The following is a 72,089-nucleotide window of genomic DNA, read 5'->3' as shown; positions in this document are numbered from 1 at the left end:
ATGGTATCCCGATTTCTTTTTTTTTCTTTTTTTTTAAGATTTTACTTATTTATTTGACACAAAGAGAGATCACAAGTAGGCAGAGAGGCAAGCAGAGAGAGAGGGGGGAAACAGGCTCCCTGCTGAGCAGAGAGCCCGATGTGGGGCTTGATTCTAGGACCCTGGGATCGTGACCTGAGCCAAAGGCAGAGGCTTTAACCCACGGAGCCACCCAGGTGCCCCCTGTATCTCAATTTCTTGAAAACTGACCATACGTTAGCGGTGATTAGTATTAACTGGAATATCCCATTCAGAGACCGCCACGATCCTCACCCAGATGATAAAGACGGCAGTTTTAAAACAATCTCAGGCCAGCTGGTTGGTCTTTGTTGAATTTTTAGAAATCTCTAGGGATCAGACATCCTAGCCTTCATCAGCAATTTGGTTTTTATCCAACAACACTTACAGCTGTGAAATTCTGTCCTTTTATAACTTAGCTTCTTCCTCATATGATTTTATTTCATAATACCCACACGCACACACCACACAATATGGATGGTAACTGGCCATTCTCTACCAGATAGACATTGTAAATAAAATAAATATCAAAAAGTAGATTTCATAAATATTATTGAGTCATCCTAGAACCTTCTTTTCTCTAAGCAAAAGAATTTCAGTGCTTGATGGGTCTGATCTTAATTTCAAGTAAAAATTAGGTTCCATGGAATAAATGGTGACATCAGAGAACCCGGCTTCCCAGTCTCCCTCCCCACAAAGCTCAATAGACACTATCCATGAACAAAACCAGCTCTGGGAGCACTCGAGAATCCACGCAGGACATTTTAGAAACACAGTGGAACAAAAGGAACACTAAGAGTAGTCACACAAAAAAGAGAAGGAAAACAGATTCATTTTGCCTGCATCATCCCATCTCCCAGCACAGCGTTGTTCAACACCAAGAAGGAACTCCCCAGCCAGAGAGAGTTCCTCTCGCCTGAAAAGAGTGGGTTGAGTGACCAGTTTCCACAGCCTCTTGGGACACTGCACAAAGGTTCCACTTCAGTTTCACCCCACCCAGACCTGCAAAGCTGAGATGTGTTGAGCCAGCTAAGAATAAGGAAGAGCAATAGAGGCTGTTATTAGCAAACACACAGCGGCAGCAATCATTGTTCATAGAGACCTGCTGTGCAGAAAAACTCAGCCGATTTTGCTACTGATAAAACCAAAGGTGAGCACAGTGGCCACAGACCGCCCCCCCCCCCCTCCATGTGGCCCCACGTTTTGCCCCACAGGAGTTCTCTGGCTGATGCCAGCTGCTTGAGTCTCTCCTGCTCCTCCCCTGCCCCGGGTCTGGGACCAGCGCCTGCAGCCACTGAAGGCTCTGTGGCCTGGCAACTGAAAGACACTGCCCACTGGAGTCCCTGCCCACTCCCAGCAGAGCCCAGGAGCCATGCTCCCAGCCTGCTCTAGCTTCTGCAGCTGCACAAATGCAAGACTTCAGTCTAGGCTCCCCTAGCTGAGCCCACTACTATGCCTGCCCTCAAGCCTAGCCCGTTCAGGTGTGCACCTGCCCACCACTAGCTTGACACCAGTCCTTGGCCTCTACCCTAGCCAGCAAGCACGGGGGTGTGTATACAGCCATGGCTGAGTGCACCAACACCAAGGGCCTTTGCCCAGATCGAGTCCTGTCTTCCAGCCCTGGCCAGCACCACCATGCCCCCCTATAGCTAGCCCTCCAGCTTTGCAGGTGTACACCCCCAGCCTGAACCTGTCACCAGCAGTCACAGGGGAGTACAGCAATAGTCAGGTCCTCTGCAGCTCCTAGTGACCCCAGGGTTAGCCCCAGCCCTTGCCACCTGCCCCCGTGTCCATCACTACACGTGTGCCTGCATCTGGCCCCGGCCACCACGAAGCTCCTGCAGCTGGTCTCCATAGTTAAGTGTGTGCATACTCCAGCTCCCTATGATGTGGGAAACAGAGGCAGAAGAAAAAGTATTAAATTTCCTTACCTACTGACAAGCCTTAAAACAAGCAGAGTGACTCTCCTCTAGGGACTCAACTACCCCCACCTTAGGGCTTTGCTAAGGGCAAAGAACAATCCTAGCCTGACTGACCCCCTACCCCTAACCAGGATCCTGTAAGTCTACTTGAACAATTCCTTTGGAAACTTTATCTCTAAACCTCCAAGATAGTGTCGACAATCATTCCCAAGCATATGGACCACCGATATACATCTAAAGGGTCTCACGAGAAGGTTTTATTACTGGTAATGAATAACCTTTTCCCCAGACAATAGCTAGCCCCTCAAGGTCCTAGAAACCTTGCTTCCAAAATTCCTTAGAGACTTACATCATCCCTAATCCCCTCCCCAACTTACAAGTATATAATGGACCACTTCTCACATCCCCCGAGCAGCAGCTCTTCCTGCCCATGGGTCCTGTCCCCGTGCTTTAATAAACCACCATTTTACACCAAAGATGTCTCAAGAATTCTTTCTTGGTCATCGGCTCCGGACCTCGCCCCACCAAACCTCACCTATATTCTAGAACTTCATCACCTACCTGTCTACCCTGATCCTTAACTACTAGACCTGGAGGCACTAGTTAGGATGCCAACAGCCCCTGCAGCAGCCACTGCAGACTCCTCATAGTGCCCACAAGGACCACATAGTTATTGATGCTGTGGGTCCCAGTGGCTTGAGCCAAAGAGACAGCACACTTCCCCAGACCTGGTGCTGCCACACACCCCCACATGTGGCACCTTGCACCACTAGACCCAGTGGATTACAACAGGATCCAAAGTACCCCCAACCAGAGGTAAAAGATTTCCCTTACTGAACCCAATCCATAAGGTCTGAGAGAGCTGACTGCTTTTTCAAATGTGTAGACACCAGTGCAAAGCTATAGGAATCATGAAGAATCAGGGAAACATGACACCACAAAGGAATACAATATAACCCCAGCAGCTGGCCCCAGAAATGGAGATCCAGGAATTGCCTGACAAACAATTCAGAGTAATTATTCTACAGATGCTCCTCAGATCGCTACAAGAGAACTCAGATCAACAACTTAATATCAGGAAAACAATACAAGAACAAAATGAAGAGCACTACAAAGAGATTAAAAAAAAAACAAAGAGAAACTTTGGAGCTGAAGAATACAATGACTGAATTGAAGCATCCAATTGAGAGCTTCAACAGCAGACTTGAGCAAGCAGAAGAATCAGTGAGTTAGACGATAAATCAATTGAAATTATCTAGTCAAGGAAAAAAAGAAAAAAAAAAAGGGCGAAAAAGAATGAAGAAAACCTAGGTAAGTTATAGGACACCATAAAAAGAAATAATGCGTACATCACCGAAGGTTCCGAAGGGAAAGAGATGGGGAAAGGGATAGGAAGCTTATTTAAAGAAATAATGGCTGAGAATTTCTCAACTCTGGGAAGAGTTGAACATCCGAGTTCATGAAGCTAATAGGTCACCTAAAAATTTTAATCCAAAACAATTGTCTTCAGGACACATAATAACAAAACCGCCTAAAAAAAAAAAAAAAATAAGAGGATTTTAAAAGCAGCAAGAGAGAGAGAAAAAAAATATCTTATACAAGGAAATCCCCGTAAGGCTATTAGCTGATTTCTCAACAGAGACCTTACAGGCCAGGAGAGAATGGGATGTTATATTCAAATTGCTGAAAGTGCAGACCAAGAATACTTTACCCAGCAACACTCCTTTTCAGAACTGAAGGCAAAATAAGGACTTTCCCTAATAAGCAAAGCCAAAGAAATTCCTCATCAATAAATCTACCCTACAAGAAAGGCTGAAAAGAATTCTTCAAGCTGAAACAAGATGATGCTGATTAGCAGCATGTAAACATGTGAAAATGTACAACACACTGGTAAAGGTAAGCAGAGAGTCAGGTATAGAATCCTCCAATACTATAGTATAGTGATGTGTTGTTAACTCCTTAACTCTAGTGTAAAGATTAAAGGAAAAGATGTACTAAAAATAGTTATAACTTCAACAATTTGTTAATGATTGCACAACATGAAAAGATACAAATGATGACATCAGAAACAAAAGGGAGAGTAAAGACATACAGTTTTTGTATGTGATCAAAATTAAATTCTTATCAGTATAAAATAGACTGATATATGTATATATGATGTTTTATGTAAGCCTCCTGGGATTCACAAAGCAAAAATGTACAATACATACAAAAAAGATAAGGAGAAGGAAATCAAACCATAGCACTGTGGAAAATCAATAATTTATAAAGGAAGACAGTAAGAAAGGAGGCAAAGAAAAATGGAACTACAAAATGGCTGGAAAACAATTTCAAAGATGGCATTAGTACATCCTCGCTTATCAATAATTATTCTAAATGTTAGTGGATTGAATTCTCCAATCAAAAAGCAGAGTGACACTGGGTATATACCCTAAAGATAAAAATGTAGTGATCCGAAGGGGCACGTGCACCCCAATGTTTATAGCAGCAATGTCCACAATAGCCAAACTATGGAAAGAACCTAGATGTCCATCAACGGATGAATGGATAAAGAAGATGTGGTATATATATACAATGGAATACTATGCAGCCATCAAAAGAAATGATATCTTGCCATTTGCGACAACATGGATGGAACTAGAGGGTATTATGCTTAGCGAAATAAGTCAATCAGAGAAAGACAAATATCATATGATCTCCCTGGTATGAGGAAGTGGAGATGCAATGTGGGGGGTTTGGGAGGTAGGAAAAGAATAAATGAAACGAGATGGGATCAGCAGGGAGACAAACCATAAGAGACTCTTAATCTCACAAAACAAACTGAGGGTTGCCGGGGGGAGGGGGGTAGGGAGAGGGTGGTGGGGTTATGGACATTGGGGAGAGTATGTGCTATGGTGAGTGCTGTGAAGTGTGTAAACCTGGCGATTCACAGACCTGTACCCCTGGGGCTAATAATACATTATATGTTTATAAAACTTTTTTTTAAAAAAAAGGCAGAGTGGCTAGATGGATAAAAAATAAGATCCCAACCATATGCTGCCTACAAGAACTCTTCAGGTTTAAGAACACACATAGGCTGAAAGAGATGGCAAATATATTCCATACAGTTGGAAACCAAAAGAAAACAGATATAGCTATACTTATATCAGAAAAAAAAGATGTAACACCAAAAACAGTAATAAGAGACAAAGATGGTCATATAATAATAAAGGGATCAATTAGTCAAGAACATATAATAATCATAAATATATATACACCCAACATTGGAGTTTCTAAATTTATTAAGCAAATGCTTAATATCTGAAAAAATCTGAAATAGAAAATACAATAATATAATAATAGTAGGAGACTTCAATACCCTACTCTCAACAATGGATAGACCATCCAAAAAGAAAATCAAGGAAATGTTGGATTTGAACCATACTCTAGACCAAATGGAAATAGCAGACACATACAGAGCACTCCATCCAAAAGCAGCAGAATAAATATTCTTCTCAAATGCACACAAAACATTCTCAAGCATAGATCAAATGATAGGTCATAAAATAAGTCTCAGCAAATTTAAGGAGATTGAAATGCTAAGTGTCTTTTCTGACCACAATGGTACAAAACTAGAAATCAATAGCAGGAGGAAACTGGAAAATTTACAAATATGAGGACATTAAGCAAGTACACCTGCATAACCAATACGCCAAAGAAAAAAATCAAAGGTAAACCAAGAAATATCCCTAAAGAGACAAAAATGGAAGCCCAACATGATCCCATGTTCATGATCTTCATGATCCCTATAGCTTTGCAAAACCTATGGGATGCTGCAAAAGCAGTTCTAGGAGGGACATTTATGGCCTACAGAAACAACTCAAATAAACAGCTTCACTTTAATTCTCAAGGAACCAGATATAGAAAAACAAACTAAGCCCAAAGTTAGCAGAAGGGAGGAAATGAAGACCAGAGCAAAAACAAATAAAACAAATACCAGAGAAATAACGAAAGATCAATGAAACTAAGAGCTGCTATTTTTTGTAAAGATAAACAAAATTGACAAAAGCTTAGCTGGACTAACTCAGAATAAAAGAGATGTGACTTAAATAAATGAAATCATAAATGAAAGAGACATTACAATTTATACCACAGAAATACAAAGGATCACGAGAGAATACTATGAATAATTATACACCAAAAAAACTGGACAACCTAGAGAAAGGGATAAATTCCTAGAAGCATACAATCTGCCAAGACTGAATCATGAAGAAATACAAATCTGAAGAAACAAACAAAAAAAAAAGAGTAAGGAGATTGAATCAGTAATCAAAAACCTCCCAACACAGAAAACTCTAGGACCAAACATCGAAAGAAGAATTAACCCTGGGGTTCCTGGGTGGCTCAATCCATTGAGTGTCTGACTCTTGGTTTTGGCTCAGATTGTGATATGAGCGTTTTGAGGTCAAGGCCTGAGTCTGGCTTCCAGTTGAGTAGGGAGTCTGCTTGAAGATTCTCTTCCTCTGCCCCTCCCTCTACTTGTGCATGCACATTCTCCCCTTCCAATAAATAAATTAGTCTTTTTAAAAAAGAAAAAGAATTAACCCAATCCTTCCCAAACTCTTCCAAAAAACTGGGGAGAAGGGAACACTCCCAAATTCATTTTACAAAGTCAGCCTTACCCTGATACCAAGGCCAGATAAAGACATCACAAGAAAAATAAAATTATAACCTAACTCTAATGAACACAGATGCAAAAATTCTCAACAAAATACTAACAAACCAAATTCAACAGCACTTTAAAAGGATCATACACCCTGATCAAGTGGGATTTGTCTCTGAGATTCAAAGATTATTCTACATATACGAATCAATAAGTGTAATCTACCACATTAATAGAAAAATAAAAATCATATGACCATCTCAATAGATGTAGAAAAAGCATTTGACAAAATAAAAAATCCTTTCATGATAAAAATGTTCACAAATTGGGTATAAAATGAAGAAACCTCAGCAAGGATGCCTACTCTCTTCACTTCTATTCAACATATTACTGGAAGTCCTAGCCAGAGCAATCAGGCAAGAAAAGTAAATAAAAGACATCCAAATAGTAAAGGGAAAAGTGAAGTTGTCTTTGTTTGTAGATGATACAGTCATGCATGAGACAATTGTCAAGACTCCACCAAAACACTGCTAGAACTAACCAACAAATTCAGCACACTTGCAGGATACAAAAATCAACATCCAGGAAACGGTTGTGTTTCTATACACTAACAAGACATCTGAAAAAGAGCGCAGCATGCTGCGGAGGGATGGCGGTTGGTCTGCGGTGGGTTCAGGTCCCCGGTTCGTTGGTGGCTTCTGAGCTCTGCTCTCCCCATTGAGCTGCTGTCCAGTGAAGAGGAAGCCATGGCGCTCTGGGTCACCAGGAACACAAAAGTTAATGTTGAAAATAAGGCAAAGATCATATGGCAGTCACAAATCGCGTGCCTCTGGCCACAACTGAGGCCTCTAAGCCCGGGCTGAGGCCCAGAACAGCTCTTGGAGACATTGGTCACAAAGTCAATGACCAACCACAGGTCAATTTGCCTCTGAAAGTGGAATCAAAAACTTTGGTTCCTGGAAAAGTTATTCCTTAAAAAAAATACCTAGATCTCTGGAAAAGGCACCCGAGCCTGTGTCGGAACCAGAGCCAGAACCTGAGCCCGTTAAAGAAGAAAAACGTTCACCTGAGCTGATTTTGGTTGGTACTCCCTCTCCAAGCCCAGTGGAATCCTCTGGATGTGCCCCCTGCAGAAGAATCTCTGTGTCAGGCATTCTCTGGTGTAATTCTTTGCAGTGAATGATGTGGATACAGAAGATGGAGCTGATCCAAAACTTCATAGTGAATTATGTGAAAGATGTTTATGCTGATCTGAGACAACTTGAGGCAGAGCAAGCAGTCAGACCAGCGATGAAAGTTCTCAGTAATGGTGAATGGACACCAACTCTATAGCATTATCTGTCAGACTCTGAAGAATCTCTTCTAAATGTTAGGCAACACGTGGCTAATGGTATGGTCATGGTGAATCGTGGGATTAGAAAGCACATGACTATCAAGAACAAGTATGCCACGTCTAAGCATGCTAAGATCGGTCCTCTGGCACAGCTAAATTCTGCACTAGTTCAAGGTCTAGCCAAGGCTGTGGCAAAGGTGTAACTGTAAACATGAGTTGGAGAACTATAATAACTGCAAATAAAATTGGCACCATCTGCCATCTCTACATTATATGTTACCTTTACTTATGTTTAATAAAGTTTGTGGTCCTTTTTACTTCTTATACCTTAAAAAAGACACCTAAAAAAAGAAATAAACAATTCCATTCATGATAGCATCAAAAATAATAAAACACTTAGGAATAAATTTAACCAAGGTGATAAAATATCTGTACACTGACAACTACAAGAATTGGATCAAAGAAAATGAAAAAGATAAAAATGAATGGAAAGATATCTCATATTCTGCATCAAGAGAATTAATATCATTAAAATATCCATATTACCCAAAACCATCTATATATTCAATGCAATCCCTATCAAAATGGAAATGACATTTTTCATAGAAATAGAATAAACTATTCTTACACGTGATCTTAGCCAAAAGGCCGAGAAGTGATTAGAATAAACTATTCTTAAATTTGTATGGAGCCACAAAAGACCCTGAATGGCCAAAGCAATCCTAAGAAAGAACAAAGCCAGAGGCAAACTATACTACAAAGTTATAGTAATCAAAACAGTATGGTGCTGGCATAAAAACAGACACATGGACCAATGGAACAGAATTGAGAGTCCAGAGATAAATCTCCACATACGTGCTCAACTAATATTTGGCAAGGGAGCCAAGACTACTTAATAAGGGGAAAAGATAGTCTCTTCAATAAGTGGTGCTAGAAAAACTGGATAACCACATGAGAAGAATGAAATTCTTCTGTATTACACCACTCACAAAGATGAACTTGTAATGGATTAAAGACTTAAACATAAGGTCTGAAACCATAAAACTCCCACAGGAAAACATGAGAAGAAAACTCCTTGACATTGGTCTTGGCGGTGATTTCCTGCATATGACACCAAAACCACAAACAATGAAAGCAAAAATTAATTACTAGGACTGCAAACCAAAAAGCTTCTGCACAGTGAAGTAACCAACAAACAGCATGAAAAGGCAACCTACTGAATGGGGTAAGATGTTTGCAAATCATACATTGGATAAGGGGTTAATATCCAAAACATATGAAGAACTCTTACAACTCAGTAGCAAAATCGAGCCATCCAATTAAAAATTGGGTAGAGGAATTACACAGACAGCTTTCTAAGGAAGACATACAAACGGCCAACAGGTACACTAAAAAGTACCCAACATCACTCATCATCAGGGAAATGCAAATCAAAACCACATGAGCTACCATCTCAAACCTGTTAGAATGGCTAGTATCAAAAAGATAAAAGATAACAAGTGTTGGCAAGAATGTGGAGAAAAGGGACCCCTTGTGCAGTGTTGGTGGAAATATAAATTGGTGCAGCCACTATAATAACAATATGTAGGTTCCTTGAAAAATTAAAAACTATAACAAGAACTATCTTACAATCCAGTAATCCCACTTCTGGGTACATATGGAAAAGACTTGGAATTAGTATCTCATAGGGATACCTGCACTCCCATGTTCCCTGCAGTATTATTTCACAAGAGCCAAGATGTGGAACAGCCTAAGTGCCCTGCAACAGGTGGATGGATAAAGAAGATGATTTATAAATATAAAACGGAATATTACTCAGCCATGAAAAAGAAAGAACTTCTGCCATTTGTGGCAACCTGGATGAAACTTGAGGGCATAATGCTAAGTGAACTAAGTCCAACAAAGAAAGACAAATACTGTGTGATTTCACATGTATGTGGAATCTATCAAAGTTGAACTCGGAAACAGAGTAATGCGGTGGCTACCAGGCACGGGAGTGTGGAGGACATTGAGAGCTATTGGTCAAAGTATACAGATTTACAGGATCAACCAGGAGATCAAAGAAGAACTGAAACAATTCATGGAAACCAATGAGAATGAAGACACTTCGGTCCAAAACCTATGGGATACAGCAAATGCAGTCCTAAGGGGGAAATACATAGCCATCCAAGCCTCCCTCAAAACAATTGAAAAATCCAGAACACACCAGCTGTCTCTACACCTTAAAGAACTGGAGAATCAACAACAAATCAAACCAACTCCACACATAAGAAGGGAAATAATCAAGATTAGAGCTGAGATCAATGAGGTAGAAACCAGAGATACAGTAGAACATATCAATGAAACTAGAAGCTGGTTTTTTGAAAGAATCAATAAGATCGATAAACCATTGGCCACACTAATCCAAAAGAAAAGAGAGAAAGCCCAATTCATAAAATTATGAATGAAAAGGGAGAGGTCACAACTAACACCAAGGAAGTAGAAACAATCATCAGAAGTTATTATCAACAGTTATATGCCAATAAGCTAAGCAACCTAGATGAAATGGATGCATTCCTGGAAAACTGTAAACTCCCAAAATTGAACCAGGAAGAAATCGACAACCTAAATAGACCGATATCTAGTAACGAGATTGAAGCAGTGATCAAAAACCTCCCAAAAAACAAGAGCCCAGGACCTGACGGATTCCCTGGGGAATTCTACCAAACTTTCAAAGAAGAAATAACACCTCTTCTCCTGAAGCTGTTTCAAAAAATTGAAGCAGAAGGAAAACTTCCAGACTCTTTCTATGAAGCCAGCATTACCCTGATCCCCAAACCAGGCAAAGACCCTACCAAAAAGGAGAATTTCAGACCAATATCACTGATGAATATGGATGCTAAGATTCTCAACAAGATCCTAGCAAACAGGATCCAACAGCACATTAAAAAGATTATCCACCATGACCAGGTGGGATTCATTCCTGGGCTACAAGGATGGTTCAACATTCGTAAATCAATCAATGTGATAGAACAAATTAATAAGAAAAGAGAGAAGAACCATATGGTCCTCTCAATTGATGCAGAAAAAGCATTTGACAAAATCCAGCATCCGTTCCTGATTAAAACGCTTCAAAGTATAGGGATAGAGGGAACATTCCTGAACTTCATCAAATCTATCTATGAAAAACCCACAGCAAATATCATCCTCAATGGGAAAAAGCTTGCAGCCTTCCCGTTGAGATCAGGAACACGACAAGGATGCCCACTCTCACCACTCTTGTTCAACATAGTATTAGATTTACAGTTAGGAGATGAACAAGTTCTGGGGATCTAAGGTACGGAATGGGATTATGGCTAATCATACCGTATTATATACTTGAATGTTGCTAAGAGACTAAATCTAAAATGTTCTCACCCCAAACATCAATGGTAATTAGGTGACAGGACAGAGGTGTTAAGCTAATGATATGGTGGTAATCATTTTGCAAAATATGAACATATTAAATCAACCCTTTGTACATCGTACAGATTACTGAGGTTTAAGAATCCAGCTCTTTTGTAACCAACATTATAAGAATTGATTCAGTGAAATTTCATTAGTGTATGCTAAAATGTCTGGGTAAAAGGCTGTTGGAGAAAATGAGATTCATATGGCCACGGAGTATTCCCCAAATGTGACTTACTAGCTACAAAAGTAAAATGAAACCTTTACATATATAACAGAGAAATCTGGTGATCAAACTTAATACCACCAAAAACAGGACAAACTGAGAGTACTTACCCCAATGCAACGCACTGAGGATACAAAGTCACCTGTATGTAGATGACAGAGTACATGATAGTTCTGTATCAGTGTTAAATTTCTTGGATTTGTTCATTGCCTTGTGGTTATATAGGTAAAAGTTGTTCTTTGGAAAAACATCATTTGGTGAATAATCACGTTGTAATGCTTTAAATATCTTACAATTTTATTGGTCAATTATATCTCATTAAAGCTGAAGAAACATTACAAATAAATATAAACAAATAAAAGTAAAAATAAGCATGGATTGGGTTAGCTAGTGTTTCTAAACTAAGAGACAAGATTTATTTTTTATAGATTTTATTCGTTCATTATTTTATTCATTCGACAGAGAGAGCACAAGCAGGGGGAGAGGCAGAGAGACAGGCACCAATCCTCCGGCATAAACCGGAGGATTATACCACCGCTGTTACGGTGAGAGTGCATAACCTGTACCTAGCACAATAGCTTTGAAAATATCCTAGGTTACTCACACTTTGGTGAATCTGCTCGTGTGGTAGAAAGAACATGGACTTTTTTTTTTTTTTTTTTTACCAGAAAGGTGTGCATTAATGTTGACACAGTTCCACAGTAGTTGTGAGATGGCTTGTGCCTATCATTTGTTTGGCTTAGACGAGGATGTTTTGCTAAATGTTAGCTAACTGTGTTACAGACATTTGTTTCGGGTGCTGGCCTCTGCTCCACTGGCAGCTCTTGCCGACCCCCCAGAAGAACACATGCCCGCACGTCTACCCATTTCCCAGACCGTGCAGATCCTAACTGATGACTCATTCAGAACAACGGCCAAGACCGAACCGTGAGCATACGGGTATATTCACAGTCTGATTTGCTGACACCTAACTGCAAAGTTAGAGCCTACAAAACGAGTGAAAGTGAAAGAAAGAGGTCTCATACAAGATCTTCTTTGCCTCTGAGATTCTGTCCACAACATGAGGTGACACTCTTGTCTCCTCCCAGTGCCGTGAGGGTCACCAGGCCATGAGCACCAAACTCGGTACTTAGTTTTCCCTTCCCAGCCCCTAAACAGTGACACGTTTGGCCCATCGCATGCAAAAACACAGAGAATCTCAGCCCCACTGGGGCAGAGCCCATCTCTGCTGTGTGAATCCACCCTTTTAATACTAAGAAGATCAATAACACAGACACCAAGAGAGCTCATTCATTTTAACAGTCAAGCACAACTTTATTAATTCTTCCTAGGAATCATCTCCCCGGGCCCCACCCACCCCCCACTATCCAAATACAACAACTACAAGTATTCAAATTTCATAAATGCAATATTGCAAAAGCAGGGGAACTAAGAAAAGCCTTCATAGTGCTGAGATAAAACAATGCTTAATCATGCTCTCAGTACATATTACTAAATGCTAAGTACTAGAAACCGGAAGAGATCTGCGGGCAGCTGGCAGCCGGCGGCTTGGGAGAAGGATGGATGACAAGCAGGGTAACACAGGACAGCGCTCTCTGTTCCGGTAACTCTGTTGGTATCCAGTTTAAAAAACAAACAAACAAACAAACAACCCTGGAGACACAATTTCAGAGCACAAATGGACCATGGAGGGGAGAGAGGGCCAAGGTTCTCAGACGCCTAGAATTGTGGTTCCCCCTCTTGATCTCACTCTGGTGGAAAGAACTGAGTCTGTGAGGACCAGAGCCTGTGTCAGAGTAATAACACAATGAAAATCTGCTGAATGAATGAACTGATACCTGGCTGCAGTGTGAACAGGCTAGACCTAAGTTTCTCTGAGTAAAAGCTTTGCTGGGATGTTTTGGGGAGGCAACATGTCCACGGCAAGCCTGACTTGTCAGGAAGGACCTGCAGTGACCTGCACATCCGGGGAGTTTGCCCAAAGGAACAACCAAGTTCTTACTACTGTATCCTGGTCTTCTGAATATGCCCACCCAGCATCAAAATTTGCAGCCAGAACCTCAGGTTCAATACCACATGCTCATGTTATGTTGATTACTATGGAATCTGGGGTGGAATGTGACTAGTGTGAGACCCCCCCAACCCTCCCTGTCCCTTTTGTCTTTTTCGCTTTCAATCACCTTCCTCCTGTTCTCTTTCCCCCCTGTCCTCCCCTTTTCTCCTAACCCAGTCATGTGCCCGTCCCCCAGCTTTCTTCTTTCTTCCTCATTACCAAGGTTAAGTAGTTCTAAATATCTGTGGCTCCACAGGGTGGGGGAAGTAAAGCTATTTTTAGTTTCCAGAAATAAGAGCAGTTCCAAGAAAAACAAAAAACAAAAAACCCTATTCCTGGTCACACTAACAGTGATTTAGAGACTCTCTCTTGAACTCATGCATATCTAGAACATTCTACGGGGTGTGAATTCAACACACAGTAAGCTGGGGATTTTGGCTTCTAGGACATAAATTTGATGATGATGATGATGATGATGATGAAGATGATGTAAAAATAAACCAGTATTCACACAAGTAAGAGCCATTTTGTGTGTGTATTTAAATAAAACAAGGGGTAGGTGCTATTTTAAAGCAGCTGGGCATATCGGATAAATCTTTGGCACAATTCTTAGTTTAAGACTTTAAATTATTTCTACTTGGGCCTTATATGGTTCTAAATGTCTTTTCATTCATTCATTCATTCAGTAAACTTTCACTGAGTATCCACTCTGCCAAACATCCTTGTAAATGCTCAGATGGCCATCCTGTCACTCTTAAGTGTTCAATCCTTCTTGGCATATATTATCTCCTAAATATTTGGAAGATTTCATTCACTATGACGACAATGATTACAAAGGTAACACAAGACGGAAAATGAATGGCCACTCCCTGGATTGTTGCTTCTTTTGGGGAGTACATGTGCCTATCTCCAGGCGACCTGGTATCACAGAAAGACCCCCAAACCTGGGGCTGCGTGGACTAGATGTGGTCCATGCTTCAGAATCTTTGGGAAGTTACTTCCCCATTTTGAGTCCCTATTTTTTTTTAATCCTAAACACTGAGTCCAGGAACCCTTGCCCTACCTTTCTCTGGTATTATTGTGAGTGAAACATGAAATCAAGTTTGTAAAAGTGCTCTGAAAACCATAAAGCCCCATACGAATGCGAATTATCACTATCAAACGAGCTTTAACATTCCTTTCAGGGAAAACCTTCCCTTATAGCTTCATTTTCTCTCTTTTTTTAAGGATGGGGGGGGGGACTTACATGATCAGCTAGCATTATTGGGTTAGGTACTTGGCGGCATAACCCACACTGATCTCACGAGAAGACAGCAGTTAGAAGTTTTCCTTGTTGAAAATGAAATGCACTCCCCGGGGGCCAGACTCAGAGTTGGAGATGCACTGTTTACTGAGGGTTTCAGCTAAAGCTTCAGGTCCGCAGAGGAAAACTCCTATTCTGGTACTTCGGGGGAAAGAAAGGAAAAATAAAACAGTGTCAGGCTTTTGGATGAGACAGACTACAAAGCACGTGAAGGGATTTCCTCTTGATTTTAGGCTCTAGTGGGGACGTCTGCCGCAGAAAAAAATGGTGGTGAAGTGATGTTTGTGGACTGGTTCCCTTCGGGGCTCCATAACGACTCTGCCGACAGCTGGGTGCGGCTTTATCCTTCTCTGTTTTAGACTCTAAAGCCTAGTTCCTCAAGGTGTGGTCCCAGACCAGTAGCTTCCTAGTCAGCTTTTTAAGAATGTAGATTCTCAGGGCGCCTGGGTGGCTCAGTCGGCTAAGCATCTGCCTTTGGCTCAGGTCATGATCTCAGGGTCCTGGGATAGGGCCCCACTAGGTGGGGAGTCTTCTTCTCCCTCTCCCTCTGTCCTTCCCCCTGCTCATGCTCTCTCACTCTCTCTCCCTCCCCCCCCACTTTGTGTGTCAAATAAATAAATAAAATCTTTTTAAAAAAGAATGTAAAATCTCATGTCCCACCCCAGACCCAGTCAGTCAGCATCTGCCTTGTGAAAAGATACCCAAATGATTCATAGACTCATTAAAAGATAAAAAGCAAAGGTGTGAAGGGTATATTTGTGGTGATTTCTTGAGTTTATCATGTGTTCTAGAAAGATAGAGGATCTCCTCAAACTTCCAGAATGGGTACAGCTTTAATGAAGGCAGAAAGGACCTTAGGATGTCTGGCAACTTATGATTTTAGACCCCAAAACTAAAACTGAAAGTGGGCACCATATCTCCTTAATGATAAAAGTCTAAATCATATTGAATGAAAAGAAGTAGATACACCAGTGAGATTTAGGAGCCAAAAGAAAAGAGCTAAGTTATGGCCTCACTTGGGAGGGTTCAGAAAGGCAGACGTGAGCCCCCCCGCAGCATCTTTGTTTATAATAAGTAATTATTATAATTACTTATTATAATTATAATCCAGGTAATTTTGGTGTGCTCTAAAGCCTCCCTTGTAAAGTCATATGTATCTGGAAACTTTTATTGGGTGTGAATACAGTAATCTAGGTATTTTAGTTTTCAGAATATACAAATCTAGCTGTGTTTGGGAGCTCCCTCTTTCGGTGAGAGCAAATGGGCTAGATCACCCAGCTCCTTACTTTGGGTGTTGACTCGCGATTGTCTTGAATTCATTATCCCAGTTGGGTCGTCCATACAAGGTCTTTTGTTTCAGGCCTGTGATCACATCTTTCTCCTCGTCATGGTGCACAGCAAAGTGATCGGCCTGTGGGAAAGGACATGAATTCACAAAAAAGAGACAGGCTGTAAGGAAAACACAGCTATATTTACGTATCTCACAAGCCAAGTTCTCACTACCCTTTCTAACCATATATATATTTGAGGGCTAGAAGGTACACAAAGATGAACAAACTGGGTCTCCTCAGGGAAATTACAGTCTAGAAGGGCAGACCTTGAAGTGTGAGCATGAATAATCCTTTTTGCAGAACATGGTATCACGAGTGCCACGGGAGAGGTACAAATAGCTCAGTGAGAGCGAAGGAGGGAGGTGGGATGGGATGGATATAGGACACGAGGTTGGAAGCACTTGGCATCGAGCATTGAAGGTGTGGGTAGGATTTAAATTCTGTTTTTCTCCCTGTTCTACATGTGACTTTCTCTCTTGACCCTAATAGACTCCCACTCCTTTAGGAGAATTGCTAAGAACTAAAACAACCACAGACTAAAATGCACTCATATCTTGGCAACATAATGAGACAACAAATCAAGCCTAATGCTAGTGTGTGTGTGTGTGTGTGTGTGTGTGTGTGTGTGTGTGTACATAGTCACCTGTTGTTTTCTGCTACCATTCTACGGGGTCTCAGTTCGAACAACAGATATTTTTCATAAAAGTGGTTAATTAAATTTATTTAAAACTTGAATCAGATTTTAAATTCACCGGACAGGGGATGGTTGATGGGGATGGAGGAGGTTAAGAAGGGTGACTACTGTGGTTTAATAATCCTATAGGGACTAATTTTGTAAAGCAAAATAGTTATTTTGCAATGCAAATAAATTTCTCATCTAAAAAACTGTGTCTGGTTTTTTAAATAATAAAACTGCAAAGTAATTTATACATTATAGATTTTTTCCCCCTGGGTTTCATTTTTTATCAAATATTTGCTGGTTTGTTTTGTTTTTAAATTGCAGAAATGGCATTTGAAATCCTTTTTTCTGGAGCAACAATGTTCACGGTCATGTGTTCCCAGATCTAAAATTGCAACAAGACTCTTCTAAGACTTGGAGGATTGATGATAAACAATATGCCAAAACCCAAATGAAGGGTCAGTTTTCACAATCCAAGGTGCTTGTGAAAGTTACCCAGGAGGGAGGAGACAATTTGTGGCTATGGCCACCTTTCTCCCTGACACCAGCCAGGGACAGGCAAAAACTCTTGTCTTAGCTCCTTATGCAGGGTGAGCTCATGCTGCTTCTGCTGCTTCTGTTGCTTCCAGGCCAAGTCATTGATGTTTGCTTATTTAGAAAGAGTTTAGGGGCACCTGGGTAGCTCAGTCAGTTAAGCATCTGCCTTTGGCTCAGGTCATGATCCCAGGGTCCCAGCATTAGGCTCCCTGCTTGGCAGGGAGTCTGCTTCTCCTTCTGCCTCTCCCTTTGGCTTGTGCTCTCTATCTCAAATAAATAAATAAAATCTTTAAAAAAAAAAGAAAGATTTTACCCCTTAGGAATCATTAACTTGTTTCAGAGTTTCTCAATTTCAGCACTTTTGACATTTGAGACCAGATAATTCTTTGTTGTGGGTGAGCTGTATTATAAATTGTAGAATGTTTTCATTGTTAACACGGGAGCTACACACACACACATACATATATAATGTGTTATGTTTTATTCATTATATGTTATATTACACACACAGACATATATGCTATATACATATGCACACATATATCACCTTCATTAAATATATTTTGATTTATTGATAAATGATAATCATGAACTAGTAGGAGTTGCTAAGAGTGCAGACTCTGGAACATTCTGCCTCTGTCTCTTACTAGTTGGGTGCCCTTGGACAAATGACTTAACCTGTTCTGGGCTTTGCTTTCCTTGTCAGTAAAGTGTGGAGAATAATACTAGCTACTTCATAAGGCTGTTGTAAGGACTGAATTTGACAATCTATGTAATCACTAATAAAAATACCTAGCACATGGGATATGCTTAATAACTATGAGCACTTATTATTACTATTTACTAAATGTATTGTGTGTATTGTAAAATAGACATGAACATAAAATTAAAGGAATATGTATGTGTGTACAGATATAAAGATGGAGGTAGAGATAGGCATAAAGAAAGGGAGAAAGACAGCTAATATTTTCTTCCCATTACCCTGTGGATCATCTTGTCCAGGTGGTTCGAGGCCCTTGGAAAAAGCATGACTCTAAGAAGGTCAAAGTCACGGCTCTTATTCCCTTTGGGCTCCCTAGCTTTGATCTGTTCCACAGATTCCAGCTTTGAATCTAGTCTCAAGAGTCTGAACATATGTGAACACTGAATGAGAGCGGACGGGCTGGATCTCCCAACTCCACCAACTGTTCTTGGTAAGAACGGAATATGGAACACTCCAGTAACCGAAGGGAAGTTGGTCTGCCCCGGGGAACTGTGGGAAGGATGCGAGATCTCAGCTTTCGCCCTCACCTGAGACTCATCCCAGCCCGTGAGATAGATGTTATAGCTGAGGAAGCCGGCGTTGTTCCTCTCCTGCATCTGGGTCTCTAGAAGCTGCAGCAAGTCTGCAAACCACTCAAAGGCGTGTGTGTCCCGGCACAGCCAGTAGAAGTATATCTGCAAAAGGCCTCATCAGAATGGACAGATGGGTTTCTACCCAACCCAACCCCAACCTTTCCCTGTTTCCCTAGAAACATAGGTTTTCAGAAAACTCTGGACATCTCACAAGCTAGCTCACATGAACTTGCACAGGCCTTCACCCCATGGGGCAGTAAATACCTTGGTCTCAGAAATGCATGGCTTAGGAAAACAACATCAGCTCAGCGCTTTCCCTCCGGGTCTGCTCTTGGCCACCTCAAATCCCTGGCTTCCTTTGTCCTGCCTCTCAGAAAGCCCAAGGGGCTCTAGGCTAGCTTCACTGCCCGCTAATGCCAGACATTCCTGAGTTCCTGGGGTTGGGGAGGGGAGCTGCTCTCCCCATACCTTCTCCATGTAGCAAAGAGAGAAAGGGGAGAATAAAAAGTCACTGTATGCTCAATGTCCCTATTCGAGGTTATCTCTAAAGTGATTCGAATGACTCACGTTTTATTCAAGATGTCCTTTACTGGGCAACGAAACCAAACTTACATGTGACCAAAAAATGCCCTGGGAATTTACTCTGAGGAGATACCCGTAAGAAAATAAGTACAAGTTTCATGAAAGGGCGTGTTTCCTGCCCTCCCCTTGCAAAAAAGAAAAAATAAAAGGTATTGGGGGACCGGAAAAGGAATCAATCTCAATATCTAATACAGGATGATAGAAAAATGATTCTGTACCCTCTCGATGGAACATAAAGGAATCATTAAAAAGAATCATTATAAAGCCTGTGACAACACTGAAAAAACACTATGTTTTTTTTTCGAAAAAGTATACATACCCAATATTTACAACTTTCCAAGAGTATGTAAACACGTGAGAAAATATTGGACGAGAATCCACAAAAAGGGTAGCTACTGCATTAGGGTTGCTAACACTTTCCGTCCCCACTACCTTTCTTCCCAATTTCTTCTAATGCTCTCCAAGTGCAGTATATTACTTGCAATAATAGATCTGCTTATTTATAAGCACATTTGACTTATCAAACAGCCCTTTTATGAGAAGTCTCTCTCTCTCTGGAACCACCCGGAACTTGTCTTCACTTCCTTTGGTCTCCAGCCAGCCTCTGCCCGGAAGGCTCTCTCCCACTTTGCTGGGCCGAGTGGGAGGATTGCCCCCAGCCCTCCGAAAAAAACGAAGGGACTCACCTTTTTGAGTCTCAGATTGGTGGCGTTGTTGCAGTATTTGTACCAGACAGACTTGAGAATGGATGCAAAGGGTGTGACCCCAATCCCTGCTCCCACTAACATCACCACCTCATAACTGAACACATCTTCACTGGCTGTGCCGAAGGGCCCGTCCACAGCTATCCTGCAGGGAAGCGTGTGAGGAGATGGTTAGAGGGTCACCTCGCACTGCAGAGTAGGATGGGGCACAGCTTATGTCACACCAAACTGGGACAATGTATCTACAGGGCACACTCTTCTATGAAATGGCTTTCAACTTGGTGTCAACATTGTGGTTCGAAGTAAGAAGAGGAAGTTTTAGCTAACTGAAAACATTTGGTAACTCTCAGGGGCATTTTTTTTTATCTCTCCACCCTTTCACCTACCACCGCCCCACACACACATACACACACACCTGTACCTCTTGCCAGGGCATCCCACAGTTGAAATTCCTGCTTACATTGCATGCTGAAGTAAAGTGCAAATTTTCTGTCATAGCATCTTGTGAATTTAATATCTTCACTTTTCATTTGTCTATTCATTGAGTCAAGCAACAAGATTTTCTTGAGCATCTACTAAGTGCCCGGCACCATCTCAGGCACATGGGAAGAAGGGGGCAAAGTGGATAATATATGGCATTTACCCTCAAATAACATAGGTCAATTAAATTTTAAGAATATCCTTGATGGGGCACCTGGGTGGCTCAGTTGGTTAAGCAACTGCCTTCAGCTCAGATCATCATCTCAGGTTCCTAGGATCAAGCCCCATGTCGGGCTCCTTGCTCATCGGGGAACCTGCTTCTCCCTCTCACTCTGCCTGCTACTCTGCCTGCTTGTGCACTCTCTCTATCAAATAACTAAAAATAAAAATTTTAAAAATAAATAAATAAAACAAACATATCCTGATGAGATGTGTTCCCTCTATCTTTAAAAAAAAAAAAAAGAATATCTTTGATACAATATAACTTCGTTTGTTAGAAAAGTTAATATACCTTGGCCTTGACCCTTATATATTTAAAGGAATTTGGGAACACTCATTACTAATATTTGATTCAAGTATTTTCTATTTCACACAAGATTTCTAAGTATATGCTTAAACGCACCACACATAAAATGGGGAACACTGACATAGCTACCTATATTTGTAGAACTTGTGTGTTTGCTCATGCCCAGGAGACAGTGTAGTGAGAGATGGGAAAAGGGGAGCTATTGGGGGACAGTTTTCGTGAACTTGTACACTTCTGTAAATATGCTCTTTGCACTTACTTAGGTAGTTTCCAAGCATCCTGAAACTCCTGCTTATCACAGCCACAAGCATTGAAAAGTCCTTCCGTCCAGTCCCCAACGATCCGAATATGGATGCTGAAGAAGTCTTCCTCAGGGGCGGAGGTCAGTGTGAAAGGGTGCCACTCCAGCCTGGACACCTTGGGGCACTTGACAAAAATGTATTGTCCCACCTCCATCTTGAATCCCTTCTTCTTCATCTGTAGCTCGATGGTTTTGAAAGGGTGAGTGACCACCTACAAAACAAAACATGTCTCTGCGGGGCACCTGGGTGGCTCAGTGGGTTAAGCCTCTGCCTTTGGCTCAGGTCATGGTCTCAGGGTCCTGGGATTGAGCCCCGAATCAGGCTCTCTGCTCAGCAGGGAGCCTGCTTCCTCCTCTCTCTCTCTCTGCCTGCCTCTCTGCCTACTTGTGATCTCTCTCTGTCAAATAAATAAATAAAATCTTAAAAAAAATGTCTCTGGAAACTACAATTTCCCCCCAAATACTTGTCTTTTCAGTGTCCATATGGACAAAAGCCTGAGCTAAGATGCCCCCACACATCCCCTCTGCAAGCCCAAAGAGGCATTTCCTCGAGTGCATGCATCTCACCTCTCCTGGTTTGTCCTCAGCTGGAGCCCATGGCCTGCCAACTCCCAGACATTTTCCCAACCCACTCCCTGGAGGATCCACTGAGGCTGCAGCTGCAACTGACTGAGGGCCATTCATTTCCTCCCCAAGCCTGGCCATCTTTCCTTTTACAGGTTCATCTCCTCAGAACACGCCTCCATCAACCCTGTGTCTGCAACTCTCTGTCTCCAAGTCTTTGCCAGGGAGTCCGGCCTAAGATATCAGCCTACTGTGATATTTTTTCTCCAAAAAGTCAAGGCACGTGCTAGAAACAGGAAGAAGAGATGGCTGCCTGCTCAGCCTTCCTGTCTCCCCAGGGGACGATCGAGAGCCTTGGCAGCTGGATAGAAGAAGGGGACCCTATTGGCTGGCAATATAGCAACATCCCCCAAACCCAGCCAAATGTACTCATCTTTGTCCTGAGTCATACCTTGAACCTGCCTGATTGCATGCATTGTGTTTACATTTCTACCTATCTGGGAAGTACATCATCGGTCTATCCCAAAGTCCGCTCCCACCCACCCATTGCCATCCCCATTCTCCGTGTATACAAGGGTTCATGACAGCTTTGTTTGTAACAGCAAACAATTGGAAACAGTCCAAACACCCATCAGCTGGTGAGGTGGTAAATAATTAAAAAAAAAAAAAAAGCAGTCCAATGAAAAGCTGTCATTACAATACAGAGAGCAATACATCGTTTCTGGGACAATTTCTGAGATACCGAGGACTTTCTATGTACAACTAAAAAACAAACCAAGGGGCATCAAGGCAAAGAAAAATCAATAGAAACGAAATTGCAGCTCCCTAAGTGTTGACTGACGGTGCCAAGCTTTTCTTTCTATGAGTGAGGAGGGGTAAGACAGGAAATCCTTTCAATAAATATTGCCAAGCATTTACAAAACTTGTGGTTTCACTCCATCTTAAATGATTAAGCAGTACCCAACATCCTTTCATCACCGAAATAAAGAATCTTAAAGCTTCATTTGAAGCCAAAAAATAAAAAACGACAAAAATTATTTTGAAAATGATGTTTACCATGTTGCAATTTTGTATGGTGAGAACATTCTTCTGGCTGCCCCAGCTGAAACTGGGATTAAACGAAATAAAACACACTAGCAGAACTGACACCTTGTTTCTTAGTTGTTTTTTACTTTTTTTTTTTTGAGAAGAAAATGAATATCTGTTTTTACGAGAAGAAAACGAGTTTCTATTTTCTCCACAGGGAAACAGATTCGTTTTTAAAATATGTTCGAGGGATGGGACGCCTGGGTGGCTCAGTTGGTTAAGTGGCTGCCTTCGGCTCAGGTCATGGTCCCAGTGTCCTGGGATTGAGTCCCACATCGGGCTCCTTGCTTGGCGGGGAGCCTGCTTCTCCCTCTGCCTCTGCCTGCCACTCTGCCTGTGCTCGTGCTCTCTCTCTCTCTAACAAATAAATAAATAAAATCTTTAAAAAAAATAAAATAAAATATGTTCAAGGGAAATACTTGCCTGCTTAGTCGGGTCTAGCCTAGTAAGGGAAATTTTGTGGCAGCCTTTTTTTGCTCTTCTGTGGGCTTTTTCTTTTCATACAGTATAAGTATCATAAAAGGAGAACTGCTATAGCTTCCTATATTTCATGATTTCCAGTGCCAGCTGGACTAACTTTACTCTGGCCTTGCACAGATGCCAAGAAAGAAAAGCTAGGGAGGGTAGGGAGAATTCATGTGTTTTGCAAGAATAACCCATACTAGGCTTTTAGTAAACACTTTTTGAACTGTATTGAGTTGAATTCAATTTTATTGGATGAAACTGGTTTTGTCTCTTGTTTCCTGAAACTATAACCAGGAGTTTGTATTTTTATTTATTGAGTCGGATATTTAGTTAGTTAGTAATGAGAAGCAGCAGAGAAACAAAACGCATGATATTCTGTGACGACATTCACAGTACAGGAAAGGAGGTAAAGGGAGACCAAGAAAACTACCTCCACCTCAATCAGACCTGCCTTTGGCTCCCTGGTTCTTTTGGCGTCTGAGTGTTTTAAGGCTCAGCGTGTACCCTTTTGAACTCACGTGTTTTGCCTCTTCACTCTTACCTGCTCACGTCATCACTGGATGCCACTGGATGCTCCTCCTCTCTCTCTCTCTCTACATACACACGCACACCCACATGTCCATGCGCGCATGCGCGCGCGCACACACACACGCTGAGAGAGTGGGAGAGATTTATTCATGCACACAAAACAGTCGGCTTTATTTTTCAACAGAAAATGTTAATTTGTACTTCCCCCGGTTAAAAGGTTCAACCATCATCAAGCTAAGTACACCAGCTGAGTTCAACCATAGCTCTTCTCTCTGCTCTACATTTAATCAAAAGAAACCGGGGGCGCCTGGGTAGCTCAGTGGGTTAAGCTGCCTTCGGCTCAGGTCATGATCTCAGGGTCCTGGGATCGAGTCCCACATCGGGCTCTCTGCTCAGCAGGGAGCCTGCTTCCCTCTCTCTCTCTCTCTCTCTCTGCCTGCTTCTCCATCTACTTGTGATCTCTCTCTGTCAAATAAATAAATAAAATTAAAAAAAAAAAAAAGAAACCAAGTGAAAGACAGCTCTGATCAATGGTACAGACAACTTGGGTAGATTTGTCCATGATATAGTTAGATACAATTAGTTATTCTTAAAGCAGACAATACCTTGGTGATGACCACCTTCTGTTGAGATCGCCAAAACCGTACCAGCCTCTCACAGAGATACAGAAACATGGGACCCACTATCCATTTCCACGTCTGTAATCAGAGCAAAAGATGAAAATGGTATGTATTAAGGGGTAAGAACTAATAAAAGATTAATGGGAATGAAACATTTCCAAAGTCAAGTTAATCTTTGTAAGCTTGTTTAAATATCTGATATCTGATAGGTAAATTTCTTATACAACAGAATGCACGAAAAATATCGAAAGTTAAAATAAAATCTTAAGCCAATAGAAATGAGCATTGTCCTTGGCCACATTGGGGAACTTTATCTACAGTATAAAACTTTCCCAAGAGGAACTGCCCACAAGAATGGGATTTCCTCCTGGTGTTGCAACAGCTGTTGCAGTAACCCTACAGCAGAACAAGATTAGTTTCAGAATTACCATTTCTCTTAAGGATAGCATTTCAACAACACCATATTTTTTAATGCAACATTGGAGTTGCTTTCTCTCAACCGTGTAGTCAAAGCTTAATCTTTTGCAAGATAAGAAATTTCATGCAAGAATTTAGCTGTTTCTCCAACATCCTCGTGAGTTCTGGGAGCTATGCAATGCACCTGCTGAACAGGGACAAGGCCAAAGATTTTCAGATTTCTTTAGATTCCTCTTTTGTCAGAATCTTCAATGCTTCACCACACTGGAATTACCCTATAGTATTACTGGCTATATGAAAACCTTTAGGGTAAACAGATCCATCCTGGGACTCCGTCAGTTAGGTTCCCAGTTTAATACCTAAAGTAGTAAAGAGCTTTAGGAGGTGATATCATTTAAAAGATGGCATTTCAGGGGGCACCTGGGTGGCTCAGTGGGTTAAAAGATGGCATTTCAGAATGGATTCCAAGAAAGAAAAAGAAATCACAAAGGGCTTCCTACAGTCTCACTTATGATCTTTCTATTATATGTTTCGAGGTAACTTTAGATTGGAAGTTGAGAGCACCTGAATGTCCCCACCTCCCACCAAAATTAAAGACTATATGCCCTGAAAGTCAGATATATTCTGCTGAATAGTTTTCATGGCACAGGTTTCCAAAAGAGCCTGACACCACCCATCTATTTCCTGGGCACTGCAGCAGTGCTCCATCGAATGGAATGAGGTGTTGGACATCGCCTCTACTCGCAGAAACCCAGAAGCTCCTTTGAGGTAGAAGCCTGTTAAGTGCCCTGATTCCAGTTGTCTTCAAGGAAGTGTGCCTTCCCTTAACCCATAAGAGGACCTGCAATACAGTTCCTTTTCTACCCTTTCCATCGATGTGCGCATGTACCGGGAGCAGTTTGTTGATACATCTGATTGCTTTCATTAATGAGCAAGGATGCTTAAAGATATTAAGTCCCTGGACAGCAGACTGTGTCTTAGAAGAAGAAAATTCCTATGTTAAGAGAGTAGGAAAAAAGAAAGGAGAAAATGGGGTAGGACTTTTGCCTTTACATTATACTGTGCTTAAAAAAAAAAAAAAAAAAAAGAAGAATCCTGTTCGGAAGCCCTGTACCAACGTTGATTTTTGCCTAGCTTTATACCAGTGGTTGGCATGGTAACCAATAAGGTACACTGCTTGTCAATGGAGGAAAATAAATGAAGAACACAGGGCCCGCTTCTCAACGGAGAGAAGATATTGAGAATACATAAAACTTTGCAGAGCACGCAATAGGAGCGCCCAGCGGAAAGTGAATATTCTACCATGTTTTCCCTTGGTCATCCTTGCCATACTCTTGTGTTGGTATAACTGGCTGTCCAGTGTCCTTTATGTGGTGCAGACATGGCCCCCTGATGCTTAAAGGCAGCCCTATGTGTTACTTCATCAGTTTCCTTCCCAGCTTTGAAAGCTGTCCAGAAAGTCTTACTTCGTGGTATCTGAAAAGGCCCTAAGCTCCTTATGAGTGATTATCTGAGCTATCCAACTCAGCTCAGAACGGAATCCCTCTGGAAATCATTATCTAGTATTACTGTGGCCCTCACATCCAGAAGAGAAGAGATGGAATTTCTTGAACCCCCAACAGCACTTCCAAAAACAATGCTTTTCCAAGTTTTATATCAGGTTGTTCGTAATAGACCAATGCAATCCTTACCTTTCAAGAAATAATTCTAGACAATAAGTATAGGAGAAAAAAAGTAGATACTTATAACATTCTAACAGTTCCGTCACATTCGTAACAGACAGCTCTATGACATATGTACATATTTCTGATACACAGTTGGAAGATTATTGGTAAAGAAATTATAATTGTAACAATGAACTATACATACCATAGGAGGGTTCCCAGCGAACTGTGGGATTGCACATTTTCCTGGTTTTCCCCATTCTGAGGGGTCTTTGTCACACTTTTCAGGGTTGTCTTTGTCTAAACTCTCTTGGGTTTGCTGGCGAACAATTCGCCTGGGGAGGAAATGTAAGTCCAGACCATTTAGTAGCAAGAAACTAAGTTCTTCGTTTTTTGAGAATCTGGGCATATTTCAAGTATTCTAGAATGGATCCTGTACTTCCTACTTAACAGTAATATCTCATTGACCCTTCTGAGTAGATTTGAGGAAGGGAAAGAAAATACGTCTTCTTCAGCAATAGAAAAAACATTAGTACAATGGCACAAAGAATACGTAAGTTTTGGATCATCGATACTTGTTTTCTTAAAGGGAGCATTTGTGCTTCTGTTTCAAGTATTATTTCCATTTACAAACAAACAGACCAAAACAGGAAAATTGCAAATCTAACAGAGCAAGTACTCGCCCATACAGTGCCTTTGCGGGAATTACAAAGAGATGTCCCCTCTGTGAGGACAGTCCGAGAAGCAAAGAGCTTGGCCAGCAAAGCACAGGCGAATTTTACATGCCATGGACAGGCGCCCCTGTGTGGTTGACCATCACACACAGTAGCTCTGAGGCTTAATCCAAGCACTTCATCTGATGTTCCGAAATTGTCTCAATGAAACTGAAAGTGTTGAAATCAATTTAAGGAGACTTTGCAGAGACTCAGACATTCTCACAGTTACCGACACTAATGGTGCGTCCTTAGAGGCACTAAGAGCCTGGTCATTTCCATTCCATAGATTTCAGCTGAGCAACTGCTAACACACAAGACAATATGGGTTTAGTGGGACCAGAGAAAAGCAGACGCAAAGTCAGGTGAGTCATATTCCTGACCTCAAGGAACGTAAACGGCAGGGTCTTCAGAAAATATACTAAGAGACACAGAAGGCCCCCTTTGTAGTAGCTCTATGGGGGACCTAAAATGTGGTGTGCCATGTGGTATATTCTGTGAATGTTTTAATCCAAGGCTGTCAACCATCCTTTTCTACCTTAGGCCTCGGGGCCGAGAGTTACCATGTACTGAGCATCTATTATGTGCCAGGCTGGAGGAAAGTTACTCTACACAAATTATCTCAGTTGTACCCCCATAACAAGCCTGAATGGTAAGTACTGGCACCCCCACTTGACATACGAGAACGCCGAGGCTTAGAAAAACTGGTAACAGAAAGTGAATTGTAACAGAAAAGCAGAATGATTTGGAGAAAACAATTTTGGGCCCGTCAGACAGCCTTGGTTTCAAATCCCAGGTCCACTCCTTGATAGTTTGGTGGCCTTGGGCAAGTTATTTAACTTCTTCTGTGCCTCAGTTTCTTCAGTTGTAAAATCGGTCTAGTAATACCTAACTAAACATGTATTTTAGTAATCAATTGACCTGATGTGTAAAATATGCCAGCACAAAGTAAGAGTCCCACAAATGATAATTGTCAAAATTCCTGAGGGCCAAGTTCACATGGGGAGTAAGTGAGAAAAAACAAATTGGATTCTCCCCTCTTCTCTGCGCCAGGACCAGAAGTCAGAAAACCTGGATTTTAATCCCAGTTCAGCTGCTGCCTTGGCCATGAGACTGTGAGCAGTCAGCCAGCCAGAGTAGGTGGCAGATTCTCTTCAGATGCCGAGTGGGGCAAGTTCACATCCTCGCCTGCTCCAAAGGAAAATGCGTCGTTGTGAATCTATACAGACATAAAGTGGGGGGATTACTAAGCTAGGGAGGGGAAGAGACTCATTTTTTGTGTCTGGATTCTCTGAAACAGCTGGGTTATGACCAAATCCCATTTAAAGATACTCATTTGCTTTAAGAGAGATCAGAGTTCTTTGTCTACACAGATTTTTCAGCGCTTACAAAGGGTTGATCAGGGGTCAGAGTCAGCAAGTCGGTCAAGAATGCATATGAGTAATTGCCCGATGCTGCTTCTTCCCACCCTTTCCCTTTTCACACTTAGGTCTTAGGCACCTCCAGGCCAACTTGGCTCCCAGGAGAGTCACTGAGCCTTGAGCATGTGCTGTCCTGATGCTTAGTTAAGTGGAGCCCCAAACCCACCAGGGGACTTCCCCAGGCCTGCTTTTGTGTGCAGGTAGGAGAATCAGCTGCTGTGAAACAGCATAAAAAGGAAACCCGGTATAAAATGGGATTCCTCTGGGCGCCTGGGTGGCTCAGTGGGTTAAAATGGGATTCCTCATAAGACCTACTGTGCCAACCACACGTGCAGGCACTGTGACTCTCTATGAGGATATTTGTCACCACTGGCCTGAGACCACCTGGGCCCCAGTACCCCAGGACATGGGGATGTGAGTGTATCTCTAGAATGAGTGCCCAATAGAAGTGAGCTCTTACCTTTATTGTGTTAGAATGTTGGAAGGCAATAACCGTGTATGTTTCCTTCTAGTATTGCCCACCATGCCAGAGAGCAGTCCTCATGCACCGTAGGTAATCAATACATGTCCAGCTTGAATCGAAGCTCACTGAACTACAGCAAACCCTGTCACCTGGTTAATCAGGTGCCCCTCTAGTTTGGGAGTTTGTCTAATTTAGTAGAGATTGAGCCATAAGAGTATCACTGCAGACATCCAAGGCCCCTCCAGCACCCTTAACGTGTTTCACACCCTTGCAGAGGTACTCAAACATTGGTGCATTTTTCAAGCTTGTTAGAATGAACTGCCTTAATAATAGCTATTGTTAAATTACCGCAGAAATAATAGCTATTCATCGGGTGCAAGAAACTGAAATGCTGCTGAGTGGTCTCTGTCCAACTGACCTCTGGTGTCCCCTCATATTCCCTCAGCAGACAGACTCGCCACACACAGACTAGGTCACGGTGCCTCTGACAGCATCACACCTAGAAACTAAAGGATTTAAACACTCACTCAGCTCCATGGATGGCGAGGCCAATGAAGAAGATCACAAAAAGATGGTGCGTGTACCAAAACACTTCAAAGTAAGACCTCCGGATGGTTTTGGCAGAGGAGGTGATAATTAGTATGAGGCACAGGGTGATCACGATACCAGTGATGCCGGCCACGCGGGTCACAGCCACATACAGGCCTCCCTCAGGATTCTGCAAAATACAAACACACACACACACACACACACACACATTATCCAAAGGCTCTCAAATACAAGACTACTTATTTATAAAGTGTCTGGTGTATAGGCAGATAGGTATTTTCATTCCTCCCTTTCAATACTCCTAACCATCCTTCACAGAGTGAAATAGATTTGGAATAGATATTTCTCAATTTAAAACCGTCTTATGTGGTCGAGGTGTCATAGGAAGTACTAACTGATAGGCTGAAATAGTTCTAAGGGAGTATTGAACAAATAGTTCTAAGGGAGCCAACTGTAAGATGTCCTAAAAGAGTCTGAGGCTCTTTCTCCCTTTGGTTTGGAAAGGGCCACAGTGCTTAGTGGGCAAATGTATTCTGGACATGCCCCCCATCTTAGGCTGGGTTCCCCTGAAGCAGACAGACCTTGAGATGAGGATTCATGAGTAAGTGATTTTATTTTGTTTTATTTTTAAAGATTTTATTTATTTATTTGACAGACAGAGATCACAAGTAGACAGAGAGGCAGGCAGAGAGAGAGAGGGAAGCAGGCTCCCTGCCGAGCAGAGAGCCCGACGCGGGACTCGATCCCAGGACCCTGAGATCATGACCTGAGCCAAAGGCAGCGGCTTAACCCACTGAGCCACCCAGGCACCCTGAGTAAGTGATTTTAAAAAGGTGTGCTCCAGGGCGCCTGGGTGGCTCAGTGAGTTAAAGTCTCTGCCTTCAGCTCAGGTCATGATCTCAGGGTCCTGGGATCAAGCCCCGCATCGGGCTCTCTGCTCAGCGGGGAGCCTGCTTCCTCCTCTCTCTCTGCCTGCCTCTCTGCCTACTTGTGATCTCTGTCTGTCAAATAAATAAATTAAATATTTTTTTTAAAAAAAGGTGTGCTCCAAAAGACACTAGTAAGAAGATGGGCAACAGGACAGGAAAGAGGAAGAAGTCAAACAATAGGGTGAGCTCAGGCCAAGTCTTTAGCGAAGGTAGATTCAAAGTTCATCCTGACTCAAGGCAAGGAAGCTGGCCTTTCATGGCCTGCACCCCACAGGTATTGGCTAATGGCTGCCCACAAAGAGGTAGCCATCCAGGCCGTTCCAGATCTCTGAGCTTGTGGGGCAAAGAACTTCTGTAGCCCCAGGGTGGTCCTCTGAGGAAGAAAGGCAGGTATCAGCAATTGGAAGTGAAAACACATGGAAAGGTAGGGGGAGCACAGACATAGTACAAGTGGTCCAAAGAGATTCAGGCAGAGCATGACAGCGTCAGCTCACCTAGTATGCTCATGTTGCCTTCCTTCTATATCACTGTACAATGAACAATATGAAAGAAAAATTATCCCAGAAGTTATAGAAAAGGAATTTCTTTTTCTCTTAGGCAAGTTGTTTCCATCTTGGTCTGAGGAGAATTATTTCTGCAACATTAAGGGACATTTTTTTCTCATCTTTTCTAAACATGAGGAAACATGTTTGGAATTCAGTGTATAATTATGTGACTTGGCCATCTTCCCAAGCCATTGGGCACATGAAGATGACTCAGAGCTTCTCCGTCTGAGTGTAGGAAACTCTAACAACCACTGGAAGGGAAGCAGTCCTTGCTGTGGATACCTCAAATGGCTTTGCCTGGAAGACCTTGGAGTTACTCCCAGTTCACTGTGTTTCCCATGGGATGATAATCAGCAGACATAGGCCACCCCTCGGATATTGTAGGCAAGAAGGAAGAAAAGCACCTCTGTCGGCTGTCAGCTGGTGGCTAGCCTGGTATGAACCCCGAGGCCAGAGTGTTCCCTAATTCACATAAAGAATCTCATAGAGGGGCGCCTGGGTGGCTCAGTGGGTTAAGCCGCTGCCTTTGGCTCGGGTCATGATCTCAGGGTCCTGGGATCGAGTCCCGCATCGGGCTCTCTGCTCAGCGGGGAGCCTGCTTCCCTCTCTCTCTCTCTGCCTGCCTCTCTGCCTACTTGTGATCTGTCCCTGTCAAATAAATAAAAAAAATCTTAAAAAAAAAAAAAAAAAAGAATCTCATAGAACACCCACATCAGACCAGGTCAGTGTGTGACTGTGAGGGAGTGGGACAAAAATAAGACCACTCTGGAACTTTGTCAGAGCCAAGACAACAACACAAGTGACTGCTGCTAAGATACCCAATCCTAGAAAGACCCCCAATTCCTGACCATACCTGATGCAGAGCAAATCCTTGCTTCCTTAAACCCCGCCAAAACCACCTGACGGAAGTCCATGTCCTATAACAAACCTCCATGAGCACCTTCCTAGAATGTCCTAGACTTTCTCATGGTGTGAGGCCTCTTTTGCTGCAGTAAGTAATAAACTCAACTTTGTTTGACTAGATATGTGTTCTTGTTTTTTTTTGGCATGGGTGAGCCTGAGTTACTCCAGATTCTACAGGTGAGCATAAGGAACTGGAAAGCATCTAGAGACCCTCTACACATGGGATCAGGAATGGGGAATACATTTTCTCTGTACCCACATTCTTAGAAACTACAAACTTTGCCCACTGATGGTCAACTTTTATCATTGTTGGTGCTCTGCCCAAGCAGAGTTCTTCACTCATTGAAATCTAGTCCTCAGTTTTAACGGCCTAGTCTGAATCCAGAAATAGACTTACCGGGATTTCCTCTCGAGCAAAATTGAGGTAAGTTTCACCAGGTTTATCTCCAAGTCTAGAGAGTGCTATTGAATAGTTATCAGATTTGTTGACTCGGGCATTCACACACCACTCCACATTAAACAGATGGGCAATGGTATGAATCGCTAAAGAGGACAGAGAAGAGAAGGGTGCAGTCAATTTTCATGTAAGCTGGGTTTTTGGCTATAGCCCTTGACTATGATAAGATACAGGGAGACACAGGGATGGTCCAGGACACTTAGAAACAAGAACTGGGTCTCCAGGCCAGACAGGCAAGACTAGAACTCTAGTGGATAAGCTATTCTCTAGTTGTGTGATCATATGCAAATCACTTGACCTCTCTGGTCTTGGTTTCCTCATTTGTAAAATGAAGATGTTAAACGACACTATCCTAAAGATCCAATCAAATTCTGAGATTCTACAAAATAACCGTGGTCTCTGAGGATATTTAGGTGTGCTCTCATTGTCTCTCTCCCCCTGATATGTTTATGCTCAAACAAGAAGACTCTCGTGCAATGTATGCCTTTGGCTGGCCCATTCACCTGATTCTGACATTACTCCAGAGAGACAATAACATTTTATTGAACTGATATAAACCAATGGCCACAAGAGCGAATATCTTCTTGAAAATTGCATTCCTTACTTAACAAGCACTTACATACAACTTCCTGGGTGCCAAGAACTGTTATAAGTGCTTTATAATTTCTTAATCCTTATGTGGAGGCAATGATGTAGGTACTGTTAGTACCATCTCATCTTTCAGATGAGGAAACCAGAGCATAGATTGCTTTAATATCCCGCCCAAGATCACCAAGCTAGGAAGCAGCAGAATTAAGAATCTAATCTGAGCAATCTGGTACTCAAATTTTTGCTCCTCACCATTACGCTATGTTGCTTTCTAATAAGATTTTATCATGCATTTTGCTTTTGAACCATCTTATTCACCACAGCTCAGAAAGCCTGCATGATCTACTAATAGAAGAGAAACCCAGGTAAACACTTGCAATGTAAACCTATTTTACTCAAATTATGGGGAAACTCTTTAAGGGCAGAGTAAAAGTCTCTTTTGTTCATCACTGCCAATTGCCCAGCACATCACTTATTTGTTAAGTGAATTAGTGAAGATCTGATTAGGGTCCCAAATACATCCCTTCTGCCAACACTGCCACTTTAGTAATTATAATAACAACACATAATAAAGAATACATATATACATATGTATACCTAGTAGATATATAATAACAATAATAATAAAGGAGACTCTTGGCTGATAAGGGCGATCTTACCCTTAAGATAAGATATCTTCTCAGCTTATGGGTTGTGGCCCCCATAGGGTTAGTGCAAGGAATCCGCAAATCTACATGTTCAACCCTAGTATTTTTGTTAATGGATAAATAAAAGCTCTCCGTTGTGGACTTCTTTTTATATTAAAAAGCATGGGGAAGGGTGAGGACACTGGGATTTTGTCCGAAGACCCCAAGATAAAAAAGTTTTAAGACTTGAAAGAATAGGGTGCCTGGGTGGCTCAGTCGGTTAAGTGTCTGCCTTTGGCTCAGGTCATGATCCCGGGGTCCTGGGATTGAGTTCCATAACAGGCTCCTGCTCTGCGGGGAGCCTGCTTCTCCCTCTCCCTCTGCTGCTCCCCCTTCTTGTTCTCTCTTTCTCTCTCTGTGTCAAATAAATAAATAAAATCCTTTAAAAAAAGAGTTGAAGGAATGAATCCTAATATGGCAATGGAAGAAAGAGTGGTGAATATTTTTTAACAGAATTCATTCTGGTGGAAATGTAAATTGGTGCAGCCACCATGGAAAACACTACGGAGTTGCCTCAAAAAAACTAAAAAAAGAAATACCATATAATCCAGTAATTATACCCAAAGAAAATGAAAACACTAATTTGAAAAAAATATATATGCACCCCCATGTTTATAGCAGCATTATTTACAATAGCCAAGATATGGAAGCAACCTAAGTGTCCATCTATAGGTGAATGGATAAAATATATATATATATATATATATATATTATACTCAGCCATAAAAAAGAATGAAAACCTTGCCATTTGCAACAACATGGATGGACCTAGAGGGTATTATGCTATGTGAAATAAATCAGACAAAGAAAGACAAATACCGTATGGTTTCACTTATATGTAGAATCTAAAAACCAAACCAACCAAACCAAATGAACCAGAAACAGACTTATAAATACAGCAGCAAACAGGTGGTTGCCAGAGGGGTTGGGAGTGAGGGGATGGGCAAAATAGGTGAAGAAGATTAAGAGATATAAACTTCCAGTTATAAAACAAATAACTCACAGGGGGGTAAAGTACAGCACAGAGAATGTCGTCAATAATAGTGTACTAATTTTGTGTGGTGGCAGACAATAACTCTGTGTATCGTGGTGAGCATTTTATAACATATGTCATTGTCAAATCACTATGTCATACACCCGAAACAAACAGGATGCTGTATGTTAAGTATACTTCAGTTAAAAAATTAAAAAAAAAAAAAAAAACATCGCCAATCACCACCTGATCTACCTAAAAAGGCTGACCTCTTCTAAAATAAAAGGTATCTAGGAGAAGAGGGAACTGTCTGGTTTCAAGTTTTCTTTGCAATCTCACATATCTTAATCAGCTCACCAGTGTGAAGTGCAATCATCCACGCCACCATTTTATGGAAAGTGAGGTTCCTGTCCAGTTGTCTTCGAATTCTTGTGGAACAGCACTTTGGATTAAGGGGAAAAGAACAAAACAGTAATTGTTATCAAGAAGGTTTTCTGTGTGCCAGACAGTAGATACAGATCATCTCACTTAATTGTCATAACCACCCTGAAAACACTGTCATTCTACGCCTTTGATAGATGAGAAAACAGAGGCTCAGATACCTGTAGTCATCTTCCCAAGGTCAACCAGCCAGTGAGTAGCCTACCTGACAGGTTCCTGAGCAACCACACACAAGCACAACCAGCTCAGCCCCAGAAGCCTGGAGAAGTTCGTTGAACAATAAGTGTTAGGTCCCTACAACCAGTCTCTGCATATTTTACCTGGACCTGAAAGAGGAACTCTCTGTCTCTGTGTCTTCTCCATCACTTTTTCCCACCCCAGATGTTTGTGAGCTCCCCCACAGTTCCTCACTGGCAGGTAGCAAAGGCTCATCCTTGTGAAGGTGTCAACCAGTAAGTTAAGTGTTAGTTAGGAGAGAGATTCAAGAGTTAGCTCTCCCTGGAATACCGGCGGCATCATAGGAAAGGTGTATGCATTTCACATGACCCTGAAAGTCTAAGGGGGACACAGACTAGTGAACAGCTCTAGAATAAGTGAGTAGTTTTAGAACAACACCCTTCGAAGACATACACTGTGGGAGGAAAAAAAAATACCCACCCACGTCTGTTGACAGAGACAACATCGCAAGGAGATATCATTAACCAAATATTAATAGCAAAAAGAACAATAAGTAGTATTTACAAAGAGCTTGTGCAAGGAGCTGTTTTAAATGTTTTATGTGCATTCTGACTCTTCATTTTTGCATCAGTCCTAGCAGGGAGGAACCATTATTATTACTGTATAACAGGTTAGGGAAAAACCTGTGGGGAGGTAGCCTTAGGTCACATAGTTAATAAGTGGCAGAGTTGGGATTTAAATCTATCAGATGCCAGAGTATCAATATTCTGATATTTCATAACTTGTATGATTACCTTGACACTAAAAATACTATTTTGGTCAGTACTCAAGTGTGACTGTCCTTCTGATACGTGTTAGAGGATGTGGATTTGAATCTTGATTCAGTTCAATGTCCAAAGTAGAAAAAAACAAACTTTGCCTTATGATTGAATCCAAACTTTGTCCTCCTGAAAACTGGTCAAATGCTTGCTTTGGCTGCTTTGTTCCCAAGTCTAAATGTACTGCCATAGAGATACAGAGAATTGTTAAGGAGAGCCAAGTGCAAAACAAAAGAAAAAAAATCTTAGTATAAGTACTTAGTATAAGTAATCTAAGTATATCGGGTTCTAAAAATATTAAATTTAATCTAGAGTTGTTTAATATTTGACTTATTATTTTTTTTAAGTAGGCTCCATGGCCAGCATGAAGCCCACTATGGGGCTTGAACTCATGACCCTGAGATGGAGACCTGGGTTGAAATCAGAAGTCAGACACTTAACCGACTGAGCCACCCTGGGCCTGGTGGCTTAGTTATTTTTAATAAAATGTTCTGATTTTATAGAAAAAAATGTAATTTTTTAATAAAATTTTAAATAAAAATTTAAAATTTTAAAATAAAAATTTTAAATTTTTATTAAAAAATTAATTTTATAAATTTTATAATTTTATAAAATTTTAAAATTTTAATTATAAAAATTTTATAAAAATTTTTATGAAAATGTAATTTTTATAGAAAAAAAGGTAATGTGTGGGAAATTGTGCTTACTCCACTATCTCTCAGTTAGCTACATCTACAGAGAGCATGGCACCATGAGGGCAGATTCCCGGGACCACAGCAATACTACTAGGGAGGAAGACACAGGATTCCAGAGAAAGGAAGAAAGAATTAGGCTTCACTGAATGCTTTCTGTGAGCCAGGCAGTTTACCCATAATCATTATCTCATTCAGTGGCAACGAGATAAGAATGATTGTCCTCATTTTAAGATTAAAAAAATTAAAGTTAAATCTTACATTGGCTGGGATGCAAGTCTCTTTGTCTTTAAGGTTCACACCCTTTTCCACCAAACCAGATGCAATGATATAGTCACTATTACTTTACAAGTCTAAAAAAAAACCCGAAACAAGACTTTAAGTACTCAGCTGCAAGGTGATCACAGAAAACAAGGTCAGGGGAAGTGACACTGGGAAGACAATACAGCCAAAGAAGGGCATATTATCAGATCAGCTACCACTGCCATATATCCTACCATATCATATATCATATCATACCATGGTCTCTTTGATTAGAGAATTCTGAGAGCTATAGAAAATGCTCCAGAGGTTTTCTTTTCTTTTTTCTTTTTCTTTTCTTTCTTTCTTTCTTCTTCTTTTTTTTTTTTTTAACCCAAGGCATTAGAAAGTTTAGGAATTCATCCCTCGACTTCCAACCGTCACAGGCCAAGGGCTGGTGCCAGGGCGTAGATTCCCGGGCCTTTCAGGCTTGCCCCAGGAAAGGGCCAAAAGAAAATCCTCAGGCAGAGAACGAGTGGGGCTAGCAGAAGGCAGCGAGCCCATGCACTATAGAACCACAAGTGTGGAGGGAACATGACTGAAAAACCAACAGCATCAGCTACAACTAAGTGTCCATGGCTGAAGGTGGGCCATGACTCAGGCTCTCAAAACAAGGGTTTCCTGTTTGAAATCACTTAGTTCACATTTCTGTTGGTGAAAAATTGTCTTTGGTTTTTTATATAGCCTTGTCATCTTTTCTGTTTATTTCAAATGCTGTACATTGTCTTACTACTTTATATTCTTTACAATTTTAAAGAAATATCTTTTTCCTGTTTCCCAATTGCTAGGTTCCTCCATAGTTTCTTGGAGTCCTTGTAGCAGGCAGAATTCAAAGATGATCCCCAATGACATTATATAATATCTTCCCTTTGAGTGGGGCTGGGACCTGAACTGTGAATACGATGGGATGTCACTCCTGTGAGTTTGTTACATTACATGGCAAAAGGAAATTTGCAGAGGTAATGAAAGTTCCAAGTCGACCTTAAGAGAAAATTATCTGCGTGGGCCTGAGCCAATCACATGGCCCTTTAAATCTGGGTCCAGAACTCAGAGACTGAAGAACTCAGAGATTCAAGGCACCAGAAGTATTTGGTGCAATGTTGCTGGCTTGAACATGGAGGAGGCCCGATGGAAGGAATACAGAGACTTTCACGATCTGAGAGCGGGCCCTGAATGGCTCTCAGCAAGGAGACAGGAACCTCAGTCCCACAACTGCAAGGAACTGAATTTTGCCAACAAGAATGAGTTTGGAAGATTTTTACCCGGGGTTTCCATTTGAGAATTCAGCCCACTTGGCACCTTGACTTCAGCCTTGTAACATGCTGAGCAGAGAACCCAACCAAACGCAGGAGGCTGCACTTCTCACTGACAGAACTGTTGGCTAATAAATTGTGGTTGTTTTAAGCCAGTGAATTTGTGGCAATCTTTTACACAGCAACATATAATTAATACAGTCCTTATTGGAGTGATGGAACACATTTGGAGTCTTAAGACTGAGAGAATGGGAACAGTAGGATCAGAAATCAGTACTGAATTAAAGTTCATTCCAATTTTAGTATATGTGCTGCTGAAGCGAGCACTGAATTAAAGTTCAGAGGACAAGTTCTGCATAACTTGCCATCAGATACACATGTGTTGGATCTCAGTCCTACAATATGGTCAGTTTCTAACTTCCTCACCTATGTATTTATCATAGTTCTTCTCTCATAAGTCTGTTTCCTAGATTCACTAAGAGGTGTTTAATAAATATTTGAGGGGGTTTTTTGGTATCATTATTTAACTTTTCAGCTCGTATGGCTTGGCTCCCCAGCTAGAAATTAAGCTTCCTATATGCAGAGCAATGTATCATATGCTTCAAAAAAAATATCTCTTAGGGCACCTAGTTGGCACAGTCGGTTAGATGTCTGGCTCTTGGTGTGGCTCAGGTCCTGCTCTCAGAGTCGTGAGATCAAGCCCCACATCAGGTTCCACACTCAGTACAGAGTCTGCTTAAGTTTCTCCCACCCTCTCCCTCTGCCCCTCCACCATCCTCTACATGCCCTCTCTCTCTCTTTCTCTTTCTCCAAAATAAATAAATAAATCTTTTTTTAAGTCCCTTGATAATTATTTGGTTAAATGAATTACATTTTCACTGTTCTAGAACCTAAGATGATTATTCTAAATCTGTAGTGATGTATTTACCCACATATCTATACTTGCCACATGGTTTTCTTTTCTACTTTCTGACAAACTGTTTTAAAATTTTGGTGGGGGTGCGGTAATACACTGGCTTCTGCATGCTGAATTTGAAGAAAAGAATATGGTTTTAATGTGGCCTCTACAGTGTCTCCATAGTTCTACTTTTATCATCATCGATATAGATCATCAAAAATGCGGAACAACAGATTCTGATGCCACCATCAGAAATTGAATTGAATGCTTAAGAAATAAAAGGTCCATTTGTAATACTCTGATCATAATAGGTAATTTTTTAAAAGCTAGTTGATATGAAACACATACATCTTAAAAAATGAAAAAATATAGGCCATTAGTTACTAATGGATCATTGGAATGGATCTCACTGAGGCACACATCCTTAGTTTTTCCCAGCCGCCCTCTATGATATGCTCAGGATGCCCCCCACTGCCGAAAAAAAAAAATCCAAAGAGAAGTCACAAGTCATGTTTATATGGGGCTTCCAAATACAATTTCCTCACCATTTCCTAAAATGAGAGTAAGGCAGGTGGTTGGTGGAGTGGGAAGGAAGAGCTTTGCTGCCTGTGACCACCCAGGGCTTGTTTGTTCCTCCTAATCACACAGATACCATTTTTATGCTTTTCAGTCACTTCTGAATTATTGCCAGCTACCTCCTAATTACGCAAGTTGCCATGATGTCCCATGGCTTCCTCACTGAACTACTCCTTTGCCATTGACTTCTAAAGGGAAGTTTCTCTTTTACTGTCACCTAGAGCCTAGCCTGAACTCACTAGGCTAACATTCAAGTATAAGGGAGATTATTGCATCATCTCAGCAAATTTCTATGCTGCGTTCAAACCGCAAGATAAAAAAAAATTTTTTGAAGATAAAGATTTTATTTATTTGAGAAAGTGAGAGAGGGAGAGTGGGGAAAAGGTCAGAGGTAGAGGGAGAAGCTGAGCAGTGAGCCCAGTGTAGGGCTCCATCTGAGGACCCCAGGATCATGACCTGAGCTGAAACCAAGAGTTGGACACTCAACCCACTGAGCTACCCAGGTGTACTGAAAAAATACTTTTTTTTTTCCAAGTGAGAAATGGAACCGAAAAGGAGTGCATATTTAATGGGATATAACATGAGTTTCTGTAACATGACCATTACAGAAACTTAAAAGTTCTATTTTATGTACACCTGGTCTCGCCACACATGCCACGAATTCACTTAAATTTGATGTTTATAAGCAATTTGGGGGAAATCACAAAATCCACCCTTGAGTCTATAGAACTCAGGCAAAGAAGTTGCCAGTGATGTCCAAACCTGGTGTCAGTAGGGTATGTGATGAGTAAGAACCTCAGTTTACTTGTATAGCACTGTTGATAGCTTTGAAGTCACATGTTTCTTCTCTATCCCTTCCATAAAACTCTAAGCTCCTTGAGTTTTACTCTTTACTCACCATGTGTCACCAGTACCTAGCACACAGATGGCAGTCAACAAATGTTTGTTGACTGACAATTCAGAGGCTGACAGCTTAGTCAATTAATATATTTTGGAATGTTATATTCATTCTTACAGTTGCATTGTCTCACTTGCTTTTCAGCTAAAAACAACAACAACAACAACAACAACAAAACCCAACCCGTGCAACAGGAAGTCCAAGAGACTTCCCTACACCATGTGGTTATACAGAGCCCCACTGACGGCCTCTGACTGTCAGATATATAAGGTTACAGATAAGAGCTGACTCTCTCACCTTCCTTTTTCTTTCTGATCTGAAGACTGAGACTCCAATCGATTAGAATCCAGTTTCTACATGGCAAGGTAGGGATTACTAAACCCCATCATTCCCCATTCCATGCAACAAAGCAGGCTGAGAGCCTTTGCCTTTACCTTCCCCAGGGTGGGCCAATACTGGGGCTTTATTTCTTCAAACAATCAGAAGGGTTATAAAGCAAAGTCTAACTGGTTAAGACCACTAGAAACTGAACGGAAGTTCTGTGACTGTGCAGTCTGCGGGACGTCCTACTGGCAAATCCTTGAAGTGACAACAACCTTGTCATTTCTGGTCTGTGCTATTCAGCATGCTCCAACATTCACATATATGGCGGACTTTTGAAGACTGTCATATGACGCGAAGGCGGTTTTGAGTTTCGGCGGCACATCGGAAAGTGAATGGGCTCTCGGGACACAAAGAGCAGGTTTAAATTCCAACATTGCCATCTCACTTCATCCCCGTGTCGCTGACTTGACATGCAGCTGCTATGAGGCGAGCTCTACGAAGACTCGGTAGGGGGCCGCTATTAGGAGTTCCAACACTGGTCGCAGGATGGTCACTCATTTTAATCCCAATCAGAAAAGAAGTTTCGTTTGCCAAGTTCACACTTCAGGTTGGGAAACCCGGAAGGAGGGACACTCCCGGTCTCTAAAAGAATGTGGCTTGCTCCTAATTTTATAAAATATATTCTCTTACATACAGATCTCTCCATATTAGCAGAGCATCTCTGCAATTTGAAAAGCAGCCTTATTTCGTCCCTGTCTTTGAAGACGCTCGTGAAGATCTTCCCTCCTGGGCCACAGGAAGCCTGAAAGCGGCCATTACAACATGTGCATTTCACGAGGCAGGGCAGCTCAATAGCAGTGAAATTTGGGCCTGGGTGGTAACAAGGATTTCCTAACCTGCCCTCCTGGTGAAAACGCTGCCTGTTTCTCAGGGTTTACTTCCTCTAAATAGAAAGTATTCAAACAGGGCATAGGGGGGAAGACCAAAAAAATGAATCGTGCCTTCCTAAAAACAAAACCTACAATACATGAGCTTCATTCAGCAAATGTTCAATGGGCGCCTACAGTATGCCAGGCCTTGGATTTAAGAGGTGACTCGCTGCTAAAACTTGAAATTGAATGGAATTTTACCTCTGTGGTTTCTTAGATGGGGAAATACTGTTAATTGTATCCCACTAATCCTATATCCGTTAAATCAACTAGTAAATTTACTAAGATTAGGAAAAATAAGGCAGAGTTCAAGGCAAATTCTACTTGATATTGACAGTTTAGATCACTTTTCTTCCCCCCAAATAGTCCACAATTGCCAAATTAAGTATTAACTTCTCAGGTCTCTACATTTGAGGTCCTAGTTTACCAGGAAAGTTCCAGCTGTCCTCTGCAGCCTTAGTTCAGACACGTGGCCTTTACAATCCCTACATCCCCATCAAAGTACATTGCTCACTTCTCTCCTCTATAAATTATCTCCACTAAACAGATTTTTTAAAGCTGGTTAATATAAAACACATACATTTTATTAAGATGAAAAACAGAGGATAGTAGTTACTCATGATCCAGTAGAACGGGTCTCACCAAGTCATCAATCCCTAGCTTTTCCAAGCTACCCTCTTTGGTGGGATCAGGAACTGCAAACAAATCCAAAGAGAAGCCACGTGTCGTGCTTCTATGGGGCTTTCACGAATGTAATTTCCTCACTATTTTCTTTGCATTGGCCCATTCCATTTTCTCCAGGTAAAATGTCTTTCTCATTTATATCTCCTAGTGGCTTGTCTGATCCTTATATGCCCGTATTTGATGCCACATTTTCGAAGAAGCCTTTCTTCATTCCCTGCCCCAACTTCATTCCTAATCCCCCCTTCTTTGATTCCCCAGAGCCCCTTATTTCTAATGTTCTGTGGAACCCATCATATTTGGCTTTGTAGTACACAGATTAAGTAGATTCTAAGTGCCTTGTTTCTCATCTTTGTGTGATAACAGCAATAAGAAATTCATGTGCACTGGGTGTTATATGTAAACAATCTTGGAACACTACATCAAAAACTAATGACGTACTATTTGGTGACTAACATAACACAATAAAAAAAAGAAAAAGAGACCTATTTTAAAAAGAAATTCTAAAATTATAAAAAGTTAAATCAAATTAAAAAGAAATTCATATACTATTTTATAGGTCACAAAGTTTCTTCTTACATAATATTTTCTTTCTTCTAACATAGTACATTTAGGGGCTCACCAAATTGTTGAAATGAGGGTAAAAAAAAAAACCGCCCTGGACATTTAGAAAGCACCAAACTCCTCAGTTCCATGGACTCAGTACCTCTTAGTCACCCTCCGTATACTGTGACTCATCACTCCTTGATTCCACCTGCTTGGGATGTTAGCCACGAAGAGATTTTCTCTGACTTAAAAATTTTGAAAAACATGCTGCTGTAGGATTAATTCCCAAAGCCTATGTCAGCCTCATAAAGTCCATAATATATTATATTACGTATGTCGTGTGTGTGTGTGTGTGTGTGTGTGTGCACGCACAAGTGTTTTATGGGTCTTCTTGAGCTGTAGGTTGATTGTTTTTTTTTTTTTAAAATGTCTGTTCCAAGTTAAATGATTGTCCCAGGGAACTCCATCAACAACTGATATACAAATAAAATGGAGAATCAAGCATAGTTCAGCTTGCAAATACCCTGGACAGAGGTTGGAATCCTCACAAACCATTAGTCTGCTTTTCCTCAGAAAGGACACTTAGTGTAATGGCCTTTGAAAATTTTGAGAAGCGACAACTTTGTAAATGTTTGCTCTTACCGCGCTGGAACCCCTGAGGAAGGAGAGCAGATTTCGACAGACTGGCAGCAGAATCAGCATGCAGTTGAAATTCAGGCAGGCTGCAGGGGCCCTGGCCAATGGCAGCGCAAACTGGAAGATGTGGGATAGGAAGCAGGTAACTCCTGTGAGCACAGAACACCCCCCCCACACACCAACACTCCTCCAGGGTTCCCAGCATGAGGCCCACCAGAGACATCAAGTTATCAGAGAAGGAAGGTCCTTCAGAACCAAGAGTCTGCCTGGAGGGCCTGCTGGGATCCTTTGCTTTAACCTGGCCCTTCTCTCCCACCCCAACATTTTACTACGAAAATTTTCAAACGTAAAGAGAATCTGAAGTATTTTCACAATGAACACCCGTTTTCCCATCTCCCAGGATCCCCCCTCACAGAGCTATCCATCCATCTGCCCATCCCTCTAGCCATCCGTCAATACAACTTATTTTTGATGCATTGCAGATATCAGTTCACTTCCTCCTAAATACTTAAACATGTGTATCATTTGTTAGAGTTCAGTATAGAAACTGGGGCTTTCTAAAGAAGATTTTCTTAGTTCTTAGACTCACTTCAGCAGTAACTTAGGTTGGTCTGCTGTAATGCTTTGGCATTATAATTGTTCTTTGTGACGCCTAAAGAAGTTGCATACTTTGGAGGGGAAAACAAAGGGAAATCATCCTTCTCAGTATCAGCCTGAATTAGCTAACAACAATTATAACAGCACAGTATTATTATGTAGTATAATTGTGTATACGCATGATATATAATACATAGTATAATTAGCGTTACGTCATGAATTCAGGGTTTCAGCATGATGTAAAAAATGGTATCCCGTGGGGGCCACCTGTCATTGTAATTGTTGCCATTTGTCGTGAAGAAGAGTCCTGGCAGTTCAAGGAAAACAAGAATGCTAATGGACCCAAGGAAAGTTGGGGGCCTTCACTCTGCTGGCCTAGTCAATGAACGTGACCCTTGGGCAGGTTCCTCAAAGGCTCCATCTGGAGGGAGAGGCTTATTTCCTGAAGGTCATTTCACAACATGTCACAAGACGTAGGGCTCTCCATGCACGAAAGTTGTCAGGAATCAGATGATTTAAAGAATATGGAAAGTCTCACTTGTCCCACCTGTGTCACCCTTGGATCAATCTCACCAAATCTGCCTGCCATTCCAGGGTTGGCATTAGATTTCTTCTTTAAGCTAAACAGTGGCATAGTAGTTCTTGGGCGGGGATGGATGCCGCTGGGATTCTCTGACACACTTTAGTTTGTCTCACACGGGAAGGCCTAAAGACTCTTGCCCAGGTGGTAGCAGTGGAGGGAGCGAGGTAATGGTGCCGTCTGGGTTGGTGAGAACATTTATTTAAAGTGTTGAGAGGAGTATGAACCAGAATCTTTGATTAGAAATGTAAGCCAGTCAATATTGCATGAGATGGAACTCATACCTACCCCAAGAAGTTTTCGAGTATAATGGTACTGAGGTTCAATGTCATAAAACCTGTAGAACCGGATGAAGAGGAAGATGTTCATCCCCAGCCATACCAGCTGCAAAAAGAGAAATACTTGTGTGACGTTTCCACATTTCAATGGGTAGATTTCACGTAAGATTGGAGTCAGAGTAGGGTCAGGACTTCCCCAGTCTAGCCTTCACCAAAGGTAGTTATACATCTGAGTGTGACCATCTGCGAGTCAGCTCCTTCCTCCAACAGTGCCCCTACACTTCGTGATTGTGACCTTTCCACCTTGTGGCATTCCCTGTGATGGTTTTACTATGGGCCAGGATGCCAGGTTATTATCAATCTACCTCACCTCTGTTGTTTCATTCCTCTTTTCTTCTTAATGAATAGCGGGTGAGTCTTCTCGAAAAGAGAAGGGAAAGGAATAGGTTACTGTGTCGTCCCCTGTGCCCATAAGACACTGTGTTCTACTCTCAGGGATGCCATCACCTCCCTCCAGCCCACAGCACCCCACCCCAGCTAGTGGGAGTCACATCAGCTAAAACGTCAAGCCTTTAATTCTATTTAGTAACTTTTGCTTAACTTTTCAAAGAGGGACTATTGAACATGAATGAGGGGGTGAGGGGCATGGGATTTTTTTTTTTAAAGCGACCCTCCTACCTTTTGACTGCTCATTTCATCCCAAGCACTGACTGCATTGAGTGAGACACTGCTCAGTCTCGAACCTTCAGCTTCATAGTGATCTTTTCTTACCTGTGCTTTAATGCCATTAAAGGTCCGTAGATGCCTGAGAATGATCTCTTTATGAAGAAGCTATTTAAACAACTTCTCCATTCCCTAACCTCGTCATTCTTACTCTTGCTTTCCAGATTGTGTCTTTATTGTCAAACGTATGAGTGTGCAATTTAGGAGGAGGTCATCTCCTGGGGAAAACTGTGATAGGAGCCAAAAATATAATATGAACTTGTTTTCTATGGGAGTAGTCTGTTTTCAAAACGGTGATAAGAAATCAAGTTAAAAGCTCTGAGTCCTCAGAAGAATTCTATATTGCATTAGCATGTTGGTTTGGCATAATTTTTTAATGCACAATATTTCTTGGTTTTCTTTTATTTGTGCCCCCCTTCCTCTCTGTGTCTGTAAATCAAAGACTCAATATTTACTTCATGACAAATTCTTTCAAATTCCACTGACAAGTGTTCTTTTTAACATCAGTACAATACTTTCATTGGCTATTAGGAAAGGCTATTTAAAAATCAAATTTCTATTTTCCCAATTGTCTGTGATTGCTTTGCTGAGACTGCCATCTTAAAATAATAGTTGGTCCTTGTTATGGTAAAAAAAAAAAAAAAAACTAAAGAGATTAACATGTCTATTTGAAAATTAGCCCTATCTTTACTTACAAAAATTATTTCTCAAGATAGATTAGATTGATTTATATAGTCACATATAATATATATAATATATCCACTGTATATATGAGTCTAGTTTATTTCAACTTCCTCCTCTTGAATTTTTATAAACCTCATAAATAATTCAAGTTTACCTCAGAGGAAGAAAAGGTACTTTTTAAAAAAGAAAGTTGAGAAATTCAATTATTTTTGCTGTAATCACTGAAATAAAGGCCATCTCCCATACACAAGCTGATCTTGTACCTGTTATTTGGAAAACGGTGTAAAATTACGATTGCCCATTTTTAAATGGTATAAGCACATAAAAAGTAGTGAATTTGCCTCTGAGTAAATATTGATAAAAAACTTAGACTCAGAGATCATTAGCATGAAATGTCTTCTACCCCCTCTGTGAAATGCTGGCTGATTTAGTACCCCCAAAGTCTCAAGAAATAAAGTAGGTGAAGTGAGACCCTAGATATATTCTTTTCATTAATAAGATTGGAAGGCTGCCCTCGGTCCCGCTTACAGATAGACATATGTTCACATGGTACATCAGCTTCAGTGCAATTTCACAAACAAGCAAAACAAACAAACAAGCAAGAAACGTTGCCCTCTTTTAGTTTCCCAGAGAACCCAGACAAGTTTGAGAATTTATCATTTCTCTCTCATTGGTACTTACGACGACAAAGATGGAGAGCCCTTCATTCTCAATCCAGTTCCCCATGGTGACAGAGGTTCAATGCCTTGTGTCTGCTTCTCTTCTTTACTCTGCTTCTTCTTCCCATGAGGAAATGAAAACAGCAGCCTGGGGCAATCAGTTTCCTTTTCTATTATCAGAAATTAGCTAATCATTGGTCAACTGAAAATCTTGTTACCATGAGAACTTTAAATCTTTAAACCACAAAAAAGCTGCGGAAAAAGGGTCCATAATAATTCAGTCATAACTAAACATAGTAGGAAATGAAACCAATTTCTACAACTGAGAGACAACAGACCAATGATGGGATATATTTTACACATGGACTTAACTTTTTGACTAATCAGTTTTTAAGTAGCCACTTTGAAAAAGTCACTCAACTAGCCATGACTTCGTACTGGATAAAAGTCATTAAATAAATATCTTTTGACAGGCTGAGCAGCATTTTACAGTCTTGTTGAGAAAAATAATAATAATGATGATGGTTGATATTTATAGCATGCTTACATCATGCTAGTTTTCTAAGACACGTGTGTGCATACACATATATACACACATGCGTACATATACAAACATAGCTACATAATAATTGATATATATGTCTGTGTAAACACATACACACATGTATTAAATTTAGTATACAAGTAAATTCACTTGATTCTAACAATTTAACCCTTATAAAGTAGTTTTTTAGAAGATTTTTTGATTTTTTATTTAAATTTGTTAGTTAACACACAGTGCAATATTGGTTTCTGGAGTAGAATTTAGCGATTCATAAAGATTTTATTTGTAAATAATCTCTACACCCAATGTGGGGCTTGAACTCACAATCCCAAGATCAAGAGTCACATGGTCTACTGACTGAGCCAGCCAGGAGCCCCTAAACTAGTTTCTATTACTATGATTACACTTAACAGATGAAGAAATTGAAACACAGAGCACTTAAGTGACTTGGCCACAGTCATGCAACTAGGAAAGAGTAAAGCTGGGATTTGAAATCCAAGCACTTTGGCTATACTTCTAAGCAGATACCAGAAAAAAAAAAAGGCTTAACTGTGTCAAACCCATCCAAAATCACTCCAAATATAACTACAGGAAATAAAAATATAACAAATACAGCAAAATGTTTGGATGACCATAGGATTCCTAGGAAGACATGACATCCTCTAGACTAGGTATGTACACAGGGTCAATATAAAGGTACATCAGATGTGGTTGAGGCCAAAAGCCAGATTTAGCATTTTTTTTCCTGACTACTACTCTGTCTTCAGGACATGAAAGATAGAGGAGGGTAGGATGGTAACCCCAGTATGAGATGAACGCTGACAAATTACACAAGGGCGGTTGTACAACAGCTCCAGTTAATGAAGAGGTAAAAGCAGAAACAGCAGGGCCAAATGGGAATGAGAGAATCAGCAAGAGAAGCATGGACCGTTTTGGTGGCTGTTTACTTATGAACCACTTGAGACAGCCTACAGAATTAGGACAGTTAGTAAAGTAACATTATTTTGCACTTAAATATTTTAGGAAGGGTATTAAACTGTGACCTTCTCCATTGCTCTTGGATCATGCGCAACCCACGTAAAGGACAGATGGCTTCATGGTTCCGTTCCACACAGAGGTGAATTCGAAGAAACACAGACAATGAAAACATGTGCCCGTTATTCACCTCTGTGCTGAGCTCTACTCCCCGCCCTTTCCTTGCGCTGCTCCATCTCAGGGAGAACTGCATGTTCCGGGCTCCTTGGCCCTCTGGCTTCTGGTGTGATCAGCCAACCAGGAGGACGAGGAGCAAGAGAGAAACCCTTTGTTTCTCCCCCCAGCTCTCTGCTTCAAGTAGCATTTCTGAAGCGGCTGCATTTCCACGAAGGCTCCAGCTTCTGCCAGCTTTTACCTCTAGAACATGAGTTCTTGGGGTGCCTGGGTGGCTCAGTCGTTAAGCATCTGCCTTCAGCTCAGGTCATGATCTCAGGGTCCTGGGATCGAGCCCCGCATCGGGCTGCCTGCTCAGCAGGAAGCCTGCTTCTCCCTCTCCCTCTCCCACTCCCCCTGCTTGTGTTCCCACCTCTGTGTTTCTCTCTGTCAAATAATGAATAAATAAAATCTTAAAAAAAAAAAAAAAAGAACGTGAGTTCTGGCTCCTACCAGATGGCCCTGCCTTCTGGGCTTGAGTTATACCACCTCCTCTTGGTGTCCCCCCACGGTGGTAACCACTTCCTGTAGTTGTTCATCTTTGTGTTGCCTCCACACCCATGTGGGGATTCTGCATTTTCCCATCATCCGTGCATCAAATTCCTAGCATGAAATTACCTGTGTAAAAATGTAGTACTTTGGGGGCACCTGGGGGTTCAGCTGGGGAAGCACCTGCCTTCGGCTCAGGTCATGATCCTGGGGTCCTGGGATTGAGTCCCGCATCCCGTCCCTGCTCAGCGGGGAGCCTGCTTCTCCCTCTCCCATTGCCCCTCCCCTCTGCTTGTATATATATACACACATACACTCTCTCTCAAATAAATAAATAAAATCTTTAAAATAAATAAAATAAAATGCAGTCTTCTTTTCCTGGCTGGACTTTGCCTGATACACAAAATGTAACTGAAGCATGTACTCATTTTCTTATGTAATTAAAGAAGTGAGGCAAGGAGGGGAGGGATACACCAGCTTAAACATCTGCTCTCCCGCTCTCTGCCCCGCTCAGGCTCCTCCACAGGGGTGGGGTGGGTCCTGCAAACTGCAATTCCTTCAAGCTCTGTGAAAGTTACCAAAATCTCCTCCTCTCCACTGCCCCCCACCGCTTCTCTTCCCCAGCCTGCTGCTCCATCTTCCTTTATCTCATCGAAATCTTCAAGCGTCTCCCACATTTTCTCTTTGGCCTCCTGATGCCTCTGCTCTGCTGGGGAGGCCATGGCAAGAGGACCATGAATGCACATGTGCTAAGAAATAATGCTCTTTGTTTCACAAAAACCTCTTTCCTGAATGTTTTCCAACTCCCTTCCCCTCCCTCCATGAGTTGAGAGAAAATGCAAAAGAGAAAGGATATTTTCCGTGGGTAATCAACCATTCCCTCCCATCGCTTTTTTCCCCCTTTGTAAAGTAATCACAGGGCTGCGAGTAGAGATTTCTGGAGGGCCTTAAGGACCTCAATCAGTTTCACAGCTGGAAGAAGACAGATCAGTTGCAAAAAAAAAAAAAAAGCGGGGGAGGGGGGAGTAAAAGCTTTCTTTTATGGAAAGTTCCTTCCCTTCTGAGAACACTGTTCAAGCAAATTTTAATGTGCACCGCTCTTGGAAAGACAGAGGGTTTGATAAAAAGCAACAGGGAATGGTTGACTGGGATTGACTGGACCTGAAGAATAAAGAAAACTGAACCCCTGTATCTTCTCCCAGCCGTTTTGGCTTCCACTGTTTCCTAAGCTCTTAGTATCAAGCCAGACTATGGTGAAAAGAAGGCAGTACTCACCCTCCCAGTAGGCAGTCAGGAGTAACACCCTCGGATGTGACTGAAATCCTAGACACCTCTGGCTGAGAAAAAAAGGAGATAAGCAGACCCAAGTCTCCAGGAAATTCCCTGACTGTGCATCCCAAGTATAATTCCTTCTTGATTTTTCAAATTAAATTAAGCTCTTAATTTATTCCCAGAAGTAAGTGTGAAATTGCTGAAGAAAGGGAGGTGTTTTACCACACCAAGATTCCCAATGTGTTTCGTTCCTGGTGATAGGAGAAATGGATTTCTATTCCTTTTTTGTTTGTTTGTTTTTTGAGAAAGAACAGGTGCAGGGAGGGGGCGGCAGGGGTGGCGGGGCACAGGGTGGGGAGGGGCAGAGGGAGACAGAGAAAGAGAGAGAGAGAATCCTAAGCAGCCCAGTGTGGAGCCAGAGGCAGGGCTCGGTCTCAGAACCCTGAGACCATGACCTGAGCCAAAATTCAGTGTTTAACCAAGTGAGCCACCCAGGTACCTTGACTTCTGTTCCTTTTTTCTCGGCTGCGTATACTCTACTTTCAAGAACTGCCATACTCCCACTCTGGATGCTTCTATGAGTTATGTGGCCCTACTTTCTTTGCCTAAGGATGACCCGTGAGGGGACTTTACCTCCCTGAACACAGTATTTGTTCCAGGGGTGGGCACTGGATCCAAAGAAGGCTGTTTAGAGTTCTCGGCCTAAGGAAGGAGTCGTTTGAATCCTCCAGTCTGATCTGCCCAAGACACTTGGACATCTTTGTTATTCTTTTTTTTTAAAGATTTTATTTATTTATTTGACAGACAGAGAGAGAGAGAGAGAGAGAGATCACAGGCAGGCAGAGAGGCAGGCAGAAGGAGAGGGAGAAGCAGGCTCCCTGCTGAGCAGAGAGCCAAATGTGGGGCTCGATCCCAGGACCCTGAGACCATGACCTGAGCCGAAGGCAGAGGCTTTAACCCACTGAGCCACCCAGGCGCCCCCATCTTTGTTATTCTTAAAAGACTGGGTTTCTTGGGGCTGGAGATGAACATGAAGGACTTTTATTAGAGAGTGCCTCTGCAGGTAAACACCCATGGAAAGGAAGGAAAAATAAGAAAGCGGGAGTGGACAGAAGGGGAAGTTGAATGATCAGTGTGTGGTCCCAGTAAGCCCTCAACAGCCCTGTGGGGAGATCTGAAGCCACGATGACTCCAAATGCTCTTGGACAAGACGGCTGTCTTCATTGAAACAGTCTGTGCTGTAGCTGCCAACAGCAAGGGAGTAAATCTTTGGTTCCTGAAGTTCGGCCTTGTGGCCACATTATAGTATCAAATCCAGTTACATAAGCCATTAATTCCCACCACTACCACTTCCCACTTTTAAAAAACAGTTTGAGTTGACTTTCTACCATTTATACCTAGAAGGGTTCCTACTAACGCATGGTGTAATGAAACCCACTTCTACTTCGTAACCACAGTTTCAAAGGTTAGTGAAAGTGGAGTACAGCTGCTAGAAAGGGATTCACATGTTCTATCCCCTGTTGGAGGGAGAAAATAAAAGAAGAGACATTTAGTGAGATAGGTAATTAAAGGTAATTAAGGACACGATTTTTAAGTGGCATTTCATTTAATAGAAAGCTAATAAGTCTGGTGATGAAGATTTAATTTTTAACTCTTAAAAAAGAATTTTCGAGACACCTGGGTGGCTCAGTAGGTTAAAGCCTCTGCCTTTGGCTCAGGTTATGATCCCAGGGTCCTGGGATCAAGCCCCGCATCGGGCTCTCTGCTCAGCAGGGAGCCTGCTTCCCCTCCCCCTCTCTCTGCCTGCCTCTCTGCCTACTTGTGATCTCTATCAAATAAATAAATAAAATCTTAAAAAAAAAGAATTTTAACTCTTTGGGTTAAATGTGATTTGTTTACATTTATTGATGAGAATAAGGAAGAAAATGAAGCTCACACGGTTTCTCTCACTAATCATTGATTTGAATTTAAAACTTTTCAGTAGGCCTCCTGTGGTAAATTGGTTATTTCCTTTGTCTTTCTCGAAAAAAAAATCAATATTTCAGATTTATCTTGGTCTTCATAACAGCTTTGTAAAGCATTTTGTCTATGCCAAGTGCCTTATGTGATTTACCTCATTTATTTTTCATAACTACCCTGCAAGGTATGTAAAATGATCATATCCATTTGTAGTAGGATGAATATGGGGTCCCTTCCCACCAAAGATGTTTAGGTACTAATAAGTTCACAACCCTCTCTTGGGAGGTTTCCTGGTGTAATATGAAACCAGCCCCTGTAGGCAGACGTCAAGGAGAGGGGAGAGAGGCAGCCACACACTGTCAGTGTTGGTGTGGGTAGGTGGTCATTTTAATAATAGCAAAGGGGAACTTACGTACAGGGTTTATCTTGGGTGGCAGCGAGAGGGATAGGTTCCCACACTTGATCTCCAAATCTTAAAAGTTTATATAAAGATACCTTAACTGGGCTCAGTCACATACACCGTGCAAGTGTTTTCAACATCCCATCACTATCTCAAGGCTCTGTCCTTGGAGCAGCCTCTGGGAGCAGGCAAGGTGAGTGGAACCCATAGTCCAAGGACAGGGCGGGGGTTGAAGAGCCCCCAAGTACCCAGGAACAGCTCAGAGGTCGACTGGTGGTCACGTCTTTTTGATCACATTCCCCAACAGTACTAATTCCTGGAACCTGTGAATATATTACCTTATCGAGTTCAAAGGACTTTGTAGATGTGATTAAAGACTTTGAGATGGGAAGATTAGCGTGAATTATTCTGGGTGGGCCCAGTGTAATCACAAGGGTCCTTACTGGATGGAGGCAGGAGGCTCAGAGGCATAGAGAGAGGATGGGAGGAATGGAGCAGAGATCAGAAGAGAGAAGATGTTATGCTGCTGACTTTGAAGATGGAGGGAAATGGATTCTTTCCTCGATTTTCTAGAAGATATACAAACCTGCTGACACCTTGCTTTTCACCCAGTAAAACTGATTTCAGACTTCCTACCTCCAGAACTGTAAAAAAACGCATCTGTGCTCTTGTGAGCCAGCTGGCTTTGAGTAATTTGTTATGGCAGCAATAGGAAACTCATACACCATTTTACAGATGAGAGATGAGAGCCCCAGGGAGATAAAGTAGCTTGCCCAGAGTCAAATGGCTACTTGATGCCAGAGCTGAGATTGAAATCAGGGAAGTCTGTTGCACTGTTGCTTATTTGAGCCACCAGACCATTTTGTAAAGCTAGGGCTTCGTCATAAATAATAAAATCATTTCATGAGTACCAGCTGCCACCCAAGGCCCCCGACTTGAACTCTGTTATTGTGCTTTTGTTGGCAACGTGTAATATAACTCTTTGTCACAAGACTGATAGAATCGTCCTTGGTCTCCTGTCCCCTTCTGACAGCCTAAATGTCACTGACAGGTTCCTGCAGTAACGACACGCAAGCACAACGGGCTCAGCCCAAGAAGCCTGGAGAAGTTGAACAGTAAGGGGTTAGTTAGGTCCCTACAACCAGTCTCTGCGTATTTTACCTGGCCCTGAAGGTGGAAAGCTCTGTCTCTGAGTCTTCTCCATCACTTTGCCCCACCCCAGAAAGTTTGTGAGCTCCCCCACAACCTGCGCTGGGCAGGTAGCCAAGGCTCATCCTTGTGAAGATGTCAACCAGTAAGTTAAGTGTTAGTCAAGTGAGAGATTCAAGAGTCAGCTCTCCCTGGAACACCGGCGGTGCCATAGGAATGGTGTACCATATGTCCTTCTCAGGGCACCGCATCAGGAGGCACATGACATTGGTTTGTCATATCACTGGTGATGTCCTTGCTCTTAGGAAATGCACATGGAAGTGTTTAAGGCTAAATATAGGCAACTTAGGCTGAAATGGTTAAAAAAAAAAATAATACTATAATGTGATGAAATACTGATAGTTGATAGTTGATGAATCTGGGTCAAGAGCATACTAGATTGCTGTGTACTATCCTGGTCCTTCTTCTGCATGCTTGAAATTATTTTAAAATAAAAAGGTTTTTAAAATATGACATTCGAAGCTGTCTTCGGTGTGTACAGATTTCTCTGGCAGTGGGGGAAGAATACATTTTGGCAAGATGCTGCCCTTTTGGGACGCCTGGGTGGCTCAGTCAGTTAAGCCACTGCCTTCAGCTCAGGTCATGATCCCAGGATCCTGGGATCGAGTCCCATGTGGGGTTCCTTGCTCAGCAGGGAGCCTGCTTCTCTCTCTGCCTCTGCCTGCTTGTGCTTTCTCTCTCTCTCTTTCTGACAAATAAATAAATACATAAAATCTTAAAAAAAAAAAAAAAAAGATGCTGCCCTTTTACTGGGGAAGGCACTTAGATTGGCTTTTTCGTGATTCAAAGGCACCACCTGGTCTGGGTGTCAGAGGTGTAGCTGGGAAAGAGCTAAACTGCTCAGCACAGTAAAATGAAAGGGTGACATCCTTGCGTGGAGAAATTTACAGTGTTAGCTGATTTCAAGCTTACGCTGGAGATTATGAAACAGAATGTCATGGTGGATACAAGGGGTTCTCACAGAGATGATGACTAGGCCCCAGAACAGGACAGAATGTCTGGCCCAAAAGAAGACAAGGCCAATGAGGGGCTTTCCTGTCCATGGTGAATCTCAGAGAACAGGGGCACACAATAATGACTGCTGGTTTTCCCTCTCCTATACTGTAATTCTTTTGTGCTATTTGTATGTCTTCGCTAAAGTTGATTAACAGGCATGATATAGCATCAGCTTGAATGAATGGTCATCCCAGAAGATAAGGTAGATCCTGGCCATGGCCAAAGTAGGCTAGAAGGGGCTGAGGCGGCAGGGCAAGTCCTGGTGAGATGATCAGTGATGACCCCCCCCCCCCCACCGGGGAGCAACAGGAGACAACGAGGAGGCCACCAACAGCTGAAAAATCCCCAGAAGTATTTGGGAAAATGCCCTGGACTTGTGGGCATTCTCTGGGGTTTGGATTGTAGGGATTTGCATATTAAAGGGAAGAAGATTGCAGAACCCTGGAGAACTTGATTCTATGCAGGAAAACAGCATCCATTTGCCACTTATGGAATCACATTCAATAAATGGTAAATATGTATATGCATGTTTCAAAGGTTTATTCAAGTCCAGAGAAAGGGTTGGTGTGCCCACCCCTTACTGCAACAATCATTAAGAGAGTACCTTCTCATTCAGCAAGGTGAACTCACCCATTGTAGATGAGGTGGATCAAGAACGAGAATTTTCCTATGTGTGTGTATTTCAAGATTTGCTAATTTAGGGACCATGTGTAAAAAAAAAAAAGCACATAATAAATGTTTATTTTATTTTAATGCATTGAGATTATTAATTTGTGGTCATTTATGAGATTTACCAAACTTCTTTCTTGAGTCTGAGACCTCAGTAATTAAACTCAACCACCAAGAGTTCAAATGAATCATAAGGTTTTATTTTCTCACTGACATGGGAAGACATCTGCACATACTGAACTTGAAACTACAAGCTAAAAATGTGAATATTGTTGTCAGTTCAAGGAAGTGAAGATATTTAGACTGAAGATAGACTTTTATATAAATCAGAGACCACACTCATTTCCTGTTCTAAACCTCCTGGGTTCAGTGGATTAACAATTTTGAACAAAGGCAGACAGTTTGGTGGAAATGAAACTACGATTTAAAAAACAGATTTGAGGGGCGCCTGGGAGGCTCAGTGGATTAAAGCCTCTGCCTTCAGCTCAGGTCATGATCCCAGGGTCCTGGGATCGAGCCCCACTTCGGGCTCTCTGCTCAGCAGGGAGCCTGCTTCCTCCTCTCTCCTCTCTCTCTGCCTGCCTCTCTGCCTACTTGTGATCTCTGTCTGTCAAATAAATAAATAAAATCTTTAAAAAAAAAAACAACAGATTTGAAGACCATGAATGACATTTAAAATTTCTTCAACTGCCTTTGAAATTTAGTATCTATATCCATACATATATAATTGGATAACTCTCTGTCTTGTATGATTCAAATTTATAACTATTGATTTGGCTTAAAAATGGAACTTGCCCATCAAAAATGGCAGTGTCCTTGGAAATATGGTACATGTATGAATATAGATGCCCAAACTCTCCCAAACTATCTGGCAATATGGCCCATGATGAACTATACTTGGGTCACAGGTGACTGTATAAAATTGTTATCATTAATGAAACAGCTGAAATCAAAGGGGCACCATGAGCAATGCAAGCCCAGAGTCAAAATGAGGTACCCCCTGGCTATATCTACTTCACATTTCTCCAGGGTAATTTAGTCTGCTAAATACCAGCGTTAATAGGCATTGTTTTTGGCTACTCCAAAAATTTTCTCAACTTCCTTCTTCTCTGCTGCCTCCCAATACAGAGAATGAAAAAAAAAAATAAGTCTCCCAAACTTCCCCAAACTCCTTGCAAGTAGCCTCAAAATAAAATTTTTCCAGGGGGCAGGGAACAAATCATTACTAGAAAAGCATTTAAAAAAAATCTATTAACTTATTTATTTATTTGAGGTTGGGGAGGGGCACAGGGAGAGGGAGAATCTCAAGCAGGCTCCATGCTGTGCACAGAGCCCCACGGGGGGATCAATCTCATAACCCCAAGACCACCACCTGAGCCAAAACCAAGAGTCAGATGCTTAACCAACTGAGCCACTCAGGCAACCCCCAAAGCTTTTTACTTTATTGATAAAATAATAATAATAAAGTCAGGGATGAAGTGAGCAAAAATGATGGTATTATGGACTGAATTGTGTCCCTCCAAAATTTGTATGTTGAAGTTCTAACCCCCAGTATGACTATATTTGGGGGTAAAGCCATTAAGGGAGGCAATTAAGGTTAAATGAGATTGTAAGGGTGGGGTCCTAATCTGATAGGACAGTATCCTTGTAAAAAGAGGAAGAGGCACCAGAGACTTCTTTCTTTCTCTGCATGGGCGCAGAGAAGAGGCCAACAGAGGGCATAGCTAGAAATTAGCAGTCTACAACCAGGAAAAGAGGCTTCACTAGAAATAAACCATGATGGCACCTTGATCTGAGACTTCTAGCCTTGAGAACCAAGACAAGACACATTTCAGTTGTTTAAGCCACCAGGTCTGTAATGTTTTGTTATGGCAGCCTGAGAAGATTAATACAGACAAGTAAGGAAATGCAGGGGCCTGTCCATCCCCAGAATCATTGGAAAACCTGGGAAAAACTGAGAAGATAAACCTTATCCAAACTCTGGAAGACAATGAGAGGTTTCTAGCAATGGAGCAAATGCTTAGCTAAGAGAATGGCCACTAAAACACAGTAGAAGAGGTTTGTGGCATTTTTACTTGCCCTTCTCCAATCCCCTTCCCCCCATGTGGCAATGGTCTTGAAGACGGCAGGCTGCTTTCCATTCACAGGTACTTGTTTGTAGTGGGACTGGAGCAGACCTTGCTCCCAAGGAACAGCATTTGTCAGCATTTGTTTGGACCTATCTGGGGGTTCTGCGAGGGACCTAAGCACTTTGTTTTCCTCATCAGAGTTCTTTCAAGGTGAAGTGGCTAAGAAAAGGTCCTCCCTCAAAGACATCAGAAGGAAATCCACTGCCATCTGGGGCAAAAACATAAGACTTTGGGCAAATAATAGATACACTGACAGGCAGGAAAAGCTGGGGCATGAGATTCCTGGGGGGGAATAAGGGTTTTGACAACCTGCTGGGTAGACTGGGGAAACTAGAAAGCCACGCAAACACACATCCAGGGTAGGGTACATGCTCAGAAAAGACCTAAGAAAACCATAAGTTTCCACCTCTGGCTGATCTTTAGGCTCAGGGCAAGTAGGAAGCGAAGGCTAAGGTAGAATTGGAAATGGCCTGGCTAAGGGTTGAAGCCAATCTTCAAGGACCTGGTGAGTATATTTTTTTCCCTCTCTTCCTTCTTCCTCCCTCCCTCCCTTCCTTCCTTCTTCCCTTCCTGCCTTTTTCAATTTGGCTCCAAGTGTTTAAGGAAATGTCAGTCAAATAAGTAGCTGGCCCCTGACTTAAAGGAAAGAGACCTCATATACCACTCATGACAAAGAATATATTCTTTACAAAAGCAGTTTAGGAAAGTCACTAAACAAACAACTGTGACCCATAGCAAGCAATAAATCCTGGAATGAGGGAGAATCTAAGTCACCATACCATAATATTCAAAATATCCAGTTTTCAACAAAAAATTACAAGGCATGCCTAGAAACAAGAAGGTATGAAGAAAGTATGGTCCAGATGAATGGATAAAGAAAATGTGTTCAGCCATTAAAAAAAAAAAAGAAATCTTACCATTTGCAACAACATGGATGAACCTGGAGGGCATTATGCTAAGTGAAATAAACCAGACACAGAAATACACATACTGTCTAATCTCACTTACACGTGGAATCACAAAAAGTCTAATTCCACAAACACTAAAATGGTGGTTGCCAGAGACTGGGCGTTGGGAAGATGTTGGTCAAAGGGTACAAACTTTGAGCTCTAAGATGAATAAATTCTGGGGATCTAATGTGAAGCACAGTGACAACAGTTAGTGATACTGTGTTATATGCTTGCAAGATGCTACAAAGCTAAATCTTAAATGTTCTCACCACAAAAAAGAAACGTTAATTATGTGAAGCGATGGAGGTGTTAGCTAACCTTATCATAGTAATCATTTGGCAATATATGCATGTCTCAGATCATCATGTTGTATACCCTAAATTTACACAATGTTATTTGTCAATTATATTTCAATAAAGCTAGGGAAAATGAAAGATAAGGTCATACAGGGGTGGGATGGACCCTTCTTCATCCAATATGACTGGTGTCCTTATAAACAAAGTATGTGAAGACAGTGGGGGGAGAAGAAATGTTCACAGCTGCAAATCAAGGAATGCCAAGAATTGCCAACAACTATTCACAGCCAGGAGGAGGCAAGGAAGGATTCTTCTCCACAGGTTTCAGAGGAAGCAGGGAACTGCTGGCAACTTGGTTTAGGAATTCTACCTTCCAGAACTATAAGACAATAAGTTCTGTTGTTTAAACCACTCGATCTGTGACATTTTGTGATAGAAGTCCAAAGAAACTAATCTATGCCTCCTATAGAGAAAACAGCACGTGCAAAGGCCTGGAGGCAACAGAGAACAGGGCTCGGTCAAGGATCTGCAAATAGCTCGATGTATTTGAAACTGAGAGAGGGAGGGGCACCCGAGTGGCTCAGGGGGTTGAGCCTCTGCCTTCGGCTCGGGTCATGATCCCAGGGTCCTGGGATCGAGCCCCACATTGGGCTCTTGGCTCAGCAGGGAGCCTGTTTCCCCCCTCTCTCTGCCTACCTCTCTGCCAACTTGTGATCTCTCTCTCTGTCAAGTAAATAAATAAAATTAAAAAAAAAAAGAAACAGGGAGAGGAGGGAAATGTCAAAAATGAGGCTGGTGAGATGAATGAGCAGGGCCAGATTATGCAGGAGTTTGTAATTTATCCTAAAGATAAAGACAAGACACACTGAAAGCTTTAAGAAGGGGAGTAAGATGATCCGATTTGTGTCTTAGTAGAGAACTATGCCTTCAATAAGAAATGGACTATAAACTAAAAAGCACTATCAACAAATAAAAGTTAAAGGCTCCAGAACGTGTCTTGGTGAGTGTGTAAATTGGCTATCACCGTGTAAGTAAAGATCCCAAACTTAGTAGCTTAAAACAGCATCTGATATTATTTCTTGCGAGTATGTGGATCAGTTGACGGATGACTAATCTTGGCTGAGCAAGTTGGGAGTCAGCTGATCTAGACTGGGTTCTGCTGGCTGGGACTCCATAGCCTGTGATTTTTATCCTTCTGGGGACAGCAGGCAAATATGGGAACATCCTTCTCCTACAGATGGAAGGGGTGCAGGAGAGTAAACCTAAGCAGAAAAGTGCTCTTTCAAGCCTCTGCTAGCGTCATGTCTGCCAGCAACCCATCCGGCAAAGCACATGGTAGAGCTCATTATCAAAGGGCAGGAAAATACATCTCGTCCCTTTTTGAGAGGAACTGTAAAGTCACATTACGAAGGGTGTGCACATAGGGAGGGGTGAGGAATGGAGGCTATTAACGCAATCCACCAGTCATGTGGGAAACTACCTTAAGGCAATGGTGGCCTCCAAGTACTCCAGCAGGCCAACTGTCCCAGCAGTCACAGAAAAGACCCACAGACTACATGAAAAGGCTTGATCAACACAGTTTATCAGACAAACCTTAAGACACACAGCAAATGGCAAGGGGAAAGAGGTGAGGTAGGTTGACATGCTGCACACAGGGAACAGAAAAGCAGAGGGCCCACACTTCCTGAATCCTGGAGCAGGCAGTGGGCATACATCCAGTCTGTCTGTCTCTTGCTGCATCCACCTGCCCAGCTCATGGTGCAGTTGTGAGCACTAGACTTGAGATTTAAGCCAGGGGACCACAGACAGAAAGTACCTAAGACCAATGGCACATACTTCCTCTGGGAGACAAGTACACCCAGCCACAGCTATATTTGTCAGTAAGTCTACAGAACACCTGAGGGTTTGATTTGTATTTCTTAGGGAGAGGACACATGGGACCAGGAAGGTGTCACCAGCGGGTGGCCAATGTAAGACTTCACGAATATAGAATCCCTTATCATCCTCATGTAAAAGACTATGCCTCAACTACCTCATGTATATTTATCATATATACCATGACTACTAGTGTTTCCGTGCTCTTTCCATTCTTTTCTATCTAGGTTCATACACGTATTCTGTACTTACTCTACTTATCTCACATGTCTTCCAGGTTAATAACTTACTCATTGTTTTGGTTGGAATTTTGTCACCCCAAAATTCATATGTTGCAGCTCCCACCCCCAGTGTGAATGTATTTGGAGATAGGACTTTTAGGGGTTACTTAAGGTTAAATAAGATCATGCAAGTGGGACCCTCTGATAGGACTATTGTTCTTATAAAAAGAAAATGACAAAGGGATCTTTTTCTACACACACACACACACCCACACGCGAGCACGTGTGCATGCACACACAGATCCCCAAGGAAAGGCCATGTGAAGACACAGCAAGAAGGCAGCCATCTACAAGCCAGGAAGGGAGTCCTTACCAGAATTTAATCATCCTGGCACCCTGATCTCACACTTCCAGTTCCCTCAACTGTGAGAAAATAAATTTCTATTATTTAAGCTACCCAGTCTATAGTATTTTGTTATCACAGCCTGAGCTGACTAAGACACTGATCTCTGCCTAACACATTGTATGAGTTTTACCTGTCGCATTTGTTTTCTTGTCTTCTACAGCAGAATCCAGTAATCTCAAACAATACAGCAAATAGACATTACCCTACCACTGTGAGAGACGGTAGTGATGTGAATTAGACCTGAATAGACTAGGGAGAATGGCAAGGGGGAGAAATGGAAAGTTCAGAAGCAATATTGCCAGGATTTGTTGACTGAGGAATTAGTTGGATGAGAGTGAGGAACAGGAAGGAGTCAAGTTTGACCTCTGGTTTCTGATTTGGGCAACCGGGTTAACAGTAAGGCCATATGGAGAAAATGGCCAGGAAGAACAACCATTATGCAGAGAAGGGTAATGAATTCAGTTTTGTACAGGATTGAGTTCAGGTGGGTAGGGAAGGAGAGATTTCCAAGGGGAAACCCTGGCTGGTTAGTCCGATGTATAAATGTGGAACACAGTAATGAGGTCTGGCTGGAGACACAGGTGTGAGTGTCAAAAGTAAGTAGAAGGTGTAAGAGAATGGTTGAGTTTCATTCTTCTACACATAGCTGTCCAATTTTCCCAGCAGCAAAACAATCTGAGGGTTTTGGAGGGGCGGGGGGTGGGAGGTTGGGTGAGCCTGGTGGTGGATATTGTGGAGGGCACGTATTACATGGAGCACTGAGTGTGGTGCATAAACAATGAATTCTGGAATGCTGAAAAAAAAATTAAAAATAAATTTTTTTTAAAGATTTTATTTATTTATTTGTCAGAGAGAGAGAGGGAGAGAGAGCGAGCACAGGCAGACAGAATGGCAGGCAGAGGCAGAGGGAGAAGCAGGCTCCCTGACGAGCAAGGAGCCCGATGTGGGACTCGATCCCAGGACGCTGGGATCATGACCTGAGCCGAAGGCAGCTGCTTAACCAACTTAGCCACCCAGGCGTCCCCTAAAATTTTTTTTTAAAAAAGTAAGTAGAAGGTAAACAAGGCCGTAGGAGAATATAGCAATAAGAAAGAAGGAGGTCGAGGGCAGATATTCCTTGGAGACTTTGGTTTGAAGGCTAAGAGAAGAGGACAAGTCTGAAATGGAGAAGAGGAAAAGCGGTCAGAGAAGACAGGGAAAATCTGCAACTAAGGGGCTTGGCAGTCACTAGAGTTCCAGGTACCAGTCATTTGATGCCAAGAATTAGGTACAATACAGACTAATGAGTGACCCCAGATTTAGCGATAAGTGGAAGTTATCAGTGACCTCAGTATGAGGTTTCAGTAGACAGCATGATCAGTAGACAGTGGTGATCCAAGGGGAGCCAGATGTTCATGGGCTCAGATGAAAGACTAGAGTCCCCTCAAAATGGCTGGCTCTGATAGGGAAAAGAAAGCATGCTGGATTCGAGAAGAAATGTGGACACCAGAGGGCTTTGGTTTCATTTTGTTTTTAATTAAGAGCTTGTAAGTGTTGGTGAGAACAAGCTAGGACAAAGGGAAGAAGCTACACACAGAGGATCTTTGACAGAACAAGGTTCCTGAGTACTTTGAAAGAAGGAAATGGAAGGAGACTTAGACCGGAGGGGGAGGGGCTCCTCTCTTGTAAAAGGAGGGAAAGAGAGTGCAGATGCAAAAAGGTCTGTAGGGCTGGTGGCAGGGGCTAGAGGGACTTCCTCTTTGTGGTTTCCATTTTCTTTGTGAAAGAACAGGAAATGTTTTCTGTTGAAAATGAAGTGGTTAATGGACATTTCAGGAAAATGAAGAAAGCTTTCAAGTTTTGTGTCTGCTGTTTAGATGTAGGGTTCAGCTATAGAGAACAAAATGATTCAAGGCAGAGTTAAGAACTCACCTGGCTCCGAGATCATAGATCAGCAGTGGTATGAATCTGTGGTAATTTTCATAACTCTTCTTACCAACTTATGTGTAAGTGTAGAGGAAGAAGGCAGATGAGGTGATCAGGGTTGGGTCTTGCCTGACAGGTGGTATGAAAGGACAGTGTGTGAGGGAGTTCAGGACGTGTGCAAGACAATGCTGAAGTGATGGATGGTAGAGTCTAAGATGGGTAGAAGACCAGGAAGTGAACATACAGGAGGGAGGCGAAGTCAAAAATCGAAGAGCAACCAAACGTTTTGATGAGGTAGAGACAGTCAACCTTGGATTTGAGTGAATGAGGAAGAGAGAGAAGCAGAAAGTGGTGATCCAAGGGGTCACATCTGAGATGGAAACTTTAGAGGTGGTATACTTCTGAGAGGTGACCAGGTTCAGAGCATGGCTATGAGACAGGGTAGCTGAAGTCGGGGGAGATGATGATTTCTGAATGAGGAGGCTAGGGAAGAGTGAGGCAGGGTTCTGGATCCACTGAAGTCACCCAGAATGAAGGCCCTCCTCTAGTAGCAAATTTCGTTAACCCCTTTGCTGCTGGACTTTATTTGAATCCAGTCTCCCTACATAAAGCTGTGTGACTTTAGCCAATCTATTTCAGCTTTCTTACTCTCAGCTTCGTCATCTGAAAAATGGAAGAGGGGTATTAATATCCACCTCACTGAGCTGGGGGGATAATGAAGGGTACACAGTGCACACAGCACAGTGCTCAACAATGCTTGAGTTTTACCTCCCTTATAAATGTGGTGCACAGAACTGAGAAAAATGTTCTAGGTCTTGTCTGACTAGTCAAGGGTGAAGGGGGATCTTGACTTCCTATGTTTTAAAGATAGCATGTCAGTGGTGCAATCTCAGACCAATTGTACTACCCTTTCAAAGACTTGCCTCACATTATTGGCTCACATAGAAATGTGCAATCAATTTCAACCACCAGACCATTTTAATAGAAACTGCAACAATTGAGGTATCTGATAAAAAATTTCAGGCCAAGTATATGTGACCTGTAAAGCCTCATGAGAGAAAGGGCTGTTGTATTAGGTGGCCATAACAAAACACCACAGATCGGGGGTGCTTAGACAACAAAAATTTATTGTTTCACAGTTCTGGAGACTAGAAGTCCAAGATCAAAGTTTTAAAGAGTCAGTTGCATTCTGAAGGCCCTCTCCTTGGTTTATCAGTGGCCATCATTTCCTTTGTCCTCACAGCTCTTCCCTCTGTGTGTGTCTGCTCTAATCTCTTCTTAGAAGGACACCAGTCATATCAGACTGGGGCCCACCCTAAGGCTTCATTTTAACTTCATTGCCTCATTAAACACTTCATCTCCAAAAGCAGTCATATTCTGAGGTCTTGGGGGTTAGGACTTCAACCTATGAATTTGGGGAGGGACACAATTCATTCTCATTTGTAAATGAGAATTCCATTTTAAAACAAATTTGCAAATTTGTCAAGGCTTCTGGTCATATTTTAAGACACATTAGAAACACACAAAAGTAAAAACGTTAAGACAATATGAACTAAGTTTCAGTAACATGTAATAATAATAATATAATATTCATATCAAAAGGGAAAAACCTTGAAAAATTATTCACTGAGGGAAGAAATAAATAATGCATCCTGCTCCATAAAGACAAAATGTATAAACTAAGAAACTAAGAAAGACAAAATGTATAAACTAAGAAACAAAACAAGACAAAATGAAAAAAAAAAATCATGCTAATAAGTGGTCTCTCTGTATATTTAAGGGCTGGGCTGGTGTTGGAACCCATTTCTTCTTGGAGACCTGGGTAGACATGTTTCTTTGGAGCTGGAGTTCTGAAAGAAGCTCTGGAAAAGAGGGCCAACGATGGTGCTGCTGCCCTCCAACGAGGGTGCTTAGACCTACTGTCAGAGGTGAGAAGTTGATAGCACCACATTTTCTGAGTTCTCTCACCCACTCCTTATTTGAGGGTCACCCAATTTCAAGATGGCCACACAGATGTGGGAAGGAAAATGACACTGCTTGACCATCAACTGTTGGCAGGGGCTGTGATAGGTGGTCTGCATTCGTTAATTCAATACAGTGCTCGCATCAAGATTAAGAAGTATTTCTTCTCATCCCCATTCTACAAATCAGTCTGTTGAGGATTAGAAAAACCAAGTACCTCATCTAAAGTCTTATGGTGGTAGTCACAGAGGTAGGATTCAAATTTAGGATGGCCTAAAGATAAAGCATTAGTACTTATGGTTATATCAAGCGAATGAGTCTAGACCAGTACTGCCCAATATGGTAGCTGCTAGCCACATGTGGGTCTTTAGATTTGAAATACTTAAATTTAAATAAAATTTAAAATTGAATCTCTCAGCAGCAGTAGCCAGATTTCAGGTGCTCAATATCTACCTGTCATTAGTGGTGCAGATGTAGAACACTTCCATTATCACTGAAATTTCTGTTGGACAACACTAACGGGCCCTGGCATAATTTAACCATATCATTACTTCTGTGAGACTTTCATTGACAAGATGTTTTACAGCAACTAATTAAAATGCAAATTTTAAAGGTACCAATTTGTTCACTTTTGAAAATCTCTTTAAAAATCAGGAAAGATGCATATCTAGAAGGGCATATAACATCAATGTACAGGGGCTCCTGGGTGGCTCAGTCCATCAGGCATTTCCCTTCTGCTCAGGTCATGATCTCAGTGCCCTGAGATCGAGCCCCTCGTTGGGCTCCCTGCCCAGTGGGGAGTCTGCTTCTCTCTGCCCTCATGCCCCTCTCCTTCTGCCCCTCTTCCCACTCACCCTCCCTCTCTCTCTCTCAAACAAATAAATAAAATCCTTTCTTTAAAAAAATCAATATACAATTTAACTAATAATTTTAAAGTGAACACCCATGTAAGCACCATCAGATTTAAGAAATGGAACAGTAGGGGTGCCTGGGTGGCTCAGTGGGTTAAAGCCTCTGCCTTCGGCTCAGGTCATGATCCCAGGGTTCTGGGATCGAGCCCCACATCAGACTCTCTGCTCAGCAGGGAGCCTGCTTCCTCCTCTCTCTCTCTCTGCCTCCTTCTCTGCCTATTTGTGATCTCTGTCTGTCAAATAAATAAATAAAAATCTTTAAAAAAAAAAAAAGAAATGGAACACTACCAGTCCTGTGGTATCCCTCCCTTGGTCTATCCCTTTCTGATTAAAGTCTAACTGCCTTCCCTTCAGAGGTAACCAGGAACCTGGCTTTATGCAATTATTATTTTCCTCATGATTTTACCACCTATGGGTTAAGTCACAGAGTTTAATTTTGCCTTTTAAAATTTTCACATACACTGAATCATAAAGTAGACATTTTCTTGTGTTTGTATGTTCAAAAGAACATTAGTAAGACTCATCCATTTTGTCACATATAGCTATAGTTCATTCACTTTCTTTGCTGTATAGATAAAATTCCCTCTGTATAATTACGCCACACCTTATTTTTCTTTCCTAGAATTGGTGGCTATTTGAGTTGTGTCCAGTGTCTGATGATTACAAATACTGTCCTTCTCTGAACAAAAGGAGGATTTCCCATTCTGTCAAGTTGAGACTTGGGTTAAGAGATTCACAAACATTTCTGACCACAGTCACAATGAGGATACATTCTACATTGTGACTCAGGATACTCATAAATGTATACAATGGAAACAAAAATTCCCCCGAAGAATAATGAATAATTGATGTGATACATGCAATGCATTTTCCTACTTTCCTCTGTATTCTATTCTAGTCTGTTTCCCTTTTTCTGAAAAAAAAAAATCAGACTGTGACCCCCCTAAATTGATTTTGGGATCCCTTAGTGGGATCCCAAAAGTTACAAAAGATATGGATGGCAACACTAGGCTGGTGGGCCCTTCCAGAACAAGCCTTCCACGGTTTCCATGACTATGCATTTTTCAGGCCAATAAAGCATCATGTAGTGAACCAAAACCATGAGGGCAATCTGTTTCTTCCCTCTTCTTCATCAGAACAGAAAGGTAAATGTGACCCAGGACTGAAGCGGCAAGCATGCGGAATCTGTCACCAGCCTTTGTCCAACGCATCGTGTCCCAGAAATGGTGTGTCAACCTATCTCACCCCGGATACGGAAGGGCTGACCCCTTCCCTCACCTCAAGAGGCACTCGGAGGATAATTTCTTTATTTCTTTATGGGCCTTTCAGGAGCTAGCCCTTCCCCGGGGTCTGGAGGAATGACTGACTTACTCGGGGAGGTCAAACCTCAGCTCTGGACTGGCATGCCTCCTTGCAAGCCGCCCTTTGTGTTTTCCCCACATTTGCAAGTTCACCCAGCCTCCTTCGGCACAGCAGATCCTGTCACCTCCCTCACCCTATGGCCAACCTCCTGTTGCCATAGTGTTAACTTGCCTCTGTGGGGATTATAAGGGCTCTTTCCCAGCTTGTTGGAGATGGGACCCCAGAGTAAAGGAACACAGCCTTTCAGGAGTGGCAGGTCAAGTTGCCAACTCTGATTTTTTTGCAGAGCTGTGAGCCACGGGTGGTGAAGGAGAGTGACATCTGGCAAGTGTGGGTGTGGGGTGGGTACAAGGGTGATAACAGGCATTGTTCTACTTTTGACCTCTGAAGCAAGAACATGTGATGTCTTAGAAGCCCTCAAGGGAGTGGGAGGTTAAGAGCAAGGGTTTTCAAGTCAGATGGCCTGGACTCAACTCTGGCTCTTCCACTTCCTGGCTGCATGACTTAGACCAATTTTTTTTAAGATTTATTTATTTTTGAGGGGGGAGGGACAGAAGGAGAGGGAGAGAAAGTCCCCAGAAGACTCCCTTCTGAGCACGGAGCCCAACAGGGGGCTCGATCCCACAACCTTGAGATCATGACTTGAGCCGAAATCAAGAGTCAGATGCTTAACCAACTGAGAACACAGGCGCCCCTTAGACCAACTATTACCCCCACCATGGTTTCCACATGTATAACTGTTACTTCTCAGCCCTGTTTTGAAGATGAGATGATGCTTGTGAGTCACTTAATGCCTTGCACATAGAACAGGCTCATTGGTGATAGCTGCTGTTATGAATGCTTTGCTGTTGTTCTCATATTGGGAAAGAGGAATGGCGGTGAGGTCTAGACAGCAGCCCTAAGTGCAGGCTGTAAGGCCTGAGAACGGCACATATACCCTCTCAGACCCAGAAATCTGGCCTACCTGGGACGACAAATGTGGTTTTGTCTTGCTGGCCTGTTGTGTACTGGAACCTTTGTGGAGAGCTGTGCTGACATGACTGAGGTCTTGGCAAATGTTGGGGTGGCAACAGATGTCCTGATTGGTTATCTTGGCCTACTGTGGGCTGGGAATGGAGTGACCAGTTTAGAGTAAAGACACTGGCTGGGCATCTGCCTTTCCTGCCCCTTTAGTGATTGAATATTTGGTGACTTACTATTGAATTTTCCCGAATTTTCAAAGCAGATCTTTTTGAAAGCATTATTTCTGGTGGGCACCTTTGCTAGCTGGTATGCCAGCCTCAACCGGGTCTCTGCAAGGCCACTGTCTACAAGGTGCATATTTGAGGAGGTGGTTAGATGTAGAACACAGGTGGGTCAAGCGGTCCAAGGGAAAAGAAGCAGAAGGAAAGGAACAACCCATCAGACGACCCAGGGGGAGTGTGTGACTTCTGAAACAGCAGGCCAAGCTCAGGCTGGACTCCGGTGTAAAGCGACGGCCATCGCTATGTCCCTGGCTGAACAAACACCGCCACCTGGTGGCCGAGGAGAACGAGCCTGTCAAGGAGTCCGTTCAGAAATCACGTTATTTGAAAATGTGAGGAAATGGGTGAATGCATAGAAACTTGAAAATGTTTAAAATATCGTGTTTCGCCAGGTGAGGGTAAATGTGTGGTCTAGAAACCCGGGGGTAGCAGGAGTGTCATTAAAAGGTAAATGAAGAAAATGCATCTATTTTTGTAGAGCGGACATTTATTGCACATCTACAGCATGCCGGGCTCTAGTCTGAGTGTTGAGTGTGTGTTAGCTCATCTACTCCTCACGTCGACCTAGTGGGAAAGTAAAGCTGTATCTTGATTCTACAGTTGTGGAAACTGAGGCACGGGAGGGGTGAACTCACCTTGCCCAGAGTCACTCGGGAAGGAGCTGGCAGAGCTAACAGAGCCTGGAGCCCACCACATCTGTTTGAAATATAAAGGAACCTAGAGATGGCGTGTAACTTTCGAACTTTTGAAGCGTAAGCAAGTAGGGAAAGAAGTTGAAACATCAATGACGTCACAGAAATCATTTATCTTTTCGCAAGTGAATCACTCCACAAATTCACTGAGCTGCTACTCCGTACTGCCTACACTGCAGGGGGTGCGGCTGGGGGGCTGCGAGTCTGATGCAGGACCCCCCTCCCCATGTCCTCAAGGAATTCCCAGTCAAGGCGAGGAAGTAAAACGCGCACGGAGGACATAACCAGAAAGCAACATATCATCGCATGGAAACATGTAAATCGTGTAGGGCCGAGTACCAGTGACTGCCAGGAGAAATCCAGAAGCAGTAGTGAGTGGGAGAGTTGCATAATAAACAACCCCAGGTTAACAGAAGGATCTGGAATTCAAAAGGGCCTGAAGCAAACGACGACGGGAAGGCCACAGAGACAGATTGAATACAGCGGGGAGGGGGTGCTTAATGGTTGATAGTAAATACAGTTGAGGTCGTCTTCCCAAGCGTTTATTTACTTCTTAAATATTGTACTCCAGCTCCTCCCAGAAGGCATTTCAGTAGTGAGACCTCTTGGGTCTCCCGTGAGGAAAGAATGCTTCCTCGCAGCTTGCCACCTTTGTGTCTCCCAAGAACAGAAATGAAGCGCCACAGAGGGGAAGGGGGCAGTGGAGGGAGAGAAGAGCTCAGGAGGTTAAAAGCATAGACTCTGGAGCCAGTCTAGATTCAAATCCTTGGTTGACCTTGCCAGCTGTGCAACTTTGGGCAAGTTACTTAACCTCTCTGTGCCCGTTTCCTCATGAAGCTGTCACCAGGATTAAGATGATTTGATTAGTGTTAAAGCCCACAGAACAGGGCCTGGCACTTACTAAACTGTTCCTAAAGAATTGTAAGAAGAGTGATAATCATATCTGGAGATGCATATTAATGCACTTTTCCCTTCTGCATTCCATGTGGCTGACACTGTCCCTAGTCACCTTGAGGCAGCATCTGCTTGGGATGAGGGAATTAAGGGAAGTAAAAGGGGCTAGAACTGGGGACTGGAAGGCAGAGTGTTTCCATCTGAACTTCGCAAAAAAGGTTTTTTTGAGTTGAAGACATGATCTTGGAAGTCAGGCTTTGTTGTGAGAGGGAACCGTTTTTCACGTTCCTTTGGCTCTCACTTGGCACACCAAAAGCAAATCCTAGAGGGCTGGGGCCACCCTGCTCTTCGAGAATGGAGAGGACACTCTTTCAGCCTTGAGCACATAGAACAGGAGGCATGTTGTCCCGGAGTAAGCCAGGCTATGAGGGAGAGGAAGTGGGCTCTTGGGTGATTGTGGGAAGAGGGACCCCCCTGAATCCTGATGCCAGTCCCCAGACATAAGCCTGGGAATGGGACGTATTGAATCAATTGAGAGAATACCAAAGGTTTAGGAGCTTTTGCTCCTCTTCCCATTGGTGACCCCTGAGGGATGTTTATCTGGGGCCCCGCCTAATCATGTGTTAGCAACGGGGAGGAAAGGTGCAGTCAGACACAGAGAGGGCAGGGACTAGCCCTCTGGTGTGGCTCTAGGGATTTGGAAGTCCAGTCTTGCCCAGAAGAGGTAGGATGTGAGGCTGAAGCTAAGAGCCTTCCATATGCCCTCTTCTATGTGGGGAACAGCCCAGTCCCAGGGCCCAAAGGAGGGAATGGTATGG

At 42.2% G+C, this 72,089-nt stretch overlaps 1 protein-coding gene and 1 pseudogene across 1 annotated transcript; one reads left to right on the top strand and one right to left on the bottom strand.

The window, feature by feature from the left end:
* The first annotated feature begins 7,367 nt into the window (after positions 1–7,367).
* Positions 7,368–7,953, top strand: LOC111150389 (annotated as a pseudogene).
* A 5,280-nt stretch (positions 7,954–13,233) lies between these two features.
* Positions 13,234–47,829, bottom strand: LOC111150330 (cytochrome b-245 heavy chain). The gene is made up of 13 exons (XM_022507774.1): positions 47,721–47,829; positions 45,643–45,738; positions 44,184–44,294; positions 35,366–35,450; positions 32,702–32,847; positions 29,906–30,096; positions 26,987–27,116; positions 24,686–24,778; positions 21,396–21,649; positions 20,113–20,275; positions 18,800–18,946; positions 16,249–16,373; positions 13,234–15,103 (listed from the first exon to the last, which is right to left on the bottom strand). Exons 1-13 carry the CDS (start codon positions 47,763–47,765, stop codon positions 14,977–14,979), a joined length of 1,713 nt encoding a protein of 570 aa, XP_022363482.1. The 5' UTR covers positions 47,766–47,829; the 3' UTR covers positions 13,234–14,976.
* Positions 47,830–72,089: the final 24,260 nt, after the last annotated feature.

Source organism: Enhydra lutris, unplaced genomic scaffold (assembly GCF_002288905.1).
Source record: "Enhydra lutris kenyoni isolate GAN:26980312 unplaced genomic scaffold, ASM228890v2 scaffoldscaffold23, whole genome shotgun sequence".
Taxonomy (NCBI): Eukaryota; Metazoa; Chordata; class Mammalia; order Carnivora; family Mustelidae; genus Enhydra; species Enhydra lutris.
Note: the sequence above shows the minus strand (reverse complement) of the source record. Positions and strands in the feature narration are given on the sequence as shown.

Excerpts from the sequence above, each read along its gene's own strand:
- LOC111150330 (XM_022507774.1), bottom strand. The coding sequence starts at position 47,765 with ATGGGGAACTGGATTGAGAATGAAGGGCTCTCCATCTTTGTCGTC. Across the intron at positions 44,295-45,642 it reads ATACTCGAAAACTTCTTGGG|TTTGCGCTGCCATTGGCCAG; the intron begins GTAGGTATGAGT and ends CACATCTTCCAG. Across the intron at positions 18,947-20,112 it reads CCAATCTGAGACTCAAAAAG|ATATACTTCTACTGGCTGTG; the intron begins GTGAGTCCCTTC and ends GGCCTTTTGCAG.